The 72,089-nt window shown below is 41.6% G+C and overlaps 2 protein-coding genes across 2 annotated transcripts; one reads left to right on the top strand and one right to left on the bottom strand.

Moving 5' to 3' along the window:
• Positions 1–42,719: 42,719 nt before the first annotated feature.
• LOC306743380 (serine/threonine-protein kinase SBK1) lies at positions 42,720–44,854 on the top strand (the record flags this gene model as incomplete). Its single annotated transcript, XM_079225884.1, has 3 exons — positions 42,720–42,882; positions 43,746–43,948; positions 44,189–44,854. 3 exons carry the CDS (start codon positions 42,720–42,722, stop codon positions 44,852–44,854), a joined length of 1,032 nt encoding a protein of 343 aa, XP_079082010.1.
• A 6,740-nt stretch (positions 44,855–51,594) lies between these two features.
• LOC306743379 (scavenger receptor cysteine-rich type 1 protein M130-like) lies at positions 51,595–64,790 on the bottom strand (the record flags this gene model as incomplete). The annotated part of the gene is made up of 11 exons (XM_079225883.1): positions 51,595–52,070; positions 53,038–53,130; positions 53,475–53,633; positions 53,837–53,945; positions 57,018–57,202; positions 57,890–58,189; positions 58,342–58,650; positions 59,119–59,412; positions 62,173–62,277; positions 62,381–62,692; positions 64,655–64,790. 11 exons carry the CDS (start codon positions 64,788–64,790, stop codon positions 51,595–51,597), a joined length of 2,478 nt encoding a protein of 825 aa, XP_079082009.1.
• Positions 64,791–72,089: the final 7,299 nt, after the last annotated feature.

The raw sequence follows: 72,089 nt of genomic DNA, 5'->3' as shown, positions 1-72,089 counted from the left end.
GGAACAAAATATTTGTACCTAGCTTCATCCAATGTACCAGATTTCTGTTCTAGAAAGTTATGCAAATGAGCACATATGTAATAAGACAATACCTAATTTGCATTTTTAAACCTACCATTTCAGAAAACAAAGAAAGCAATTGTCTTAATGGAAGACATTGGGGAAGTTCCACAAAAGACATATATTAGTTATTATTTTGTTACGATCAGCATTTTGGATAGAAGTGTGCAAGTCCTAAAAAGTAGACACACTCAAACTGATTCTTTTACAAATCTGTGCAGTATAGACTAGAGCGTGTACACCTACTGACACGTATGGGAAAGATTTCCTGCTGGAACCTTTGCAACAGTATCGTCGGGTTATGTGAATTTAGTCCTCTGACTATAACTACACTGAAACATGCTCCGTTTGGATGTTTGACTTTGTCCCAGTAAGGATGCAGTAACATTCTTGTGGTTTGTTGCACTCCATTGTCACCTTGGCAACAACAACCAACTACCGACCCGAGCTTCATCCATAGGTCTCAGCATCGGCATTGTTCACTTCTTGCTTTGGGTGGTCAGTCGATGAGACCCCTCAATCCTCAGCTCCGCCCACTTCTCCGTTTTCCGTCTTTTTGTGTTCTTAAAAGCGAAACGTTGACCACTTTCAAACTGCTTGGCGTCGTTGAGACGACGTTCGGCTTCCCTTTGTGTTACCGCCGATGACGCAAAATGATGCGTTTGGTGTCATCCGCTGGACTCGGTAAGTTAATTTGCACAAACCGCCCACATTACTGGTTGAAAATGAATTAACAGCCATGCCCTTTCCTGATTACGAATGCATAGGAGCATCTTCCAGCCTTTAGCCGAAGCAGTACAGTGCTCCCATTGCTGGGCCCCAGCATTACACCAGCCAAGTGTTCTCGAGTTATGTGAAGGACACACAGACAGTCGGAGATTCCACACTTTTGTTGTTCTATTTCTAGCTTTCTCTGTTTCTGTCATAACAGCCAGCTGCTTCTCAAATGTGATCCAAAGCCTTCATATGGTTGTGAGGAAGTGAATATGGTGTATTTCACAAGGAGGCACGGTTTCAAGCCAAACACGCCACAACCAGCTTTGCCTGTAAAAAGAAAAACAAAAAAACAAGCCCACTTCATCTGTCGCCAGATCGTGTGAATGGAGCGTGCAATAAAACATTTTTTTAAGATTTTTTTTTGTTGTTGCAAATCTAAAGCGAAGGAAATCCATTAGGCTGCGATTTGGCAGTATGCAGGGTATGATGTGAGAAAAAAAAAGAAAGAGAGAGGGAAAAGCATGGTGGAAACAGCAGCCCTGCAGATCACCAGTTAGACCCTTGAACCCTAACCTCTGGTCCTTAGCTGCCTGTGGTCATGCCCATCTCTCCTCATAGGGCACTTACATAATTTTTGTAATTTGGTTCTGCAGGAGATAATAAGGTTCCCCATGACCTAGCCCTGAAAAACACACACACACACACACTAACAGGTCCTGGTCTCCGGAGACGTATGAAGAGAGGCAGAGCCAAGCAGGTCTGGAATTTCCTGATTATCTCCAGATTTCCCGAGAGAGCCCACGGCTCACCAACGTCCTCGATGTTTCTATTTTCAACCAAAGACGTGAAACCAAAATAGAAATGTAATTGTTGTTTCTTTGCCAGCCCTTAAAATGACATCATTCTGCTCACGTAATGTTGCGTTCAGGAGCCACGGTGCCTCGTTACAGCAACTTGGTGTTTGCCTGGTAATTTGGAGTTTGGATTTATCCTGACAGAGTGGATTTGGGTGGGATGTGGGATGCCAACACTAATTTAAGGACTGCAGCGGAGGATTGTGGGGCTCTTACGCAGCTTTTAAATCAGCGCTTAAACTGTCTTGGAAATTTCGGGGATGTAGGTTTTTTCACACTTGATTGGATCACAGCTCCTTCATGTGAGCACAGAGCAATTTAGGCCAACAAAGCATTGAATCATCGGCGATTCCACTGGGGGCAAAAAGAGGAGTAATGCCACCAAAGGTCCATCCCACGTTCAGTTGAGTGAAGAAGGGGGTCAAGATGCATTCGCTTCCTGTCGCTCCCACTTGTTCAATTCGACTGACCTTTTGACTCACCAATTACAAGCTCACCAGTGTCCGGACAATTTGTTTTTCACGCTGCTTAGATTGTTTATAGACTTTCATGCTGAAATACGACAGAAGAGATTGGGAGGAAGGTTGGATGGCTGGTCGGCTGGCAGACAGGGCATACAGACAGGGATGGAGGTTAACGTGAATAAAGTGAGAGGGCAGTTGGCCAGTCTCAGCCGGACAAGCCGGTCTCTCTTGTAACGGTCTTTGGTCTCTACTGAGTCCCTTTGGCTTGTTAGCCATGCTAGCATGGTACGGCTCTAGGGATGGCAATGTCAAATAATACACATTTTCCATAGTTTGTCTTTCTCATGCCACCACCAGGCATCCTCATTTTAGAGTGTTAGCTTCGTGCGAAAATGTGTGGAAAGATGTACTTTCGTAGTTGGCTAGTTTGTAAGATTATATTCATTATTTTTTTCCGATGGAACATGAACCGTTATTGTTTGCGTTTAACCAATCTAAATGCGTTAAACGCAAAATCTTACCAGATATATTTGACAGTAAAAATGATCTCATCCACAATCACCCGACTAGAACATTTCCGTGAGATATAGGGACTTGTTCTTGAATATCTTTTTGTAAAAATAATACTCCTTAGCACAACAGGCGTTTTGTGTGCCACAGCACTTCCTAGAAGAGTGAAATATAACTCAAAGTGAGTTTTTAATGTCACATGCTGGTCAACATCAGCAGAAACAACTGAATCACATATTCTTCACATCATAATTGTGGCATACACGTGTAAAAGAATCACATTTACATAAGCATTTTGCACGCAGACACACAAACACACACGGACACCTACGCCCATCACTGCGGGCAAGCACCATCCCCAGCATGCCCCCATCACTTCACTCCCCTCCTCTAGCCGTGGTCCCATTGGCTGCTGGGTGGGTGAGGCTCACTGCAGAGGCAGAAACAGAGGGTGGGGGGGCTTCCCCTGCTTAGCACGACTCACACACACACACACAGAACCAACCAATCAACCACCCACCCACCTACACACACACACACACACACATACAGGGAATCCCTCCTTTTGCTGTTCACCGCACGTCCCGTTTTCCATTACACACCGCTATTAAATTATTCACCGCACAACCAGGTTTGGACGCACTGCTCACCGGATATGATGGCGTGGGTTTGTGGCGTATCTGAGCTTTTTTTTTTTTTTTTTTTACCTGATTCTACCTTTGCCAGGGGAGTTTGTGGATACGTATCTGCCAATAGTGAGATTCTCACCAGAGTGTTTATTAATAGGGAAGTCTCGGGTTTAGCGCTGATGGTTATGCATAGTTATGCCCTCACAGGGTAAGAGGACCCACTCTGGGATGCAGCTGTCGAGCTGCAGACTTTAGCTCGGGTTTCACTACTGATGTACGAGAGTGCATGTGCTTGTGTGTGACAGCACCAAAGTCGGCGTGAGGGAGCCCCCAGTGGATTGAGAGATGGAGGTATTTCCAGTTCTGTGTGTGTGTGAGTGTGTGTGCGTCAGAGGGACAAACACAAGACACTGAAAGGGGCGCGACGACCTTTTATATCTCATCTGTGCCATTTAGGAAGAATCCAATGAAAGGATGAGGGTGTCAGGCGCTCTGATCAAATAACAGTGCTGAAGGTCATTGATCACAGTGCGACAAGGCGTCGCAGCAGAGGGGCGCTGGCGACGGATGTCCCCTGCTAGCATACGGCTGCGTGTAAGAAGTGTGGTTCGTGGACTGCTGTTTTCAGGCCTTGAGTTCGGCATTTTTGTTGTCATCGAATGTTGTTTTGCCGTCGTCATCGTGTTTGCGACCATCATGTTGCAATTAACTCATGAGCTGAAAACACACTGTGAAAGGGTTGAAGTTGAAAAATACGGATAACTCCCATACTGGACAAGGCCGTGGCAGCAACCTGTCGATCACCGTAAGCCCCGCCCTAAAGCATACCCTACTTTATGGTCTATTTGACTCTAAATAGAGCAGAATTTACTAAATGAACATCATGCTGTACTGAAGAAGACTTGAAACTAGAGATTGAGACATAAACTCATGTTTACAATATTTACTGAGGGAATAAATCAAGAGAGAAGTAGAGTCATTTTCTCATAGACTTCTATACAACCAGAGGAGTTGCCCCCTGCTGGTCAGTAGAGAGAATGCAAGTTTAAGGCTCTTCAACTGTGGGATTCTATAGTCTCATTGCTTTTAATACATTTCATCCATCCATCATCTTCATTCATCCAGTGACATCGCTAGAAAGAGTATATCATGTGACAGAACAAGCCACATCTCACGCTAAAAACAAAAATGATCGTTTATTTATTGTACATTTTTCATTCATTTGTATTTATTTTTGCCTCGTGATGTGAATGTGTGCAAGTTGCCTTTCCCGCACTGGAAAGCCAACTGCACCCTACTAATAATAACTGAGCCGTGATATGAATGGAGACGTCCATATATGGCGAAGGAGCCATGGAGGCAAGGGGGGAGAAGGCAGGGGGGCTGTGGAGTTATCTCATGCCCAACGGTCACGGATGACATCAGTGTCGGGCTGACCCTCCACTGGAAAGGCCTGGACACTCTCACTCCCTCTGTGTGTGCACTCACCCTCTCTCGCTAATCCCCCATAGCCGCCGCATGCATTCGGTGCAAGCATGTCGTCCTTTGCAAAGGTCTGACTGTCAGAGAGAGAGAGAGAGACAGAGAGAGGGCTTTGCAGGGCGCCGTGAACTGTAAGGGAGCCCACAGCTCGAGGAATGTGAGGAATGTTTGAGACACGTGGATCCCGTCGGCTCCGATAGAATCATGTGGGACCGGTTTTGTGGTTTTGGGTCAGACGATTAGAATGTGTGTTGGCGTGCGTCTGGTCGTCAGGTGACAGCGGCCACGGCGCCGATAAGATAAGTATAATGATCAGCTGATTCCCTATTTTTAGAAAGGTATGCGCTCCGTCTTGTGGCCGACCCCGGTGACTATCTGAAGTCAGGCCGTTGCCCCTGACGATATGCTAATGTGATTGTATGTGATTGTATGTCATCAAAGCATAAGCCTGGCAACCCTCCATTTAACCCATTAACCCCTCAAAAACACAACTCCTGCGGGCAGCTCCAGGAAATCTTTGCTTGCCTGATCCTGTTTACATTGATCTAAAATAAATTCCTTTCCTTTTCCAGGCAAAGGCGAAGGCTTCCGTCCTCCCGTCCTGCACTCGTGACGATGTCATCCCGTGCAAACAGTGGTGCCATCAAATTGCAGCTGAGGCTGACCAGTCCAGATTCTGGCAAAGCTAATGAGAAAGTGTGATGATGGCACTCGAGCAAGTTTATTGAATGCCCGTGGATTCATCCTCTGGGGATCATGAACCCCAAAAAAGTAGTTTTTTGAGATATTTCAGCGTTGCTAAAATCATACCAGTGAGTCACACCGTTGCAGCGGCAACAAGTCTGCAGTTAAAAATAGTCCCCGACAAATACTCCTGTTTGAGTTGCTAGAAAACTACAATGCCCAGCTGTTTCATTAAATAAGTGAGTCTTTTTTTCTTTTTTAAAGGATGAAAGTAACTACATTCCTGTGTGTAACTATTTTTTGTATTTATATTTTGAGGAGCAACAAATCGGCACAGAGAAGGTAGTGAGGGTTGGTTTTGGTCTTTTCATGAGATTTAATGCCAGTAACAAAGATAAAGAACAATGCCAACTTGTCCTTTAACTGTTTTATTCAAGTCATTATCCAAATTATGCAAAAGATAAATAAAAAGATCTGTGTTACAACTGTTGTGGCGCTAACGAGATCAGATTTTAATTTACTTGTTTCTTGAACGTTCCAATATTTTGCACGCGTCAGCATCAGCTAATCAGAGACGCGCTGGACAGAAGGAGGGCAGGGCGGGGGCGGGGCTTTTGTTTATGCACTATGCTGACATGTGTGCGTGCAATATGTTGATCGCATGCAGAATACATGTTAATTATGCATTTTTGCTCCATATATTCTGCAGAGGATAATTGAGTATATTGCATGATATTTACAACTGCACTGTAGCACACGGAGGACAGAAGGGATGAAGTACTGTCCTTCAGGGCCGAGACACGCTACATGCAGTTTGATGCATTTCTAACGTGAACATGCTGCTTATGAATTCATCAGAAAGACAACGTGGTAATTGCTTTATTAATTACTTTCACACAGTGACAGAAAGTGGCAATTTAGTTCCTTTCATGTTGCAAGAAGGCCGGCATCATCATCATCATCTGTATATATCATAATTTTCTGGGTACAACCCCCGACATAATTGCTAGTTTTTTCTCACAGAAGTGATCAATCTCCAGCTGTCTAGTCTGCCACATATCTGTGGCATCTTCTGACATGTGTGCATGGAAAGACACACACACACACCTATCTGTTCTGTTTCCATGGCTACCTGGCTATTCCATTAACCCTTCGCTCGGGAGATTATCTCCGTTTTGTACTCGTGTAGACAGCCAATTATGTCTTTTCACGTGTATGCAAACCTCATCTGCGAGAGCAAACACATAATGAGGTAAAATGCTAATGAGCGTCAAACCAACTGTACGTCCTGTTTACCCCAGGAAGACAACACATCATTTTGGAGCGCTGAGTAAACTTTACACAGTGTTAATTGTGTTTGACGGAGATTTGGAGGCAAACATCCGCAGCCGCGCTCGCCTTCCGTCCGCAACCCGTCACAGCCGCCGTCTTCAGTCGGCCTCTCCGCCTCCATCTGCCCTGCTGCTCTCCTGGACCCATTCCTCTCCATTCGTGTTCATCCTCTCATTGTCCCATGTGGGAGAATCAGTAAAAAAATAAAAAAAAAAAAAAAGGGTCAGAACAAGTGCCCCTTCAATATGATGTATATTTATATTGTTTCATGGAATGCTCTTGGACGATGCTAAGAAGTATAAAAGTCAAATGGGCGACCAGCCATGTTGACAGTTCACTTGACGATAGTTTGAAGTTGTCATAATTAGTATATGCATCTTTGAGTTATGTTTCGGGGCCTTTTTGACCACCATCCTTGAGTCCAAGTCGGGCAACAGCCTCCAGGTCTAAAAGGTGGAGGCTGGGTGTATAGAAGCCAAAAAGAGAGCAAATGACTCTACTTGTATTCATGATCCAGCATTCAGATGTATTTAGCTTCATCCTCTCCTTTCTGGTCGCAAAAAACCCAGACCTCTAAACCGGTGACGTGACGGTGACTACGTCCACTTCTTATATACAAAAGGTTTACAATTATACATTTGCAGTTATCAGACGAATATATTTTTGGTGTCATGGTTTTTCTTCCAAAAGATCCTTGAGACAGAGACGAGTCGGTTTTATTAAAATAAATACAAAATGATAGCCTTTTATCACAGCAGTGACTGGCAGTTCTTCAATAGGGTTTGGTCCGCCCAAAGACCAGCCAAGCTTGAACTCAGGTCTAGCTCAAGTCATTAATTAACCTGCTCTCCTCTCTCCTCCTCCCTCCTCTCTCCTCTCTCCTTCCTCCTCATCTCCTCCCTCCTGTTTATTATTCAATTACAATTAACGTCAGGGAGGGATGATATAGTATGTACTGCTGAGATCACAGGCAAAGGAGAGAGATGATGCTGTACACTGGGATTCAAGATCAAGGCTTTTGTTGTAAAGGATTTATTCAATAGTTTGATAAACAAAAAATCCTGCCTTTCTCCATGAAGGTCAGAGGTCAAGGTCAGGTACTGTCTCGACTTTTCCGGGACACATGCATGGTGGGTGCTTCCCAACATGAAGGTTCAAATCTGGGATCTCAAGTTGAAGGACAATCTCCTGCTTCCACACTGTGATGCTCAGCGCTTTCTACATACAATCTCACGCCCATGCACACACACACACACACACACACACACATACACACACCTTCCACATGCTCAACCGAGGAGGCGGCGGAGAGACGGAAAGCGCTGACAGATTTGTCACGTCTGTCATCGCTCACAGAAAAGCCATCTTTATTGCGTGCTGGTTCGTATCATGATGAATGGAGGGAACCTAACCAGTCATGAATGTCACCAGTCATAGATTACAATTAATTAATCAAGAAATGAACAGCTGTTGGCGGAGCTCTTTGGACCTTGTGTACGTGTAAGTCTCTGTGTGGTTAAATGTGTGTGTGTGTGTGTGTGTCACTGTGTTCATGTCTGCTTACATTAACACAGTCATAGTGTCCGCTTGTGTGAGACAAAGTAAGAAGGACATTTTTGCGTCCCTCTTTCAAGTAAATTTGTGAGTGAAAATGAGAAATTCAAACATCAAAAATAGGAATTATGTACATTTTCCATCAGAAGTTACACACGTGAACAAATAAACTGAGAAAACAATGCATGTCTCCACACCACAGACGTATGCTCATGTACCATGGAGACTGATGGTAGTATCCCATAACACTACTGGATCACCAGAGTTGAACCTGATGGTTGTATCCCATGGAAAGGAACCGTCAGATAATAGTTTATTGAAGAACACTCGTGTCAGCAGTTTATCATCATGGAATCAGAAGTGTAATAAAAACAAAAACAGGATTGTTATGGCTATTTTCCACTTCATCCCTTTTTCCAGGGATGCAGTAGACGGGTCACCAGTGGTGGCCGTCAGGGCCTGCTAAGCCTTCTCTGCTGGCCTAGACAGAATCACAAAGTTATAGCTATTTTATAATTATTTTTATAATTAAAAGTTATAGCTATTTTATAATGTAATTGTTTTACACAAATACACTACATGTAATTATTTTTCCCTTTCAGCTTATTTTCTCATTGCACAGCTCCTGTCTTCCTCTGTTCCTCAGCTTCCAGCGTGCAGCAGGTTAAGGACAGCTCTTGTCCAATCAGATTTCACCTCTGTTTCTCTATGGGAGAAAAGCCGGTTAAACTACATACGAACGGCCTGCTAGCGTTATGGACGCGTGCTGCGCCACAGGGCCCAGCGTGACCATAACGTGCGCTGTGATTGGTCAGTGGTGCAGCGGCAGTAGGTGGCGTTAATGCACCTTTTGTTGGCTGGTGCGCCTTGCCCAGGTGTTACACAGCTGATGAGACTATGACTCAGACGGCACTGAATGCGCAGGTAGAAAATCCACGGCCCGCCACTGCGGGTTACATGCGGTCAGGTGCCAGTCACTTGGGGGCCATGCCGTTGTTCTGAGGGGCCATTATTCCAAAATCCCAATAGTCCCTTTGGACCGAAAGCCCATTTGCCAGACAGCCCTATAGCCCAAATATCATAAATCCTGTCCGATTATTATGTAAAATGATGTTCTTCCCCTTAACCTTCATAATCGGTCCTCATGCTGAAACCTTAACCCAACCAACAAAGGCAAAAACAACACATTTTTGAAGGTCCATCATTCAGCATAATAATTAGCCATGTGCTTGTTTGTTGCAGTCTGTCGGACAAATGGACTTTTCAGGCCATTGGCACATTATATTTTAATACCTATGTTTATGCCTCAGAAATATAAATCTATTCTGAATAATAATAATAATATCAATAAATATATATTGTAAAGCAGTTATTCCTATTTATTAATCATAGGATGATGTCGGTTCCCCTCTTTGTGTCTATCTTTCTCTCGTTCATAGACACACACACGCACAACCCCCCAGCAAGCCCCTCGGCTGATCCACAGACATTGTCACGGCCATTGACAAGGCGGGGCCTCTGCATGGGTTCAACGAGGGCGTTTAAAGGAGGGGCACATGGGCGCGTTGGGGGGTTTGATGGGAGAGGAGGATTGTTCTCCCTGGACTAGCTGTATCTGTGGCGTACTCCTGCGCGTCTTGCCTGGTCAGCAGCAGCGTCCTTTTTGAGAGCTCGCTGACAAGGAACCATTTGACTGTAACCCAGCAGGGGTCGAAGGTCACACTGTGTCGAAGGTCACACTGTGTGTACGATAACCTGTCAGTGATCTTGGGGTGGGACCAGGGTGGAAGTCGGCACAAAGACAGAATTGCTCCTCTCCATCTTCATCACCTCTCCACCCCTTCCCCCGCCCCGCTAATTCACCATCTTCTAACCAACCGCTACATGTGCACATGTGCAGACACACACAGAGACGCCCCCCCCGCCTCACGCCTCCACAAGCATACAAACCCACACCGAGTGCTCTCAACTCATTACCAGACCCCTCAGCTCATTTACCACGTGGCCATTAACTATCGGAGGTCTACCCGGTGGACAGCAGGCCTGAGATGAGCGGCGGCGGCGCCATCATCATTAGCGCAAGCACGTGTTTAGTCCTATGGATTTACATTTCTCATGTACACACATTTAATTCATAGCAGCATTCATCTCAACCCAATTACCAAGTCATCAATCCATGAAATAAATAAATATGTATATATATATATATATATATATATATATATATATATATATATATATATATATATATATATATATATATATATGATGTTTGGAAAAAAATCAATGAGGCAGGCAACAAGAAATTAATCTTTTGCTGATTTTAAAACACATTATCTTTGATCAGCTGAGATCGTAATTGGATTCGTTGTGCAAGTGGGATTACTTTCTCGTGTGGCTGCGTCTTAGAAATTCATCATTTTAAAATATGGATGTGTGAATAATTGCGCGCAATCAGAATAATGGAAATAAATAATGGATAAATCATTGCATGCATGAGGAGGTGGAAAGAACGGCTTTGAGATGGAGGTTTTGAGATATTGTTTCCTTTTTTTCAGATAAAAACATAGAATTAGTGCAATTGTATCACTGCAACTCTCAGCTAATGATGAACAAAACCACATTCCATTGTAAACAAATACAAAAGAAAGTGAAATATTTATGAAAAAAGAAAGAAAAAAAAGGACCTGGGCCATGCAAGCCCGTTATTGCTCATCGTTCCGAAAGCCCCATTGTTTCAAAAATACAAACTAGCACATTGATAATTTTTCTGCAGAATGACTTCTAGAATTATGGAACGATTGGCGATTGATTTTGCGATAATGGGCTGTGGCCTTTGGTCCAATGGGACATTTTTCATTTGGGTTTCTGAATAACAGGCCATCGGAACAATCGGCAGTCCAGTTGGGTTGGGTTGCATCTGGTTGCCCAGTTCTGTGTGGATAAGCACAATCATGTGTATGGTCTCTCTGTTTGACTTTGGTTATCAGGTCTGTCCTTGGATCCCTTTCAGATTTTCCTTGATTTAAAAAACAAAAAACAATTTTGCATGCAAATTTGGGTTCGCATGCAGATCGATGACAGTGGCTCAAACTCAGAAATTCATCGGTGCAAGTTCTGTGCTCCAGCCCACCACACCCAGATGAGAGCAGCATTTAAACCAGTCCATTAATTAAAGTACTATAAAGGAAGACCAGACCCACTTTCTTTGTTATCTCTGCACCTTTTGCTTGCACATAAACCTGCAATTAAGATTTACTGCTAATTCGACTGGAAACACATTCAGTGCCCGTTCTCTGTTTCTGAACACGAGGACTTCTCTTGTGTTAACTACCCTCGAAAGAGAGGTCGTCCCCAGGGTCATGTCACCTCCCTCCCTGCTGTGATTCCAGCCTCTCCCCTTCAGGAAAGGGCATTGAGGTTAACTTGCACCCTTTCTTTTTTCCCGCCACATCTTGTGCCTCTTCCTTCTCTCCGAGTTCTCCCTCCCGAAGATCCAGAAGCAAAACCCAGCTCTCTCACCTCTTTCATTTCCTCACTTTGCCCTCACATCTTTTTTCTGGGTCAGCCCCATGACCTTGTTCCTTTCACACTTACTGGGCCCTTAACTGATTGGTCTGTGGCCGGTCCCACTGTCAGTGTGCGCCTCTAAAGGTTTGATTTATTTCACTAACAAGAACGCCCGCAAACAGATCTCCATCTGGGTTAAGCACTTTGCTCACACACTGTTCGACGTTAACGCGGCCAGTTGGGGATCTGTGACCTCACGTTCTCCGTTTACCTCCTCATCTCTGCTGCTGCTGCTGCTGACCACGGGCGGAACCAAAAAAACAACTTAATAAACTTAATAATAAACTTGGTCAGCTCTAGTAAATGATCACTGTCTGGCTTAAAATAAGAACATGTTAAAAATGTAAAATTGAATAAGTCAACTTTGGGTTTGAGACAAGACACCAACAGCGGGTTTCCTGGGTGAAAGTCGTGTCTTTCTTTGTTTCCGTCCATCCCCCCCAACATCCTTCCTGTGCGGACTGCTGCAGACCATGATGAGAAACATAATTGTGAAACGTAAAAATAAAATTGTGATCAAGGAGAAATAAAATTTCACTTTGAAGCGTAATTGACAATGCCGTATTGTTGTGTGGGAATGTCATTGTCAGGGGACCCGGCTGACATGCTACACCATAGATGGAAAAATCCTGGAGTTTTACTTTAAAAAAAGAAACGTGAGCTTTTATTTAGAGTGCTTTTTAAATGGATTAAGTTAACAAGAGTCGTGACTGAGAAAGTGCTGGGAGGCGTATTTTATCAACTTACAAAGCAAAACTTGTCTAATTAGATTGAACTTTAACTTTAACACACAACACAATAGTTTTGCACATAGACACACGAACGCGCGCACGTATAAATACAATAGCCGACATAAGACCCTATAATGGAGGAGAAAAAAAACATAAAAACAAAACACATAAAACAGAAAACAGAAAACACAGCACACACAACTGTGCAATACTATATACTCCCACACAGACTGACTGGGCGGCAGGGTTCATGGAGGGGAAAGCTCTGTAACATGCAGTCATCCCGTCATGGGGTCATGGGGTTGCAGAGGGTTGGTCAGCGGTAACACACACATGCTGGGAATTATCAAAATGCAGCGGGAGGGAGCGATAAAAGCCCCATTTAGCTGTCAAGCTATCAGTGTTTTATAGCACGCATGTGCGTCTGCGACCGTGTATCTCTTACATCAGGTGATCATGTTTTTTAATAACGAGCAAACTAATGTGAATCCTCAATTATATTACATACACAACACTTGAAAAATCCATATTGTATCAGTGACCTTTAATAACCGTTTATTATGCTCATGTCTTGGTTGAACAGCTCTGCAAATGAATTGCCCCATCCAGTGCAAACAAGTGTAAAACTGTCATGTCCGTGTATTTTCTACAGAATACATGACGCATTACACAGAATAAATCACAGCTGAAGTCGTCGGAGAAGCCTTTCCCACCTGCGGTGTAATAAACCTGTGGGAATGGGTTTGAGCTCTTTGGAATACATCAGGCTCTTGACTGCTAAACAATAACGTAGGTAAGTATAAAGACCACAAGAGCAGTAAGAGGCGTGGATGGGTCCAACACAAGAGGTCTTCCACACAAGAGGCCGCTGTTCGTTCCCCATGTGAAACAGAAAGTCCACATTACTTTATTTGTCATGTAACTTCCGTAGTTATTTTAACCCAACCACAGTCTTTTCCTGATAGTTAGGTTTAGGCCACAAAATTATTTAGCTAAGTATTTCACGATCTATTCCTAAAACTGACTAAGTATTTCACGATCTATTCCTAAAACTGACTAAGTATTTCACGATCTATCTTTAAACCCAACTAAGTAGTTTCCTGTGAAGACGGAAGTTGATTTTATAAAGACTGTGTGCATGTAACGAGCAGGAACGTGTTGCTGGACTTAAGTAGGAAAACGCAAAATATAAAGTAACATTCTGTAGGATATCATATGCACTGTTGTTTGAGGTTATGTTAAATACATTTAAACCATTGATACGATTTTGGCAAGTTTAGCTGACTAAAACGTAACACTGGACCGGACAATCTTTGACGATCTCAAACCGGAGTTGTTGTTTTTTCGTCGCCATTGGAAGTGTAGCTCGTTGACGAAGCGTTCAAGTGTTCGTTATGAAATGAAACAGCACTGATAAGTAACTAATGAGATATGATTGGTGGACCCTTGTCACGTCATCGTTGCCAAAAAGAAAGGCCGGGCGTCAGTTTGTAGTTTTTAATCACCGGCTTCTGTTGAAAAATGCGTTCACACCAAAAGAGTTGTGAAATATTCGCGCGAGTAGATTACATGTAAAGTCAATGCACAGAGGCGAATGGTTGCAAAAGCCAATCAGCGGTGAGAAGCTCCGCCCGTCGTCACTGTCATCCTACCGTTGCTGAATCAATCTGCTGCTGGTCCGCTGAAGGAGCGCTGGAAGCGGCTTCATTCAGACACTCGTCCTGGAGGAGTCGGAGCTGTGTGCGACTACGGATAATGTTATGAACCCAGACACGGGGCGGTTGATGCCCCGACGTGTGTGGGACTTCCTCAACAAGTATAAAGCAGAACTAGTGCTTATTTCAATGGTGAATGGCGGAAAGGGTAACTGTTTTCACGGAGTAAAGCCACAGAGATAAACGTGTATAATTCTGTCATCGTATAATGCAGATAATCTCTCCTCTCATCCCCAACACCGCCCCTGACCCCCCCCCCCCCCCCCCCCCCCCCCCCTTTATCGGCACAATCACAGGCCCTCCATTGAGAGCCAGTTGCCACGAAACTAGACTGGCGCCCGGACCGGCGGGAACCCCGTGATGCAGAGAAGGGTGTGTGGCAGGGGAGACGAGAGCAGAGGTGACACTGACGCATGAAGAGATACGAGGTGACGGAGGGGTTGAGAATTGGAGACGTACCAGAGGAAGGAGGAGGGAAAGAGCGTAAGACGGAGAGGCGGAAAAGACAGATCAGCGCGCAGGGGAAGAGTGAGAGATCAGGGAGAGGCTGGGACTCTTCCATGAGAACGGGAACCAACTCAGAGCCATGTGGCATGAGTATAAATAATGTTCTCTATCTATCTACTGATAGGATAAAAGTCGTATGAATATGATTTTAGTATCATTATCATATCACCTGCATTAAATGTACCAAACTATCTATACTGGCCAGCAGGGGGTGACATCTCTAGTTGCAAAAAGAAGTCTGGTTGTATAGAAGTCTATGAGAAAATGACTCTACTTATCTCTTGATTTATTCCCTCAGTAAACATGAGTTTATGGTCTCAATCTCTAGTTCCAAGTCTTCTTCAATACAGCATGATTCATTTAGTAAATTATGCTCCATTTAGGGTCAAATAGACCATAAAGCAGAGGATGCTTTAGGGCGGGGCTACTGTGATTGACAGGTCGCTGCCGCTACGAGAGATGTATATGCCATCTCTATGTCTCTTCTCTGCATTCCAAATATGGTAACTTCTGTTCATTGGTTGCGGGAAAAAACAAGATGGCGACGTTTGTAATCCAAGATGGCGACTGCGAAATCGCCGAACTCTAGGCTTCAAAGCCGCACGTCACGATGACCACGTCCACTTCTTATTTACAGTCTCTGGTACCTACTAGTGACGCACAGATCGGCAGAGTTTGGGTGAGCTTACTGTAGATGATCACGGGGTCGGCATGCGGGTCAAAATGGTTCAAAGGCGGATTCTGAATAAGCTGTTAATATATTATAGTAAGTTCCCTTACAGAAACACTAGGCCAAGCTGATTTAAATAGGCTACTTAAAAAAACTCCTTTTTCAATTCCGTCTCTCCACTTTAATGTTAAAGTGACTAAATTATGGATTGGCAGTTAGTTAGCAGTTTGGTTTTGCTCTATAAGCGATTTAGCTAGTGGCATTATCAGAGAATGATTGATTTCATGTCCTTTCATTGAAACATAAAATAATGTCTTACTGTCTTGTTGAAAAAGGAGAACTTGAAGGGAAATCTTTTCATCTGTATGGAAATTGATGCAATGTCGGTTGTGACTCTGCTTTTGCTTTGGCCCCAATCAATTTAACAATCTCTAAAAGAAAAAGTGCTTGGCATCTTTTTCTTTTGTCGCTTCATATTTTATGACATTTTTCCTACTTTAAAGGCATAAACATGCAATACATTCAATGTTAACCACACTGTTTTAGCTGTTATGAAAAATAGAGGAAATATGAACATTTGACATACATTTATTTAGACTTTTTTTGGCTGATATTGAGGTCACTTTCCCGTGCAATTGTATAATATTTAGCCTGCTATAACTGTGCCTGTGGTAGTGAATAGAACTCCTGATGGTTCATGTGGAAACATGAACCATATGTGAGGAATAAACATATACAAGCGTTTGGCTTTCTAAGGAAACAAGTTTGCCAGTTCTCTTTCTAACCATTTCTCTCAGTGCTCAGGGTGCTCTTTCTTTACGCTCACTCTCAATGGAAAAATACCTCTAAACAAACGTTTAGTGTCAATGAGGTTCAGTCACAGCTCTTTTACAATGAAAGTAGAGGACACAGACCCAAGACCAGAGGTGGGCAAACTATCTGGTCCGGGTCATTTTGTCTACCTGGGCTGTCATAAGACTATGAAACAATTCAATTGGAGCTGATCGATCTTCAATGTGACTCCGTCTTAAAGGAGAAGTTCAACTCCCTTAAGATGGATGAGTTTTATGCTTCACTAAACATCAGGAGAACGGCACAGAGGATGCTGCTGTTGTTTGGCTCAACCTGCGTGTGAGCAGACGTTCAGCCGGATGAACATCAACACATCACACCACACATCCCAGTTACCTGATGAACATCAACACATCACACCACACATCCCAGTTACCTCTCAAAAATATGAAGTTATCATCTTCCCTCTCTCCACTTGAACTGTGTGGGAGCAGTTGAAAGTCAAAAAGGCGAGGTCATAGCTGACAATGGAAGAGCAGTATTTCTATCCACCGTGTCTCTGAAGACATTTTTATCCTTGTGTCATAAGCTTTGTGACGAGCTAATCTAAAAGGGTATTTAGTTAGCTATTAAAGAGACAGAAAGTACATTACAACATAAAGTTGGGTAATCATTTTAATTAGATAATTTTCTCGAGGTTTAAATGGCTTGGGTCAAATAGATCCCAAGGGTAAAAGGTGGTATCGGCCGATACGAGTACCGATCCAATGGCAGTATTTTAATTAATAAGATTCATGCCTGTGTGGGAGAGACTGGGATCCTTCTTGTATGTGTACGGCAACATCAGGCTTCACTTAAACTTTGATTTCCTAACTGTTTAAAATGCAAAATGACAAATAGAAACATAGGCTTCAATGTTTTAACTGTTATTTAACATTAAAATATTACATCCCACATCAACAACTTGGTAAAAAAAAAAAAAGAACCGGGATTAAAATAGTATGTATTAGCTACATACTGTATACATGTTATAGATAGGCCCTGTTGTCACGATACCCGATCCAGCGATTTCATTCAGTATCGGCCAGATATCGGTTCAGCATTTGATCTATGGGGGGACTTCGTTTGTCAGTGTGTTTGAAATGAGCGAAATTGGACGTATTTGTCTTCTAAAACCTTACAACCTATATAACTTCAGACCTGTTTGATAGTGATAAATAAATATGTATCATGTTAATATCTCCTTGTTTTGCTCCAAAGTCCCGGGTGCTTTGGAGTCAGATGTCGCTTTAACTCGGCTGGCTTGACCCTTTTTCCGTCTCCCGACTTAACTGTCATCGTATTTTCTCAATTTAGCTAGTTTGGTTGCTGAGCTTTTAATAACACAGCACAATTGTGTAATTTATAGCAAATCGTTTTGCGGACCCCCTTTCATGTGGCGCTGGGGGTCCCCGGTCCCCACTTAGAGAACCACTGTAGAGTGCAGATAACAACGACTTGTATCTAGTACGGGAAAACAAGGACAACAAAGAACATGACTGAACAACCCTTTCACAGTGCACGACAATAAGTGGACCTGGGACTTTTGGCTCTTAAGAAATGCGTGGAATGCCCATGGACAAAATTAGCCCTTTAATCCTTGCAGCTCCAGGAGGAGAGAGGCGCTTTTGATCCAACGCCGTGCCATCGGCCCCAGAAGTGGGTTTCAGCCTGTGATCCGGTGATTGACGAGGTGCCTAATGGGGCACTGTGGAAACAAAAAAGCCAGGGAGGAAATGCCTCCCATCTCACAACCACTCATTAGCAACAAGTGTAGGACAGAATGCTCGTTAGACACCATCGGGGCTGATGCGTGAGTGCAGGCGAGCACTTGCCAGATGTGTACGGAGCTGCATGGGTTTTCATCCCGGCGCGTGCACGATTTTATGGGAGTACTAACACCAGCTACTAATGGGTGGCTTATTCGATAGGAGACACTTACACCACTCAGCCGGACGATAATGCGAACGCGGAGCCATCCTCCTGGTGTTTTCTATTCCAAGATGGTGAGCTTTCTTGGAGAGCTAAATGGAGCATTAGCAGATGGTCTGTGTATTTTACTTGACTTTCTTTCCCGCAGAGGGAAGTAGTTATTTATTTTCTATGTAACTCGATAGCAGGAAGGGGAGAGCGGAGGAGCTGATTGGGTGATTTGTTTCAATGATCCATATCCTCATCGTCAACGAGATTAGAAGCGAATGAACCGCAAAACCTACAGACACTTAAAACTGACTGTATCGCAGAGCACAAAGCCCCACAGTGCGATGCAGCGCTGTCAGATCACATTTAAACATAAATCATGACTCTTGCATTTCAGTTTGTGTCACCTTTTTTTTAATTCTTTTATTTAATCTCCTCATCACGGCCTCCAGAGCAAAGTGTGCGTGGCAACAAAAGCCAAGCCTTTCTTGGAAATTGCCCCAAAGTGAATCATGATGGGCATGAGTGGCCTTTGACGTCAAGAAGAGAAAGAGGCATTGAGGAGAAAGGTTGAAAAAAATGAAGAAAAAAAAACTGTCCACCCTCACTTTCCCTCCTTTTTCCAGTCTCTTTGTGTCCTCTGTGAACTTGCTCTCCTTGGATGAGACACAAAGGCTCCTGAGGAGAAAAGGCCCCCAGAATCACCGCGACCGCCACACACAGATCCTTTCACTGGAGCCGGCCGTTGGAGGCCAGTGCTCACTCTGCCCTGTGTGTGTGTGTGTGTGTGTGTGTGTGTGTGTGTGTGTGTGTGTGTGTGCGTGTGTGTGTGTGTGTGTCGACCCCCACCTCATGTAATCTATGGCTTCTCCTTCCCACATTAAACCAAGAAGGAATGTGACCACTGAACATAGCAGAAGGCCATTGATCTGGAAGACAGCAAGTGTTTCTAGGAAATGCACATCATGCACAATCATTTCTAAATGAACTGAAACGTTTGGCTATGAATAATACACTTTGAATTCCAGAAAATGTATGAAGCATACGTATTGTGGTTTAGAATGGACTCATCAGTTGGAGGCATCAACATTCCTGCCAGGTGGCTCCCCCCACTCCCATTTGACAGTATTGGGAGCAGGTGTGGGGCCACACACATTATAAAAGGCAATCAGAGAGTTCATTTTTGTCGTATTTTTAATTTTCTGTATTCTTGATTCTGTTTTGTTTGTAAGACGTCGTTTTAGGGTAAATAAAAACCCTCTAAGCTGACTTAAATTGCCGTACAGCCACTTTTTCCCCAAATCTCTTTTCCAAATGCACTTACACAATGTTAGCGTGCAAAGTTTGTCTTCACCTAACCGCGTTTGACACTCCTGCCTGTCGTCTCCTGCTGCCTGCGTGGAGCTGGCGGACAAAAGCAGGCGGGACATTTGTTACCAGCAACTTTAGTTCTGAAGTTCTATTAAACTAGAAAGGACGCAGACCTCAGCCAAGGCCATTTCCATAAGGTGGCCTCTGCAAAACTAAAGGGGTTCGTTCGTCCTTGGCCCAAGACGCACAATTCCGCCTAGTTCCATGAGAATTGGGCCGTTTGTTTTTCCATAATCATGCTGACAAACAAACCGACAATCAAACACAAACCTCCTTGGTGGAGGTAGTGCATTTTGAGTTATAAAATGAGATGGAGATTATTGGCGCCCCAAAAGAAAACACCTTACCATCCTTTCACTTCTGAGCTACTTATCAACTAAGTGTGAGCTTAAATCTGGACTTTGGCTGAGGTATAGCGAGGTGCTGCACGCTGGTATTATTTGTTTTTGCTGAATTGAATCCTCCGAGGACTGGGGACAAGTGGGAAATGAATACGCTCCTACAGACTCTTGAGAAAACTTCCTAGTTCACTTCCTTGGCTGTGACCTTCTGCTCGTTCAATCCCGCCCACAATGACCCAGCATGGGAATGCCAGGAGGAGGAGGAGGCGGCGGGATTGTGGCTGCCAGCAGCATTCCACGGCTTGGACTCCCGGCAAGACCTGAAAGACCGGGGAGGGAGGAGAAAGGGAGATGACGGGTTCGAGCGGGAGATGGGACGAGGCTCGGGAGAAGCAGGGAGAAAGAGCATCTGCAAAAAGGGAAGGTGGGGAAGAGGAGGTATGCACGAGAGAGAAAGAAAGCGGAGGGATGCCTGTAGGCTGGACTCCACTCCTCTTCCCATGGTCCATGCAGACGCAGAACCTCCACCGGGACCCGTTCTCACACAGCACTGCCCTCAAACATCCGTCACATCCCATTACTGCTGACGCACGGCCCCCAAAGAGAACTAGAAGGGCATGATGAAATCGGGGGTCAAAGTGAATTTGAAGGAACGTGATGAGGGCCATTAGGTTATGGGGTGTCTCGGAGAGAGCAGACCTTTCTGTCTCTCCGTCCGAGCGGCACCTCAGGTTTGGGGCCATGCAGAAGAGAATCCGTCGACATGATCTTTTTAAAGTTTTCAACAAGCTATCGTATTTTATATAGAGAAGATGTGAAGCTGACTATATGCCATAGAAATTTGCAAAAATGCATGAAGAAATGCTAAAAATGGCATGGCAAAAATGTGTGGTTCTGGAAAAACGTTGGCATGGCTAAGCAAGTCCCAATAGTTTTCTCCATGGCTCAAAATAAATAGATATATAGATATTGAAGGACGAAAAAGCTCAAGAGTTAGCAAGCTTGTTAGCTCGGTTGCTAACGGGGTGATACATTCAGAGTTTGAAACAGGTCAAACTGTCTGCAAACTCTTCTTCTGTGGTGGAGCAGTGTATAATCTGACAGAGGGGGTTAAATGTAATTTAATGGTACAACTAAGCTAATAACTAACAACTCAGCTTCTTCTGTTTTGGACTCTCAACAGAGGAAGGAGGTGCAAATAGAAATCTGACTTTGATGTGACACATTTACATGGATCTAATTTGACCTGGCAAGCTAATCCATTAACGATTCCATTGGAATAAATTGTTTTTGCCACAAAATGTCAATGTTTTTAAATAGTGGTGTGACGTAGAAATCTTGACCACGTGTGCATGACGTCAGAGTTGGACACAAATCTAACCGGCATGCATTGCGCGCCGATCGCTGCCGATCGATTCTGTGCAGAACTGGCTCATCTCGAACGAGCTCATTAGAACCGGTGGGGGCGGGGCCTCGATGCGCAGTTTGACCATGTGGGCCTCCTCTATCTCAAATCTTTCTCCTCCTCTTCTTTTCTCTTCCCCCTCCTGTCCCTCCAAACCTTGTTTGCCCCTCCTCCTCCACACTGAGGATAACCACAGGAGATGAACTTCAAGAAGCTCAGGAACACAAAGCAATTCTATCAAAAGATGGACCTGCGAAAAACAACAAAGAGAAAAAGCCCCCAAAACCCCAGGCTGTTTAGTTTTCACACAGAGAAGCAAATAATTTGCAGAGACATGACGGACACATTTCTAGGTGTTTTCTCACGTAGCTACTGAGCCGGGTATTCTCGTAAAATGGAGCAACCGGCCGCATGCTGCTGCTGGCAGCCATCGCCTGAGGCCGGTGGAAGTGGTTTGAACAATCAGTGCAGTGCAGATGTGTCAGACCTATAATAATAATAATGAAATATTGTAGTTATATACTGTCACATTGCATTAATTTTCATATTATAGAGAGATATGACATTTGTGTTTTCATCTGAACGCTATTCACTTTCTATTTTTTTTCTTGCCTTTATTTGACAGTTTTTAGAAGCAGAGACTGTAATTGGGGACAGAAGGTAATGATGTGCACTCGGCTCCCAAGGCACTCCAAACTTGACTTTATCCAAGACGTGGTGTCACCTGTACGAACAGAGTAAAAGCATCTCATGTCATGTCTTTCCTCCCTTACTTTGGTGACCGCTGTAGTAATATAATTATATAAGTATTTAGTCTAGGCTCTCAAATATGAATCTTGATATTCCAACCACCTGAGCTCATTTTGAAATTATTCCTTTTAGACCTGTTCTTCGACTGGGAGATGTAGAGAAATAACTCAAATGAAATGTAATGAAAAATAAATAAATCATATGAGACATTTAGAATGAAATAGAAAATAAAGCATCCTTGTGGTGTATACTGCGTCTCTGCCACGGCTTCACTCCAAATGCGGTCACTTACGTTCACTGGTTGCAAAAAAAACAAGATGGCGACCGCCGAAATGCAGAGCTCGAGGCTTCAAAACACGTCCACTTCTTATGTTTGCATGACCAGGTAAAAATGCTGAATTCCCAAAAATGAAGATTAAAAAAACTAAACTTTTTTATTTCTAAATTTGCGCCCAGGAATCCATACGTTTTGGGAATTCTTTGTGCCATTACTGTAAGTCCCTGTATGTGTTCACATATTCAATTCTTCTTCTTCTTCCCCATGCTATTTGAAGTGTATTGGCTTGTCCTTTTTGATGGCAATAAGAGAGACGCAATGATCCGACACCACACGCAAGATAAACAACTCCGTGACACTGAATATTCAGCCTAAGGAGGAAAAGATTTAGCACCACATCATGGGTATCGATTCTGAGCCACGGCAGGAAGCTGCCAGAGCAGCTTCATCGTGATAAGAGTTCTGTGGAAGCGGAGCCGCTGTAGATTAATTAGGACGTTGTGACATCTAAGCTGTCTAACCCACGCTGGCCCAGTGGCACACTAACTCCTTTTTACATAAGTAGCATATACACACACACACACGCACACATGCACACACACGCAACCGCAAACTAATCTACACTGCCCCGCAGATGTGCTCATTATTATGTAATTAGAATTCACACCAGTCAGCAGGCACAAGGCCACACACACACACACACACACACCCACACACACACACACACACACACACACACACACACACACACACACACATACTCCACTACTGTATATTAACTCATTATGCACCTGGAGAGAGGTTAGACTTGCATAAGGCTAGAGGTGGGGGGAGGGAGAAACTGCCAGAAACAGGTTGGAAGTGTGTGTGTGTGTGTGTGTGTGTTTTCTGCACCACGTGCGTGTTGCAGCCAGGTCCACATATGGGCATGTGGTCCTGGCTGCAGCACGCACTGTCCTGTCCTGTCCTGTAAATGGATGCATGTGTGTCTGTCAAGCGTGTGCGCGACACGCACACGCTTGACAGACACTATGCACTATGCATGCACGAGAGGGAGCGAGCGAGAGCAAATGGGTGTATATTTAGGGTGACTCTACACTACAGGGTCGAGCTGGCGGCCAAAGTCACCCCCCACCTTTTCCCTCCCTCCGTTACCAAGGAAACACGCTGCAGCCCCGCAATCCAAAGAGAGCAACCCAGTTTAACCATTTTGGGCCTGTTTTCTCCCCTGCGGCTTGGGGCGAGATCTCTGTGGCCTTTCATCGCAGCTGTACGCACCGGCGTGGAGTTCACTCACTCACGCACGCACACACACACGCACACATGCACACACAAATACACACACACACACACGTAGATGTACACACACTTGTCCGTAATAGGGACCTTCAGCAATGGTAAAAGGACAGCTCACAATCCAGGTTGATAGTTGGCCCTACAGGTATTTCTTTTTTTTTCATGCAAACATCCTTCCAGTATAAATATGCAAATAAACGGGAGACTAAATATCAAAACAAAGCCAAACAGGTGCTGCAGCTCTTCCATCCCGCTCCCTGCATGTGCTCATGATATGATATGATATGAACTTTATTCGTCAGCTGGTGCTGAAATTTGTCTTGCGACCCAGCAGCCGTTGCATGTTTAAACAGAAAACATGAATTACACACATTGACATGACACATTGAAACACAACAAATTTACATACATGGGTACAGATAGTCAAGAGCACATTGTCCACCGCCTATCTCCGGTTTAGCATCAAAGTCGATTGATGGACAAAAGACTTTTTTAGTCTAACCTTCTTGAAAAGTGGTACCTCGTATCTCCTTCCTGAGGGCAATAACCTGTGCAGAGCACAGGGGCGGTTTTGGCCCCCGAAGGGTTTCAGGGGCCAAAATGGCGAACACACAAACTAACATGAGGAGGTGATCGTTTGCATCTTGAGGTCGTCTCAGTTCCTCAAAACCGGACGGAGGAGGAAGGAAGGGGCCCGCGTGACGAGACTTCTGAGAAGCAGCCGTGACCACGTCGCCCTCTGGAAGGTAGAGATAAGACCGTCTGTTCCCTATTCTGCTTTTTGTTCGTGTCGTTTCCATTTTTTGAAATCTAGAGCTTATCCTTCCTTTTTTACTGCCATTATTGGTCAGGATGGAGTGTGTGTGTGTGTGTGTGTGTGTGTGTGTGTGTGTGTGTGTGTGTGTGTGTGTGTGTGCGGCTTTAGTGGGGTGCACATAATGATGATGAGACACATTTGCATACGTTGCCGTGCTCTAATAATAATAATAATAATAGCTAGGATTTATGTAGCGCCTTTCATGAAACCCAAGGACGCTTAACAAAGACATAAATAAACATAACAAATGCAACAGTAGCTAGAGGACATAGGCTTTGGTGAAGAGGTGAGTTTTGAGGTGTTTTTTGAAGGTGTCCAGAGATGGTGTGTTGCGGAGCTCTATGGGGAGAGAGTTCCAAAGTGTGGGGGCTGTCACACTGAAGGCTCTGTCCCCAAAAGTTCGCATTTTTGTGTGAGGGATGGAGAGCTGACCCGTGCCTGAGGATCGAAGGTTCCGGGACTGTGTGTAAGGGTGGAGGAGGTTAGATAGATACTGAGGAGCCAGGGCATTGAGGGATTTGTAGGTGAGGAGGAGGATCTTGTAGGTGATGCGGGACTTGACCGGAAGCCAGTGGAGGTGGATGAGGGTGGGGGTGAGAACCCTGGCAGCCGAGTTTTGCACATACTGGAGCCTGTCCAGGGCTTTGCTGGGAACCCCGGACAGAACTCCATTGCAGTAGTCCAAACGGGAGGTGACGAAAGCGTGGATAAGGGTTTCTGCCACAGAGTCAGAGAGTGATTGCCGGAGACGTGAGATGTTTTTGAGGTGGAAGAAGGCGGATTTGGTGATGGACCTGATATGAGATTGGAATGATAGTGTTGGGTCCAGGATGACACCCAGGTTGCGGACTTCCAAGGATGGGGAGAAGGAACAGCCGTCAACGTCCAGGTGGAGATCTCCAACCTTCCGGAGCAGGGCCTTGGGAGCCACAACCATGAGCTCAGTTTTGTTGCTGTTGAGTTTTAGGAAGTTTGATGACATCCAGATTTTTATTGCATGTAGGCAGTTTACAAGTGACTGTGGGGGTAGCTGGGTGGATGGTTTGGTGCTGAGATATAGTTGTGTATCGTCAGCATAAGAATGAAAGCTGAGACCATGGTGGCGGATGATCTGACCAAGGGGAAGCATGTAGATGGTGAAGAGGAGGGGTCCCAGCACAGAGCCTTGAGGTACGCCATGGTTGACTAGGGCCGGGGTGGAACTGGAGTCTCTGATGGTGACAAACTGTTTTCTGTTTGTGAGGTAGGACTGAAACCAGGAGAGAGCTGAACCGGTGAGGCCAAGGTAGTCAGATAGGCGGGTGAGGAGGATGGTGTGGGAGACTGTGTCGAAGGCAGCTGAGAGGTCCAGGAGGACGAGGATGCTGATGTGACCAGAATCTGCAGCGATGAGGAGGTCATTTGTGATTTTGATGAGGGTGGTCTCTGTGCTGTGATGTGGTCTGAAACCAGATTGAAATGTTTCGTAGAGCTCATGGTTGGCCATATATTGATGGAGTTGGGCGGCCACTGCTCTTTCCAGAATTTTGCTCAGGTGCTCTCTTTGCTTGTATCAGAGCGCCCTCTGTTGGTTTAAATGTGTCTTTTAATGCAGACAGGTGAAGAGTGCAAAAGCTTTCACTAATATGGCACCATGACATTTCCCCAGTTGATAAGTTGCATTAAGCATTCGGTTGTCTTTTTTAAATATATATTATTAAACACTAAATGCTAATATGCAAGCATTTCTAGAACAGAAGTATGAACACCAGATAAAGCATCAAAATGCTTGTTTTTTTCAGAGGGTATTTGGGATATCTCTTTTTATAACTTTTATAACTTCTGTCCACATTACATTTTCTATATGTTTTTAAGAATAAGATGTTGTATAAATGAGGCTCTGAATGATGTATGAACATACCCCTCTGTAAAAACGGAGGAGTGAAACTGGAAAGTCTGTTGGATGTAAGAGCTGCTGGAGTGGAGACTTCTGGAGTGAGAAAAAATAACACTATTGAAGTGTGTGCAGTTTTTTGTCTCTTTTTCTTCTGATCATTTTGGAATATTTATTACATAATCTCTGAATTGTACATTTGAAAGCAGCCAAGCTGCGTACTTAAAAAAAAAAGGGGAAGACACATGTGGGAAAGAGGAGGCCCCTTTCCAGTAACCCCGCACGGCAGTTCCTCTTTCTGCAGAAGTCAAACCCCGCCGCATTTCACTTTCAAAACAGTCCTCTTCCTCTTTTTTTGTGTGTGCCATTTAACAGCCCTACAAATACACCCCCTCTTCCAGTGTCAGGGTGACCTCACACGCTGACCTCTCTGCGCACATGACGATCAAGCGTTAAGCCGCCGGAGGCCGGGCGCGTGGTGTCGGTGACGCCGCTCACTGTGGAGCTGTCACTCAGAGCTTCACCTCCCACTGTGCCTGTTAACCGAGCTGACGCGGCCCCTCGGGGCCCCTTGGAACCAGTACAAAAGGGGAATTCCATTTTTCGCCATTTATTATTGTTTATTTAATTTTTTGACTGATTTCACATTTCTACATATGAAATAGTTGGTGGAAAATGATGATTTTAGTCAACTCACCCTCAGAGGACATTTGACACAGCACCGTACGTGTGTCAGTTCAGTGTGACCCTGTGGAGATGTCAGAGTGTGTGTGTGTGTGTGTGTGTATGTGTGTGTGTGTGTGTGTGTGTGTGTGTGTGTGTGTGTGTGTGTGTGTGTGTGTGTGTATTACTCCTGCTATGAGGACATATCTGTTTACACCAGGGACGTCAAACATGCGGCCCGAGGACCAGGTTCGGCCCGCTGGATGACTTTTGTAATGTGTCATTTCATTTAAAATGTTCTTATTTGTCCACTGGGCGGCGCGCTGTCCTACTGAGAGTGGCAGCCTCTGCTGGAGACCCAATCACGGATCCATTGTGCTCACTTACAGGTGTGATTGACAACAATAAGGCCGAGTGCGGAGCCGCTGCTGGAAAATGTCTTGGATACGAGAGAGTCAGGTTTCCCAGTAAGAAACGGCCAGTTCCCATTTCCAATCACAGGCAAATGGGAAGCCAGCGTGCTTGTGTTCAGAGCGGCCTCAAGGAGTAAAGCATTCATAATGGCGAAAAATATACAATATACACTATAATACAACTAAAATACACTATAGGAAAGGGAAACATTTGGACGTACTGGTATACGTTGTCATACGATGGTTTTCCTGGTTCACTTGAGATTAAATTGAACTAAACATTTTGTGACTTTTTTACTAGTGTAAATCATCACATTTTTAGGTTTAGTCAAGTAGCTCTGTAGGTTAAGCCTCCAGGAAATGAATGTAAATCAATGGGACGATGTCCTCTAAAGGGGGTGGACTGTGTGTGTGTGTGTGTGTGTGTGTGTGTGTGTGTGTGTGCGCTTGTGTGTGTGTGTGTGTGTGTGTGTGTGTGTGTGTGTGTGTGTGTGTGTGTGTGTGTGTGTGTGTGTGTGCGTTTGATGCAGCAGGTCCTGTCACTTCAATTTCGCTACTCTTCTCCTCTAAGATTGTAAAAGAGAGGGATACCGGCCAAGATGCCACCGATGTGCGCACACACACACACACACACACACACACACACACACACCAGAAGAACAATTTTAGTCAGCGCTCAGGGCCTTGACCCCACCCGCTGTCTCTCAGCCGAGCGTGAGTCCTGGCCCGGTAAACAGAGCTTGTTTCACGGTGCCTCCCTCCTCCTCCCTGTCAGCGCCATCATCGCTGAGGAGCCGACTGGGGGAAATGGAGCAGGACCGATGACCGATGCTTGACTCGTCCTCCTAACATGGGGGTCTTTGTTACACGGCGTATGTCCCCTAAGCCCCTCCTCCTTCTGATGGGTCAACTTGTAAAGACAACAGTCTGAGAAGTTTTTAGGTTTTCCTAAAGTTGCACTTACAGCTCACCTTATACAGTGTGTCAACTAAAGACTGAATGGATACGAGATAACAAATAATATATGTATGTATTATTATTATCATTATGATCTAATTATACATTTTCAGTATTTATTTGTATATTTATTGCATGTATTTTCTTTTGGATTAATTTTCTTTTACAGGATTTCTTTTTTTTCTGTTTATCATGAAAGTTTATTATAGTTCTGTTATAACTAAACTCAACATCATGATTCAAGCAGAAAACTACAGCTACAGGGTGTTAGCATGCATGCTAACGTTTGCTAATTAGCACTCAGCACAAAGCACAATATTGCTTGTGATGAAATTAATAACCATCCGACAAATAGCCTGGAAAAAATCTTAAAAGTCTTAAAATCCCTTTTTTGGGGGCCTTCCTTTACAGTTTATTGTGCCATTTTACTAGTTTACTATTTTAATAGTGTGTTGCTTTAACTTCAAATACAACAACTTCTTTGCAACAGAAAACTAAAAACACAAAAATATGACTGTCTAGAACAGGAAAATGTTGACAGCAGTGACACATTTATTTAATATAACACATTTGTATGTAGTTCAATCAACTTTTCCCGTCTTGCAAGCAAAACGTGTCAAATGCAGCACGCCGCATTGAACGCATAAGTGAAATAAAACACTCATCTAACACACAACAGCGACGCACACACTTATAGGAAATATAACGTCTTAAATTAGCTCTGTAATACTGCACAGCCCCCTCTCCTACTAACACACACACACACACACTCTCATACACACACACACATACACACACACACACACACACACACACACACACACACACACACACACACTCACTCCTCACACCACATGAAAGTATTCACATGTGCTTCACGGAGGCCGGTTGTTGCAACGCGAGCCGCAGGGGGGACGTCAGCGCTCCGGTTACTTTCAGGCCGACTCTTATTTCGCAAGCTGAGATGTTAATGTGCGCAGAACGCAGAGAATCCCGAGCGAGGTATCCGGTCAGCGGTCCGGTTTCTCTCTCCCGGTCTTCCAGCACACGGAGACGGAGCCAGGATCACACCGGGGGGGCTCGTGTTGAATGTGGTGCAAAGTTTATCTACTGTATATATATATATATATATACATGCAATGGTGTATAAAGTACCCAAAAGCCGTACTTGAGTAAAAGTAAAGATACCTTACTGGAAAATGACTCCAGTAAAAGTAAAAGTCACCTATTAAAATACTACTTGAGCAAAAGTCTTAAAGTATCTGATATTTTCTGTACTTAAGTATCAAAAGTATTTTTCTGATATAAAATGTACTTAAGTATTGAAAGTACACGTACAAGTACATGATTTTAATAAAAAAGCAAAGGGTCAGAATTTTGAGAATTATGAAGTGTATTTTTTTAAGTGCTGTGGCCACAAGGACCAAGGACCAGGGGTTGTACCGGTCTGTGGGGCCCTTGGTACCGGGCCGCACAGAAAGAATGAATGAAAGATTAAAATTAAATTAAAAAAAATTCAAGGCCGGAAAGATGTTTTATTGTGAAAAAGGACCGGAGACATCCGTCTGTGGTAACCTCAGACGTAACCCCTTGACACATGTCAAGATGTTCCGTCTGAGGTCACGAAAACGTGCGTCCATTTCAACATCCAACTTTGTAAGTTAAGCAGTAGGCTGGACTAAAGGTTTAGTTAGGAGTAGAGTCAGTAGACTGGACTAAAGGTTTAGTTAGGAGTAGAGTCAGTAGACTGGACTAAAGGTTTAGTTAGGAGTAGAGTCAGTAGACTGGACTAAAGGTTTAGTTAGGAGTAGAGTCAGTAGACTGGACTAAAGGTTTAGTTAGGAGTAGAGTCAGTAGACTGGACTAAAGGTTTAGTTAGGAGTAGAGTCAGTAGACTGGACTAAAGGTTTAGTTAGGAGTAGAGTCAGTAGACTGGACTAAAGGTTTAGTTAGGAGTAGAGTCAGTAGACTGGACTAAAGCTTTAGTTAGGAGTAGAGTCAGTAGACTGGACTAAAGGTTTAGTTAGGAGTAGAGTCAGTAGACTGGACTAAAGGTTTAGTTAGGAGTAGAGTCAGTAGACTGGACTAAAGGTTTAGTTAGGAGTAGAGTCAGTAGACTGGACTAAAGGTTTAGTTAGGAGTAGAGTCAGTAGACTGGACTAAAGGTTTAGTTAGGAGTAGAGTCAGTAGACTGGACTAAAGGTTTAGTTAGGAGTAGAGTCAGTAGACTGGACTAAAGGTTTAGTTAGGAGTAGAGTCAGTAGACTGGACTAAAGGTTTAGTTAGGAGTAGAGTCAGTAGACTGGACTAAAGCTTTAGTTAGGAGTAGAGTCAGTAGACTGGACTAAAGGTTTAGTTAGGAGTAGAGTCAGTAGACTGACAAAAGAACACACGTCGGGTGTCGTTGTCTCCCGTCTCTCCGAGGTCGGACCCGGTCCGTGGACGTATTGTCTTCACGTAACCGGTCCGTGACGCATAAAGGTTTGTGAGCGCTGGGCTAGAGGATGTAGAGGGAAATGCATAATATTGTGATTCAACAAACCTGCTTGGTGGAGTCTGTGTTCCACCCCAGTCCCGGATGTGTTTTTTTCTAAAGATTTGATTTTGTAACGAGTATCGAAGGTTACAGGGGAAATGTATCGGAGTAAAAGTACCAGTTTTCTTTGCAAAATGTAGTAAAGTAAAAGTAAACAGAAATATAAATAGTAAAGTAGAGTACAGATATCCCAAAAAACTACTTAAGTACAGTAACGAAGTATTTCTACTTCGTTACTGTAAACCACTGCATATATGTAGACCGAGGTAGACTGTATTTGCCTTAAGCGTCACTAGGTGGCAGCATTTCTCTTGTTTTGTATCCGATGGTTGTGTGTGTGTGCGTGTGTGTGTGTGTGTGTGTGTGTGTGTGTGTGTGGGTGTGTCAGTGTGCTGTAGACTATAACTCCAGATATCATCAGTGTCATCCAGCAGCCTTCGACAAAGAGAAGATAAAAGGAGGAATCTCCCGTGGTCAAACCCAGGGGATTTAAAAGCCGCCCCCGGTGTCATCACGATGGAGGTCAGTGCTCTCTTCATACTTCCCCTTCGGAGCTCATAAACCAGGCGGCACCTTACAAAGCTTTACCATGCTTGGCCCATGAAGGAGGGTGGAAGAAGGGGTTGGAGGGGGGCGGGGCTTGTTAGGTGAACTAAACTGGGAGTCGATGGGGAAGGTGTCAAAGACATAATCGGTTTTCAGCCATGTGGTGGCGTCGAGCATTCGGCATTTGATTTTGACAGCATTTTGATTTGAAAAAGTTAAAAAACAAACAAAAAAACTACAACAACATCCCTTAATGTAATCCCAAACCATTGTTAGACATTGACAAAACAATCTGAACTCAAGGCCCACTTACGTGTTCTGGAGCCTTCGACAGTATCTCACAGTCTTCATCAGCGGAGGGAGTCGTCTTGACCTATTCTAGCTGCAGTCCATTATTTAATTAAAACTTCAATTTCAATCATTAAGATTTCAGTCCTGGTTGATATATCATTTCTACTTGTGGGCCACACGGCCCCAGGCTCAATCACCATTGTGTTGACCTCCTTGGACAATAGATGGTGACATAACAGACAATTATTTAAATTAAAATCTTTGAGATTTAGACCCCGTCACTTTGTGACTTGATCAAAAGCTCCAGAACAAGCTTGTAAGTGGACCTTGTTTGGAAATTGTTTTGTTCATTCTTTTTTATTTTATCACACAAAAACATCTGCACAATAAATTATATTTTCTATTGGCGCTTGCCCTATTTCATCTTCAGCTTCAGTAAGTAAATAATAAATGAATTCAAGGTCCTCTTACTTGCTTGTTCTGTAACTTTCTACTGTATCACACAGGCCATTCACTAGTGATTCACTGCACTATGTGGTAAGCAGTGATGCAGCGTATACTGTATGTCTAGGGCTTGTGAAAGGTAAGAACAGAAGGAGTTATGTTCTCTCTCTCTCAAATTAATAAGTACAATGTATTTTGTATTTTGTGTTGTGATGTGCTGCTCTCATTAAGTATATTATATATGTATATATATATATATATATATATATATATATATATATATATATATATATATATATATATATATATATAGCATATAGTACATTTGGCAGTGCTGTCCCAATGATATAAATATATGCATGTTAGTTAGTTGTGAAATATTTTTCTTTTAATGGGACACTATAAACAAAGATTCAGTGACTGAGGCTTCTCTCTGATATTGCCACCTCCCTCTGAGTATTGCCACACTCCCACGGGCCAAGTTGACGGAATATCAGCTCCCATCGAGCTATTCTTAGAGCTTCACCGCACCAGACACACAGCTCTACTATAACAGTAGTTGTTGATACAACACAACACACCGTATCCAGCAGCTTGGTAGACCTCCGGGGGGATTGCGGCGTACGTGATGTGCCGGGATAAATTTCCAGTTCTCCGTTCCCTGTAAAAATCCCTACGGAATCCACGTGCTACCATGTTAACCCACGATCGGAATAACTGGACAGGCATATCGACGGCTCAGCCTCATGCCACGCAATTATCTCAATTAGCGCCAGGCCAGCTGTAGGCCTGAGTGGAACAGCATTGTGTGGGTGCTGTTTTGAATTCATCAGAGAGTTCATGTTGAAACGTGACTCCGGCGTGACCGTCCTGGTCATTGCACCTCATTCCATAGTGTGATATTTTTCTTGGCAGAACCCAGGAGGCATCAAAACATGCATCCTGAACATAACTTCTGTAAACCAACCAGGACGTAGCGCACCAGCCATCGTGTATCTTTCTCCCTCCAGCCACCTGTGCTGCTATCACAGCTCAATTTGTCATTCAACACAGTCAGGTCTTTGGAGCGGTTTTGTTCCAGAAATACTGAGATTAGATGGGACATACAACACCGTAGAGCCATTAAGTAGCAGGCATCATCGACATTTAGCGAGAGTGAGGCTGCAGTAATACTCCTGCATTAAGAGAGTTTTTGTCGTACCTACAGCTACATGTGTAGGCTCTCCATGACGCCATAAGCAACCGTAGCCTACCTGTGCTTCCTAAAAAAGCAAACAACCATAGACAGTATAAGTGGTCGTGACGCCACCCGTTGGTTTGTGGGCTGACGTTTTGAAGCCTTGAGTTCTGATATTTTGCTGTCGCCATCTTGGATTTATGGCCCTGGCCATGTTGTTGTTTTTTTTGCAACCAATGAATAGAAGTTGCCATATTTGGAATGCGGAGGAGTAAATACGGCGGAGGAGTGAATACAGCTGTATACGTCGCTGGAAGCTGCAGCAACCTGCCCCGCCCTAATGCACATTTCGCTTTATGGTCTATTTGACTGTGAAATGGAGCATCATTTACTAAATGAACATCATGCTGTATTGAAGAAGACTTGAAACTAGAGATTGAGACATAAACTCATGTTTACAATGTTTACTGAGGGAATAAATCAAGAGAGAAGTAGAGTCACTTTCTCATAGACTTCTATACAACCAGACTTCTTTTTACAACCGGATGAGCTGCCCCTTGCTGGTAAGTAGAGAGAATGCACGTTTTAAGACACCTGCTAACGACCCATCCGGGACTGCTATGGAGATACCACATTGGGACAACAGGAACTGTCATTGGGTGTCTTTAGTGTTCTCCCTTGCCGAACATGAAGGAAATGTGCCATATTCATGCTGAGATACTTAAATGGATAATTGAAAACTTCGACCTGCTGAAGCTGCTGGACGAAAGGCCTGGATCAACAAAGTCATCAGGATACACCTTCCTGGGGACCATGAATGCCGGTTTCAAATATCGTGTCCCCTTATAGTTGTTGAGATATTTTGATGATCAACTGATAGCCTGACAGACCAACATTGCATCCCTAGAGGGTTCCTTGCTAATGTAATCTGCCAATGTTAGCTGCACAGTTTCTTTTCTTCGAAATATGTATAATTGTAGAAACGTATATCTCTTTCCAACCTGTGCAGGTAACGAGTATCACTATTGCACAACGTTGGACCAAGACTTGCTCCAAATCCCCTTCAGAGTCTACGGAGCGTCGCCGGTTGGTCGTCAGACGTCTGTCGGAGCTGGACGAAAAGACTGCTTCTGCTAGTTAGTTTTATGAAAACACATGCAGACAATATCTGCAGTTGTTTTTTCTGTCTTGCCCATTTTGCATTTCGAAATATTTGGACTGTTCAGATGTCAAATGCTTGCTCATTTCAACCACTTCCATAACCATCCAGATGATTTGTGTCCATGACCAAGTGACTTACCTCTCTGCACATCATCAAAGAGAAAACGGTCCCAAAGGTCCCACAGAGACTGAGGCCCGCATCCCGAGGAGCCCTTTATGTAAAGGGTTGCAACCCCAAGAGGGTCCGGAAGGTTTTATTATTCCATCATTCATTGTTAACCTACAATTTAATTTGTCACGAGGATTAACTGTTTAGTCTTAAATAATATTAACAAATTGTCTTGAAATAATAATCAAAAGATCCCATTGCCAGTTGCCAGAAAAAAAACATAGTAATACATTTTCAATGACATGAGAACGTCAGATTTGTCACATTTGTTTGGCACTTGTGTCGTCAATGACTAATAATTGCAGCTTGATCGGTATCTGAAGAATCCGATTGGAAACCCTGTACATGTGTTGTCAAATTCAGCTGATGAACTGGGAAACAAGGTCAGAGGTACAGAAAGCTCTGCCGTGAAGCCGCGTGTCAGTCTGTAACCATATCTTAGCAGCCTGTCTTCTCCCACTCCATCAACACCAGCACTGCTGTAAACCCCATCCCTTCACTCCATCCACTGACTAACCTTTCTATATTAAGGCCCACTGACCACCTCCCCTTGTTTGACCATCAGAGTGCTGTATCTACAAATTGCATCGGAGGTATTCTTACTTACTACTTAGTGAGCTCTGATTACTATTTATTTGGCACGCACGATGAAACTAAAGTCTGTGCATTTTATTATGTATTAAAGACACATTTGTTAGGATTAGTTCATCATGTTTATGTAATGTGTATGAATATATATTGTTAAATAAGATTGCTGGTATTCACCTGCGATGAATACTTTATGGAAGAAGTAAAAGTTGTTGATGAATAGATTCATAACCTCTTAAAATGTCCAAACAGCTGCATACGGTAACTTTATACTGTGTTACCATAACACATATTTAGTGTCTATGAACTGATTATGAAGGCTAATCATTTTGTAATCATGGATACTAAATCAACCAACAGGGATTACCGCTACATAAGGACAACAATAAAAACAACAGCTACACGGATGATCCTTCTGGAGGGTGCAATAATCAGAAACCTTCAGATCTCAAAAGCAGCAGCTGAAGAATGTAATATGTGATGTTGAAGCTGTGTACAAATGTGTGCGTGTGATTGATGTACAAGATAAAACATCTGTCAGCACGGGTTGGACGGCGAAGATGCAGTTTCTCACGCCCAAGAACCCTATACCACGAATCATTACTCGTGATTAATGAATATTTTGATGGGCAAAACCACTCTTGCACACGATGCACCGACACACATGCCACATCCAAATAAAGTTCCTGTCAACTCGCCAAGTGGCTGAAAACATTGTGTTCAGGACGATTTGAGCACGTACAAAAGAGTGAAGTCACAAGTCCACATGAAAGGTCTGGCCGGAGTTCAGAACAGCTGTCAGATATGGGCTATGATAAGCTTGGAAATGATGACGTCTTAATGTGATTTCACGCAGGGCTAAATTTCTTCGTCTTAACATTCGAGCCTTGAACTCCTGTTGATTTGGCTGCCGTTCAGAACAGCTGTGTCAGATGTGCCGTTTGGGAGGAATTCCCCGTTCAAAACCTCTGCTGCCTGTTCTGCTCACAGTTGAGGATACATGGTTCAGATCCTCAAGTAAAAGTAAATTGAGTTTGAGGGAAATGTTAACTATTTAAGGTATTTTTTTAAGCTAAACTATATTCTGTACCAGTCGCAATGTTACATATTTGATGCATTTAACTTGCTTTATCCATATTTTATAAGAATAGAGGAATTGAAATGTGAATGTGAAAGGGGAAATCTGAGATAACTACAACCCAACAAACCCATTCAAATGGCCCCTAGATAATCAAAGATCGTAGCGAATATATATTGATAAGCTCCAAACATTACCGGTTCCTTTATCAGCCGTTATTTTCCAGTTTCCTAAACCCAACTACAGTTGCCCCAACGTGCACTAATGTACCTGCCCAGCACAAAACAGCTGACAAAGTAAGAAACTCCAGTAGCTGGTGAACATAGTGGGTAATGTAGGCTCGAAAAAGCCAAATATTTCCCTGGAGAGTTGGAGGAGACCAAAACCATGTATCTAGTGACCAGAAACATTATATGAAAAATGAATGCTACTGTTACACCAAGTCTGCTGGATTTGTAGCCGAAGCAGGCAACTGCTATATAATCTCCATAAGGTGATTGGTGTTTCAATGTTGTGCTGACAGTTTGTTGAGCTGTCCCCAAGTGACTAAAACTTCAATTAAAGTATTGTAGCGGGTCCTTGTGACACCACACCTTAAAACACAACGGCTAATATTATAATTTATTGTGTATTTATCATGGAAATAATTATTAATGAACAAGTATTAGTAACTACTGCCATTCAATGTAGTAGAGTGCCAAGGGCCAAAGTGTCCCCTACCAATTCACATACTTTAGTCAGTCTGAACTTGTTCAAAGCACTCGGCCAGAAGTATGACTATGGGACAGTTTCCCAGCCTGTACTTTTTTAAAACAACAGACGCCTTTCTGTGTTGTCTTGCACACACCTAGCACACGGACGTAGCTGCCAATAGCTCCTCACGAGATGCTGATTGGTCTGTGCACTAGCTCACCACACACAAATCCATTGCTTGAGTCTGATAAGATGGATTTTCGTGTGATATATGATCCAGCAATTCTTGCAGGATCTTGTGACATCGTGGGAATCCAGCTACCATGCAAGGTTAAATCATTTGTCCTCTCCACCAGAGCTCAGAGTAGCAACATGTCCATGACAGCACGACTACTTACTACTGTAGCTCTATGGTGTCATAGCCAACATTGTCCGCTATATCATCAGCCTTGTTTTTGGATGTAATCTTATTGAGATTGGAAGCAGGACATGAAAGTGTCCTCCAGAAACCACCATGTCTTATTTACTTTTACACCTACAAGATACAACGTGTAAATAACACAGTCGAGTTCATTTAAGGTGTTCTTCTTCCCGGTTGATGGAGCTCAGCCAGTTTCTCTCGCTCCAAGGCTTTGAAGTAGGCAAACACATCGAGCTGAAACTGATATTGATCTTCGAATCCGACTCTGACTTTTGAGAAACTACGCTTGTTTGCAATCCTACACAAAGTGTTCCTGTAAGATTTTCACCAATTTCGTCAGAGAACTGTGAACTTGAAGACACGCCAGCTGATAAAGGTCTCCAAAGGTATGTCAGCTGAAAACAGATCATCTTTAAAAAAAACATTGGCCTCATTTCTTCTGATGAACTATCCATGATGTGGAGGCTGGAGCAATCATTAGCTGGGGTTAATATTTCCTCCAGTTAGTTTTGGAATTGATAGTCGTGGTTTCATTTTCACTGCACGTCAGAAACAAGAACATATTGAATGCCTGCCCAATATTAATGGTGGAAAATAGATAGAAATAGGTAGAAATGCTCTTCTCACTGATATCCCTGCACTGACAGCTGAAACTACACTCCGTGGTGTATCTTCTTAAAATGTATCTCAAAATGTTTGCCAAAGAACTCCTGGTTTGTCACAGCTCTGTAATTCCATTCCTGTGAAACTATGAGGACAGCAGAGGTACCATGATGGGATGGGAAGTTGGGATATGGAACCGCCGTCTGGCGCCTCGAAGACTCTGCACCATCCTGGGATGTAAAAGATCCCAAATATGACGTGACTCCATGTCTGTGGTGACAGCGTAACATGAGGATCACAAACTTCAAAACACGCTCCACAACATATCTTTAATCACGGCAGCCCCACACAGCCTGGCTGAGCACTGCAGAGGGTTGATGTTGATGGACTGCTACAGAGCACAACACGATGCTTTTAGAATCTATGTAGGAGAAAAAATAGATACATAAAGGTTCATCTAAACTTTGTCTCAGACGATAATGAGTCGATTTGAAAATTCAGAACGTCAATCCATGTTCCTTGAATGGGTCACCCAAAATAATCCAAGCTTGATACCAGTTATTTCCAACAAAATGACCAGGGAAAGCCAACAGCCCTCGAGTGCAGTGACCGATACCTCATTAACCCACCACAGCCCTGCAGAGACCAACACACCAAAGTATCCGTTTCTTTGTATCCTGCTCCTGTGGGCGCTTGGTGCCCCCAGAATAACTAGCAGAGGTCACAGTGTTGAGTGAGTTCTCCGTAAATGAAACACCGGCCAACACACACGCACTCACAGACAACGACACACTTACTCGCACACAGGTGCAGACAACACCCCATTAGGCCTGCCCGAGTTATGGCCGACACCTTGGGGGATTTGTCTGTATGAGTGCCACAGCTTGAGTGCATTCATGGCTTCCTGCTCAGGGCCATGTGTTGAAGTGGAAAGTTCTAATCAACAAGCATTCAATGTTATTCTCACGTCCACATTCATCCAACACTGCAAACACATTGTGAGATAATCAGTGTAACATTTACAGAGTAGTGTAGAATAGTGTAAATGCTCAATATGATAAGGAGGTTGGCATGCAAATTAAAAAACATTCAGAGTCTGGCTCTTCCAAGAAAGACTTTTAAAGACATATTTGACACTCTCAAAACAAGCCCGATCTTTTGATTCCTTCTCGCAGTTCTTCTTTATTTTGAATTTGTTTGCAGATGAGATGATGCTATTCAGAAGTACCACACAAAAAAACAAGACAGGAAGTCTCATCCATTCAAATTGCTCTATATTGCCTACTCCACACTACACAGCTTTAGCCTGGACAATTGGAGCTCCCCAACAAAAGCCAGACATCACAGGCAAGTAGGCATTGGAAATTGGTGCAAAAGTGTTATTTATGTAAAATTGTGAAGAGATAGTCAAGACGTGTGGAAACCATGGGTGTATTTTGTGAACACGTGCCAACGACAACATCAACAAGCATAACTACAAGGAGAGTTACGCAGATTGCTTGATCAGATCTTGTATTGTGTGACCCTGTTACGTCCCCTTTTATAGTCTCTGGGGGGGAAAGGCTCCAGAAGAGGCAACGTTGCAGGAGAAGCCCTGTGTTCAACCATGTCAACCATTTCCCCCAGGTGTGGAGCAGGTGCAACCTTTTATCTGGAACAGAGAAAGCACCTGGTCCAGCAGAAGAAGGAACATTGTTAACCTCATCTTTAGTTTGCGTTGAATTAAATGGAACTTCAAGGACCTTTAACTATTAGGTTTTCCAATACCTTATTTTTTATTTCTGGTTCAACACCATACTTTTGTACAGAAATGTCAATGTGGGCTGCGATATACAATAAATCATCCTTGCGTCATGAATCAGCCCTTTCAAAACTAGTCCTGCAAGCCAAACTCATTGTTACACACTATGCTACAGCTACTATGACTCATCACCTTTGACTGTCTTTCTGCTTAGGGGATATCGCGGATGAGCCCCAAAATTGTGTCACGTCCCCCTTTTTTAGTCAAGGGGAAAAGTTGAGACGATAACACACAACAAAAGAATGTGAAAGAGTCAAGAGTAGACGTAACCAGTAACATGATATATTTTAAACTCAATAACAACAAAACTAGGCCTGACTAACTCCTCTCTGAAAACACTAAGCACTATGTGCGTGTACAAATGTAAACGGTACCCAAGCTCACCTACTGGATAGGATGTTTCATTTCCTGCTACAGCAACTTGTATTTGCTCTTCTTCGGGAACTGGAAAAATGTAGTGCTCCCCAGAAACGCTCATATTCTATTATCTCTTTCACAAGATCTGATAAATGTTACAGTTAAAGTACACAACTGTACTTTATGAGTCTGACCAAATGTGGGATGGCATTAAGTGTTTCCCGATATTGACTAAACCAGTGTGGCAGGAGCCTTGCAAGATGTCCGTGTTTACCATTGTTAGTATGTCTGAGTGCGATGTGTAAGCTAATCAGAGCATAAGACCCATGTGTTGCATCATGTATTTACTTAGACCTGAAATCTAAGCTCAGTCAAAATGGCAATAAATCCCAGCAAAAAACAAGTGGAATGGTGGAAAGAAAATTCAGATAATTTACCTAAGTAAAAGTAGCATTACCACACAGGAAACAGATCAAAATAATGATTAAGTACTGTATTGAGGATGTTAATTAGTAAAAGTACTATCAGAAGCTATTAGGCTCTAAATGATGAAAGTCGAACATGTGATCATGTGGCCTGTTCTAGTCGACCTGATGTATGGACACTTGCCACTAACAGCCCTTACATGGTTACATGTTATATGTTACTCCGGTACCTCAACAAATAGCACAACACCCCTGATTGTACTGCTTTATTTCTGGATCAATGTGGAGCTAATTTGACATGTTTCATAAACTCTTAGCTAGCTTCTTCTTTAACAATTCATGGGATCATATGTTCGTGTATATCTGTCAAAGTAGCTTGCCGATGATACATTTGAGTAAAGTTTGTACCGAGCACTTGCATAAATGTTACATCGCATCACTGAAAATGCTTTCTGGAAAAAGGGTTTATGCGTGTCAGAGATTAAATACAATAAGTAGGGGGGAAAAATAATACATTTGCAAAGTTTTAGGGACAAATATTTCCCTACAGTACTAGTTTTTTTACCAGTTTATTTTTTTTTACATCTGTGTGTGTGTTTGCGTGTGTTTGCGTGTGTGTGTGTGTGTGTGTGTGTGTGTGCGCACTCATCAGCTTATTACATCGTGGTGACAGACCCATGACAGTTATCAAAGTTTATGCCAATGTTTTTCATATGCATTACTTACATCTGCATGTGTGTGCAGCTGATTACTGTATGTAGGGTGTGTGTGTGTGTGTGTGTGTGTGTGTGTGTGTGTGTGTGTGTGTGTGTGTGTGTGTCTGCCCTATGCAGAGGCAGTTTGTAATCAGCTGTCAAAGTGGGCTATGCCCCTATCACAGCAGTTGCGTGCGGCAGTGGAAAGCTCCCAGGTTCAGTCTGCACGCCGACCAGCAGCAGCAGCAGCAGCAGCAGGGAAGGTGGAGACAGACAGGACTGACATTCAACCGACACTTCTACATATTGATAAACTGGATTTTGCCACCTGTTAGCATGGTGGTGTGAGTCATCGTGTGTGTGTGTGTTTGGTTTTGCCTGTTTTCAGACTTCAGTGACTATATTGGGAACCAATTGAAAAAAGGTAAGACGTGACACTGATCAATATCTAATCACGATAACGTATAGCTGATTTTAATAACAGGATAACACAATATGTATGTTATGATATAATACAAAATGTAATACATTATAATGCACTTCTTATTTTTGATTAATTATGGACAAATTACCACTGGCTAAATGTGTACTAAAACTCAAACTCAAATGTCTTTATACAGACTCAGAGAAATAGGAAGATTTCTCTGAGTCTGAAAATGACGGAGGTTAGCTGACCGTTTTTATGCTTCCTTCATCCGTGGTCCTCAGCCAGAACCGATCCCAGAAACTCTGCGGATAGTTGGTACACGTCTTCCCCACTGGGCCACCAGTACCAAGACCCATTCATGGTGTTGTAATTGTCAAAGAAGCCAATGTAATCGCTTTTCACCCAAAACAGAAACTTAAAGTAAATCTAGCATGAAATGTTCTTTCATAAACACATAATCAAATAATTAAAAACTGTCTGTGTAATTTAATAATGAAATACTATTGCAATGTTCTCATTTAGATCTAGTTTGTACGACGTACAACGTTTTCAATCCAAAGTCCAAAATCAAAAGTGTTAACTTGTTCTAAATTTGAGCTTCAGGGTGCCAGAGATTATCACGTTTATTAACATGGTTTTTATTTAGTGGTCATTTTATATAAATGGAAAGCAACAGACAGGAGGACCTAAGTGATTTGTTCAGTTATTTATCAAAAATATTTTTTTGGTACAATGTATTCTAATAGGTATATCCAAGAGGCTAAACAACAAAAAGTAAACCAAACAATGTGTTATAAACATTATGAAAACAAAAAGAATTGAACGGAGCTTGTACTGGCTAACATTCTGTATTGGTTCATACCCCTAAGACTTGTGGAAAAGTGTTGGTTTTGTCCTGTCCGTGTGTGGTAGAGATGATTGAGCTGGGCCTCGCTGACGGCAGCCTGATCGACGAGCTGATAGAGCTGACGGCACAGAGCCTCGGTCAGCTGGAGATCCAGGAGCATTTCAACATCATCAAGGAGATCGGCCGAGGGAAATACGGCAAAGTGCTCCTGGTCACACATCGCTTCAGGGGTATGATTTCTAATATCCTCCAGCCTTGAAGTAATTTAGTTGTTTTCCATCACCAATTACAGTGATTTAATCATGTGAATAAAATATTTTACATTTGCTCACCCGAAGCCCTCTTTTTCCCCAGAAGAACACAAGGACTTGATGTGTTTTATGACTCAAGCATTAGTAGGTGCCTGCGGTAAAAAAAGAAAGAAAGTTGAACATATCTAAAAGAAAATAGTGAGTGACCACATGTTTTAGCCATACGAGAAATGGCAGAAACTAAACAAATCTTTGTTTACATCATTCTTTTTAACTGTAACAGAGTTAGAATTTTGCGTAAATGTGCAGAATATCCCCAAAATGAACGAGCACTCCAATCTGCAAATTCGTCATTATTCGTAGCATACAAAGTTGAACTGGAGTGAGAGCTAAAGGAGCGAGAAAGATGGACTTTTTTGGAGCAATCACATTGAACAGAGAAGAGGAGGGAAAATAGCATTTCGAGAGAAAAACAAGAAAAACAAGATGGGTGAGTGCTCTGTTTTGACGGAAACCTCAAACTCTAGAAAAGGACACGAGTCGAGCCAAAGTGGAGCGCTGACCGGGTCGGCGTAGACAAAGGAGAGAGCAGCATGCGAAGCACGGGCTGTCAGGAATCTGGCTGGCTCGAGGCCTGCAGGCTTTGAATTTGAAAAGCATTGGAATGAGGGCTTCTGGGGGGATTAAGTTTAAGGTTGTAGAAGAGATATCCAATGATGCATTAGATAATCATTAGAGCACTCAGCACAGTTTCACTGAAGAGGTCACATTACTGACTCTCGAGCAGGATAAAGAAGATGTGCATGGACAGTGGTGATGATAACGTAGAGTATGATCTGCAGGGACTCCCATGGCTTTGAAAGTGATGCCCAAGGCTTCGACTAAGCTGCAGGGCTTTCTGCGAGAGTACTGCATCTCCTTACACCTGTCCTGCCACCCCTGCATCGTGGGCCTCTTTGGCATTGCCTTCCAGTCAAATGAGCACTACTGCTTCGCCCAGGAGCTTGTCATCGGGAGGGATCTGTTTGCTGTCATCCAGCCAAAGGTGAGTAAAACACTGGCAAAAACAAGACTCAAAGACTATACCGGGTGAAATCACAAAGAATGGGTTGAGGCAGCTGATGAAATGTGTAACAATGACCCTGTGCACAGTACGTATGTCAGAAAGTCCAGAGGCTGGCCATTTGGATCCTGTCTTTCTTTCTTTCTTTCTTTAAGCAGTGCATTCTGACTCCTTTGAAAATGACTCAAAGAGCCCCATCCCCCCTTTGTCTGATTGTTCTAGGAGGGTATCCCTGAATCTTCTGTAAAACGATGTGTCCTCCAGATCGCCAGTGCTCTGGAGTTCATCCACAGCCACGGCCTGGTCCATCGAGACATCAAGCCTGAAAACATCCTCCTGTTGGACAATCGCTGCTGCCAGGTCAAGCTGGCAGACTTCGGACTGGCTCAGAAGAGAGGCACTCTAATACGCTTCATTACGGGAACTCTGCCCTACATGTCCCCGGAGCTCTGTACCGTGGCCCTGATGGAGGGCCAGAAAGAAGTGACCGCCCCTCCGCTCAGCGTGGAGCCCAGCCTGGACACCTGGGCCTTCGGGGTGGTTATCTTCTGCATCCTCACGGGCTACTTCCCCTGGGAGTGCTGCCTGGACTCGGACGACTTCTACCAGGAGTTCGCGGACTGGTGCCGAACGGAGGAGAGACCCAACACGGAGGACGACGTTCCTCCCTTGTGGAAACGGTTCACTCCGGAGGCAATGGAGATGTTCAGGAAGCTCCTGGCCCCAGATGTAGAAAAGAGGTGTACAGTGGGGGTAGTGAGAGCGTATGTGGAGAAGGACTGGCTTAAGAAGGTAAATGGGATCGGGCAGCAACCATCAGCGGAAAAGGTCAGTGCCTCCGGGAATAATCTTGGGTATGGTGAAGGGGAAGTACAGCCTAATGCTTAGTGACGGATTGCATTTTATATCAGCTGTAGCTTCTATATGCCTCGACAGCATGTCACAAACACAATCAGTGGTGCCTGGTGTCAGACGTGGGATTTGCACCGATGCAACATATGGTGTTTACATTATGGTGACACATTGTTCTGAATCTTGTGTCAATTTAAAAGACACATTTGACAGGAGGATTCATACGGCAACAGGAAGTCCACAGAAGCTGGAGTTTCTGTAGAATATATATTCAGATCCATCATTTAAGTCAAAGTCCTGCATTTAAAATTGTACTTCAAGTAATATGAGCAAAATGCTTACTTACTTAACCAATGTATTCTCATATTACGGTTTGTATGGAATCAATTTCCGTCGTTTTGTCGGAGATTGTCCGAGATTACAGGGATAACATGCAAAAATAATTAGTGGGATACCTACAAATAATGGTGCATTATTTTATGTTGGCTACGAATGCTGGATGAGAAGAGCCTGACTTAACATATTAAAAATAGAAATAGTTACATGTTGTGTAATTAGAATGTTATTACTGATGCATTAAAGTAAAGTAGGATCTTGCTGCTTAGTTGGTCAAGACAGAGCTGATTTTAACAACTTCATGCTTGCATACCACAAAAGTACCATAGTGCATTGTGACCTGTCTTGTAGAGGGACCTTGTGTCAAAATCTAGTTTCAAGACATAATGTTAGTTTACGCTGCCCTCAGATGGGACCAGGTGGTGCTCCTGTGTGGGAGTACTGGTTGGTCTCTGGGTCTAATGGAGGAGTCATGCCGCTTGGGTATTTTGACCCATGAGAGCATATCTTTTTTCTAGATCAAATGTTTTGATTGTATGATCTTGATCTGCGATGTAACTAAAACTGTCAGATTAATGTAACATGTGCAATATTGCTCTCTGAAATGTAGTGTATGAGTATCGTATAAAATGTCATCAATTGTAAACAAGTAGTGTGTCTCAAAACTGTTTGTGGATGAACTTTTTGTTTGTTTTTATGAATTTGTTTCTTTATTTTGGCAGATTTGCTTTGTTTTTTGCAATAGTTCTGTACAAAGTTCTGCTCAAGACTGTGCGACTGCATTTCAGTGTCAGTTCCTGTTCTGCTCTGAGTATGTAGAAAAAGTGCTGTAGCAACATTTTAACCAAAAGAGTATTATACAGTACATGGCAACATAAAACTATGGTGAAGAATAATTCTGTAAAATAATAAGATAATAAATGTAGAAATAAAGAGAAATAAATAAAATAATTAATAAATGTGTTGCGTCTACTGTCCACACTAATAAGCATAGAGTAATTTACATGCACAAATTAAATGTGTTTTTTGAATAATCAAATGTAAATAAAATAAATAAATGCTTGCAATTATTCTTTTGTTATTTGTCTTTATATTTCCACAATTTTTGTATTGACATCTTTTTTTTCTTCTTTTTTTTCTTTATATATCTACTTTTTTTAAATGTATGTATTTTGTTGTATGTATTTCTCTTCATATTTCGAATTTTTGTATTTACATATGTTCTTTTATTCACTTATTTTTATTTCCAGATGTATTCTTTAGCATGGCACACGTGAATGTTTTCCAGATATCATTACATATTCAGAACGTTTGAGTTTGGTCGAGCTGTTTTATCAAGTTATCACATTGAGCTTTCTCGGTTCCTTCTCTGTGGCTGCACAGACCAATAAGTCATGTTGAGATATTTAACAGTGGCTGGTTTACCGAGATAGTTTTCAGAAGCAGTATTATAGCTTACATTGAAGTATGTATGTCACTTTTTGTTCTATTTAGTTTTTTTAATATAGATTTTGGCACGACATTTTAAAATTGCAAAATTCAGAAATGGGTGGGTATGCTAAGAAATCAACAGTGGAAATTATGCAAAATATTACAATAGAATCGATGTATCAAAAAGCATTTTGCAGTGTGCACAGGTTTGGACGTATTTCTCCGTAAACAGTTCTAACCCCATCCCTTCCCATCCCCGTTTCACGTGTCTGTTGATGTTGTCACATGGTGACAGCATAGAAAGAAAGTAGAAAGTATCCTTTATTAGTCCCCTTGGGGAAATTCTTCTCTGCATTTGACCCATCCCTGGATAGGGAGCAGTGGGCGGCCCTTTGAGGCGCCCGGGGAGCGGTTGGGGGTTGGGTGTCTTGCTCAGGGACACTTCGACATGTGAGCTGTGGGGGGACTGGGGATCGAACCGGCTACCTTGTGGGACGACCACTCATCCCCCTGAGCTACAGCCGCCCCATGAATAAAAACCAACGCATCCATCGCTTACTCCTGCTCTTTTCATCCCTTCTCTTCGACACAGGTATCACGTTACACCATTTGAAGTTAGAACCATGACCTGTGTTCTCGCTCCCGCTCACCTACTTCACTGACCTTTTTCAGCCCCGTCACATTCAACAATCTCCCGGGTGCTTTCAGGACAGCATATTTGGGGCGTTACGCTAACCAGGGTCATCTTTCAGCTGACCCCTGGGCTCGACTGCACGTCCAGGCCTGTCACGCAAACACTTAAACAGCCAAGTCAAATGTGACCGCAAAGCCCTCTGTGCTGGCCCTCACACACGTACAGTAACCAGTGTTTGATGAAACAATGTTTTGCACACCTGTTCAGTGTAACACAGCATTACAACCAGCGTGTATTAATCTTGTAAGAGCCATAATAGACTTAATAAGATGTGTTTAGTGATTTATAAAAAAAATGTTGAAATGCTCCTTTAAGTTACGTTAGAGCCTATATCCCTCAGTTGAGGTTAATCAGTCTGCAGAGCAAGACAGTTTTTTGACCGTTGTGCCAAGTTGAGCACTGAATGATTCTTGTAACTTTATTTTTGTTAAGTAAACTTTCAAAATGGAGTCACTGCCTCTGAAGACTCATTACGTGTCAAGCTCATTGCCCACACACAGACTGTGACAGTAGTGGTAATAGAGATTACCGGACGGAGACAAGATTGCGATGCAAATCTTATGGACTTGTGAAAAATGTCCCCTGATAAAAGAGCTCTAAGCATATATACATATATATATATATATATATATATATATATATATATATATATATATATATATATATATATATATATATATATATATATATATGGACTTCCTCCTTTTATCTCATCTACAAGGCTGCCGTGTTTCTGATACTCAAGTACTTAAACGGCATGTCGGCAAATCATCATGCGCTGCGACACATAAAGGTCTATTCTGGCCCTTCATGGTGACCACAGAGGGAGTTACAGTCATGAACACCTGCCGACAATGTGTTGTGAACTGTTTATTAAATGTTGACTTAAAACTGTCAATAAAGTCACTAGTTACAGCTGAGTCTTAACCATACATTATATTTTATCACATTATATTATATTAAAATAAATACACCTCAGTTTACCACAAACCCAAGTGAACTGTAGCACCTCAAAGGGGAAACTACATCCCCACATGAACATTTGTACATAAACTACTCGCCCCGATCTTAAACAAAGGAGTTTTGATGGTTTCGATGCTCATTAGTTTCAGTTATGAGTTATTATTATAATTATGAGTCTGCATTCATGATTTCAGCCACTTTCCTGTCGTTCCTGTACTGATTGAGTTATTACCACAATCAGACACTCACCGTTTTTCTATTTATTTGTATATATATTTTATTTATTTAATACCATATTGTTTGTTATGGAAAATCACCACAACTGGGGCCTTTCTCTGAGCCGATGGCTCGTCACCGTGAGGTGTCCGAGGAAACTTGTGTCAACACCGATTGGTCCAATTGAGGACCACAAGAGATGTGAGCCAGCAGAGGAGACGCATCACAGTGTCCTGGATGCATAACTGAAACATGAGGTTATAGGAACATTTGGTCCAAGGCGCCTGACGACTCCTTCCAAGACAAGCGGTTCTTTGTTCTTCCATGAAAAAGTTCCATTTAAAGGATGTGACAGTGATGCAACAAAAATAAAAACAACCTCTGAAAATGATGATAAAAGATTCAAACTAAAATGCACACAAGATAAAGACAAACCGTCAAAGGTCTTCTATGTTGTTTCAGTCTGGACCAAAGCAGCGGCCAGCTGACAGTCATTCCTAAGAACAATGGTATTTTTGGGGAAATGATACATTTAACATGATGTTAAGGGCTAAAAAAAACACCAGTGTGACGCCAGATGGAAGCAGGGTCATAGGATCACAGATCACAGAGTTTGCTAAGGGATCCGTCCTGTCGTGAACAAAGCGGAAGACTTCACAAAATTGTACAAATTTGACTGAACGCTTACTGAGACCGAATGAAAACGTCCCCGCCTTGGCTTACAGACCCCTTCGTCTCCTCCGTATCGATTTCAGCTCGAGCCGCACAGCAGACCTAATCCCACATCTTGATCCCTCAGCAAGGCCCCTGACACGGAGGCTGGACGTGATGTTTACATATCACACGGGGGCTGCTGCTTTTAAATGAGTCCCTTTGGGTGTATCGCTGGCTGTGTGATCTCACTGGCCCTTGGCTAACTCCTCAGTAACCACGTGGGCTCTAGCGGGGTCTGTCAGTCTCTTGAAAGCAGCACCAGTGTGTCTGTCGGTCTCTCGCTGATGGCCCTACTCATGTTAACATTAGTAGCGAGCAGCTGCTCTGTCTATGCCTCCACTATGATGATGTTTAAGGGATTATAGAGAATGTTAGAGTGCACAGAGATGAAACTATATTCAAAATGTTTTTTGCAGAGCCAGATAGTTTGGATTTTTTAAGGGTTTTGTTGTCGTCTGAGGGGACCGCTCTGCTATGTGTGCTAAATGCAGAGCAACATCACAACTAATTCATTAAACATAATACATTATATTAAATAAAAGATATGTGAGAGATGAGAGCAGTGGTAAACTTCGGGCAATCTTGCGTCGCTCTGCGAAAACGGCTTATTGTGCTGTGTATCAAACTATATTTGACATGCATAACATACAGTTTGATACTCAACATCTGAGCCGTTTCCAAAACCTCTCGGCGTCTCCGGGACATCACCTGACGCGAGCGGAGGATAAAACATAAAAGTGGCACCACAACACACACAGAGTCTCGGCAAATAATGTAATGTTGTGCTGCAGAAAGCTGCCGTTAGCACGAGGCTAACTAGGCTAATACAATGGAGCGCCACCACAAGACACGGATTGCTTCACAGCCGACGCCATGATGCGCCGACTGAACCGTGAACTGTATGACACTGCAGTTTTATAAGAATCAAATAGAGTGCAACGAATACCACACAGTGATGTGTGTAAATTTGCTTTATTGCTTGAAGATCAATACCATTATCCTGTCTGTTCGGTAAATCTGAAGCTATAGAGCCAGGAGATGGTTAGCTTAGCTTAGCATAAAGACCGGACGCAAGGGGATACTTCCAGTTTTTGTGGCTGGCCAAAGTTTGTCCAATGAAAAAAAAAAACGCCTAACAGCATCTCTTTGTTCTATAGTAAATACTATATATTTGACCATGTTAATATGGTGGAATTTATCACTGAAATTTCCGGTTTGCCAGATAGTGTGAAAAAAAAGGTACAAAAAGTCAAATCTGATTCAAATTCAAATGTATTTATATTGTATATATTTATTGTTAACTTATGAATGCTACTATTTAAATGTAATTTAAATGTATCTTATTACCTTTACCTCTGTGCCATTTTTCTTGTTTTTCCTTTTAAACGGACTCAGTGAGCATTGCTCAAATATTTCAAATGTACTTTTTACGGCAAATAAATATCTTGAATCTTGAAATAAAGAAACTGCCTTGGCGACAGCCCAACTGCCAAGTAGCTTTTGATACCTGCGGACAGTGTTCCCTGGTTTCCAGTCTTTGTGCTAAGCTAAGCTAACCATCTGCTGGCTGTAGCTTCGTATTCGCCGTTCAGACATTGTCATCAAACTCTCAGCAACTATTCCTTTAAAAAAAACATAAATGTGACCGTAAAATCTCAATGTTATACATTCTTACAACTTACAACTATAAACGTACACAGAAATATACACTGTAGCTATGTGGTAATATGAGTTTACTGTATCAGCTGTGTTATAGCATTTTATACATTTATACGTTTTTTCAACACATATATGTTTCTGTAGCAATCAAATTAACAAACTACTGCAAGATTTATTTCTCGTAAAATATTGTTTAAATCATCAAAGCTTTGTACAACAGCAACGACTGTTAACAAACAAATCACAAAATCATACATGTTTCTAAACCAGAGCGCATATAATAAAAACATGAAATCAACAACAGGCAGTAGATTATAGAACGGAAACACACACAAAAGCTGTTATGCATGCTTAGGGCTCTAAATTTGCATCACTTTCATCTTGAACATTTGAAGAGAGTCAAACACTTTGTTCATGATGATTGATTATACACACTTGTGCAAAATAAGAGATAAAGCACACTTTATGTCACTGGAAGGCACATACGCAATCAGATTTTTTTTTCTATTCATAATCTATACAATATTGGTTTATCTGAAATGAACGGTATTCCAGAGTGTGGATGATTTACTTTGTTTCCTTGACTGATGCATTTCCTTTTCCATATCATTTTTAAAGTTATTTCAAAATGTATTTTAACCCCTTCAGCAAATTTCTGCAGCATACCAAAACCCCGTTCTGTAATATTGTTCACCCGTCTGTAATTTTAACTTCTTTTCAATACGTTTGTGTTTTTGGGGAGATACACTTTGTTTAGCCAAACTCAGTTTTGGCTCACCGGCCTTGGCACCAGGTTGTCCTCGTTCCCCTGCCCCGATCCTAGAGGTGCCGCCGCGTCGCTCTCAGCTGGGGTTCGGGTGCTGTCGTGGACTTCAGCTTCGGTCTGAGGGATTTCAGGGCTGGCCTCGACGTCGTCGTAACTCACCTGCTGGTCGTCCACCTCGTAGGACGACCCGCCTGTGAAAACAATTAGTTGCCCGTTAAAATTGCTGATCGCTGACAAATGCGAGACTTTGTCATAGTGCCGGTCTTCTAGCGTGATAAAGATGCGATCGAGCATGGTCCGAAACTTTCCTGCGCTTTCCCCCGTGGCGCCCTCGTGGAAGAGTCCGCCCCCCGAGGCACCGGCCCGATAGGTCAGCGGCTGAACCACAGCCACGGCCTCGATGTCGTCATAAGGAAACGAGGAAGTGCTCTGCACGTCGTTCTCCATGATGACTTCAGACTCGGATCTGAATCCTGCATGAACAGCAGCGACGAAGCGCTTTTTACAAACACGTTCGCATCGACCTGCGTTTCCAAATCGCGATGCAGTTATGAAAACAGGAAACCTTCTCAATGAAAGGTATGTTCTCCGTATTCCAAGTCTGTGCTTATTTTTACTTTGACATCAAGTGTGAATATTAAAGTGAGACAATTCATCCCCAAGGACGCAAAAAAGAGACACACAACGAGAACTTACAACAACAAAAGAACTATTTGAATGAAATTAATAGAAGCTAAAATAAGAAATAAAAAGAAATTAGAGAGGTGACATTAATAAAAGTGTTCATAATTAGTGTTAAGATGTTATATATACTGTATGTAGTATAGTATATAGTATATACACACTGTAAAGTAATGATATATTAATTTGAAGAAAATAGTATAATATAGCATATATATATATATACTAATATAAAAGCATAATGATAGCAATATACCTGTGATGCCAACATAATGGAACGTAAAATGAAATACTGCTATATGAACAATTATATCCATATCCTGTAAAATATTGTTTTCCAACATCATGCAATTATTACCTGTTATCATGTTTAATAATATTCCAATTCAATACTTTTTTTAAATATCGGCACCAATGTTTTCTCATTAGCGTGCGCAATGGATTTTCTATTTTACAAAGGGTTTCTTACTTTTATTGTTATTCTATCAGACACTGGTGCCAGCATTACTTCTCATACACTTTCTTTTTTTTATTCTTATATTGTTGTATTTTACATTCCTAGTTTAGTCAAATGTATCCTACTCTTGTTTTTTTTGTATTACTTTTATTCATATCCAAATTTGCGCAACCTCGTTTGGGATTCTATACTATTGTACATTTTAATACTGGTGATATAAAACTGAGGAACAGCCTGTGATTAAAATTCGCTATTCTATTCAAAAGTGTAAAACAAATGAATGCACATGTCTCGAGACTCACTGCCATGATTCAGATCCTCCATTTCGTTTGATTTGCCCATCACGTCGTCATAGTCGCCACTTTCACACTCCACTTTCTGTATTGACAACATTCCTGCGACACCAAAAACAGGGCATTAGACGTTTACTGGTCAGGACGGCACAAAAAACAGTTCGGACACAAAACATGCGCATATTAGACTCATTTTAAGACCAGAATGTTGCTCCAGTGCTGCACTTTAATCTGCTTTCAGGTAGACATTGATGGGGTAACAGTGATGTGCTGTAATTTCAATTTCTACATTTTTCAGCTGTTATACAGCAGCATGCAGAAAGACTGGCCTCTTGTGGCAGAAGGCTCCAGTACAGTCTGTTAGAATGGTACACTTTTTCCAATACTCAATTGAAACAGAAGCCATAACGACTAAGAAGACAGGTGTGATAGAATAATATACTCACGCGAGATGTTCTGGCCTTTCTTGGCTCTCTTGACCATGCAGACTCGTATGAACACGACAATCAATATCACCAGAACCAGAGCGACTCCTACCCCCAGCAGCTTAGGCCACAAGGGCTCCGGTTCGGGTTTGGTTTGCTCGGTTGGACGGACCTCATACTCTGCAATCAAACACAGACACCTTGTCTTTTCTGCATTCTACTCAGAGCGGAGATGCTGCTGGATTCTTCTAGACATTCTGAGCCACGTTAATCTGATCAGAAATAGTTTTTTAAGTTGACTAAATTCAGATTTGCCAAACGACTGAATGGATATTTGGGGAACAATCTTGACTTATTGGGAAAGGATTCGTGGTTTTGGTTACCGTCACAGTAGATCTCAGCAGGTTTGCCCTCCTGACAAGGCTTGTTGCTGAGGCAGTACTTCAAGTCCTGGGCATCATCGGTGCAACTCAGCACTGTTTCCAAGTTGACCTTGAAATTCAAATGTGTCTGTCTTTAGAGCGATAGCATTAAATGCAGCCATACAAGTGAGGGCTGAGTGAACAGCCTATAGTGAAACAGAAGATCCTGTGATGTCACAATACCAGAATCAGAATCCGTTTATTTACCAGGAATGTTTACACAAACGAGGAATCAACAACAACTACAGTGCAATATATATCACATTAAGTATAAGATAAAGTGCTCAGACAAACAGATAACAGTAATGTGAAGTGTATGTTAAAGTGTACTGTTAAAGTGACATGTGTATTTAAATATGAAGTGTGAAGGGATGTGCAGGGAGTGACCGGTAAGAAGTAGTCCTGAGGGGTGACGCATGAGACTAATGAGTGGAAGCAAACAAAACAGAGGAAATGTAAAGTCTTACCTGTGTGTCTGTGTATTGGCTCGGTATGCTAGCATTGTGGCCTTTACACCCAAGCTCTTTACACAGCATTTTCAAATGTTTCCGGGGAAATGACTTGTTCAGGGGACACACTTTTTTCCACGCGCCTCCATAGTTGACTTCAATCTGACCTCCACATGTTTCTGTGGTGTTGAACTTGACATTGTCTGTAAAAATGATGAGAATAAATTATTTTAAGAAAATGTTGAAAGGAATATTTTGACATTTTGGCTTATTCACTTTCTTGCCGGGAGTTTGATAGAAAGAACCATAAAGCCTTCATATATCTGTCTCATTAACATGACGCTGGGGTCAGGAGACGGTGAGCAAAGCTGAGCATCAAGACAGGGAGCAGCTGGAGGGAAACAGATAGCCCGACTCAGGCCGTCCCGACTGAACGTCTCTTCATGGCACATTACTAGCTCTACTTCCTCCCCGGAGTCTCTGTGCTTTCCATGGATCGTGGTTGTGTCTGCACCCTGGTCCTGCCTGGCACCCAATGCTACTAACATTATTATTACTAGTCACATTACTATTTCTGATACCATGACTGCTTTCATTATCATTATTATTCTACTATATCCACTGCCGCTGTTTTTATTATTAGTCCTAATTTTGTCATCATTATTCTGCGTACTTCTCTCATATGAATAATTTACGTCATATGCATTGAATGTGTTGTTCATTCTGTACGCATGACATAGATTGCACTTCTGTCCATCCCTCCTCTGGTGTTCTCCCCATGTGTGTGTGCTAATTTGAGTATTCATTCAATTCAATCGTACTTACCAACACAGTTAATGGACACTAAAGGCTCGGAACACGTTGCCATGAATCTCTTGCACTGGCCCAGTGTATAATGGTTGTCCTCACAACTGACATGGTGGTACTTATCACCTGGAATAGACTTGTTACCACGGACGCCGGGAATGGCGTTGCTACAATCCAGCTCGTCGCAAACCATTTGTGAGTTGCTCTCCGACCAGTGACTGCTGCACACCGCTATGCCATTTATCTTCACTTCACCGTGACATTTATTTGAAAGGGTGACCGCGGGTTCATCTAGGAAGGAAAGCAGTATAGTAACAAGATCAAATATCAAAGGAGCAACGACAAGTTGTGGCTTTCTGGAGGGCTAGAAATAACCAAACTCCTCAAATTATTATTAGTAAATTATTAAGCTTTAGAGTTATTTTTTAGAACCAGGCTTTTCTCCTGCTTCGTCTGTGTCTTTATGCTAAGCTACGCTAAGCTGTTTGCTGCAGCTTTGTATTTAGCAAACCAACATGAGGGTGATGTGTCAATGTTCCTGTCAAACTTTTGGCAGCAAATGATCATATTTCCCAAACAATCATTTCTACACTATGAATGGCCATTCAGAATGATTGTGAAATTGCATCTTTGCTAAGATTCTATGATAATTTGCAAAGGCAATCCTGTAGAAAAAGTATTTTACCTTGACATTCAATAACGAGCTGCTTCTTTGATTGGCTTTCTTGGGAGCGATAGACTTTCTTTTCACAGTCCCAGATGTTGTCTGGAGCCTTGACATCTGCACAGCTGAAGTTTTCGGTCCAGAGACAACCTAACGTAGTTGACTTTATGGTCTTGACGTTGCCGCAACCCAAATCCTGGCAAAGTCTATCCCCCTCAGTTGTGTTCCAGCCCTCAAAGGAAATGGCACTTTTTTTCCCTTTCGAGAGAACCACCGCAGCTCCACTACAGGACTTGCCGACAGTCAACGCTGTCTTGCTCCAGCCTAAAAAAAAAAAGCATCCAGTCAGAGGTGAGATAAGGTTCAGGAAATGGACAAACGTTGTCATTAGCAGGAACAGAAATATTACATTTGTTAATTAGTTAACTCTGTGATCCTCTACCAATTTGCCGATAGATCTACCACTTGTTGGAAATGTCTACAGATTATTAGTGTGTTTTAACTGTCGGGCAAACAATATATCCTTGATTAAAGATGGGATGTTAGAGGAATGGTTCAACGTTTTGGGGAAGTATCTGCTTATTTGCTTTCTTGCTGAGAATTAAGATAAGAAAATCAATACCATATATTTATGCCAAATAGAACTACAGCCAAGCAGCCAGTTAATTTAGCATATAGCACAAAGACGGTGACAGTGACCTCAAGACTTTAAAACCAGCCAAGACATCTGTCTGGCCCATAAACGAACATACGGATTAAAGAAACAATGCAACATGTTATAGTCTTGTTGTTGTTTTTTAACATTGGTTGGAGCTAAACTAGTTTTTCCACTACAGTCTGTATGCTAAGTTAAGCTTACAGTCTCCTGTTGCTACCTTCATATTTGTTTTAGAAGCATCAGAAGTATCAATTTTTTCATCTAATTCTGTGCAAGAAAGCGGCTTGGCATACCCCCCCACCCCCATCCATCCTGGTTTTCCAACATTATGAGGTGTAGCCTACACAGCTAAAATAGGACAAGAAACAAACCATAGTTTGACCAAGATAGGTTTAAGAAAGACATGTTTCAAAGTGATCAATTTGAGACAAAATCATTTGACATACCGGAGCATTGGAGGCCACCAGGAGTGCAGGCGAGCTCCTTAGAATCGATTGTACATGCTGCTAAAGACTCGTTATTTGCAGAACACTTGATTTCTGAAATGGCACGACGCTTTGCTACCTTAGGTCCGAAGTACTGCATCTGTTTGATGGCATCACCACATTCCAGCTCCCCACAGATGGTGTCTTGTGTTTCTTTCTTTGTGAGAGCTTCAGAGCAAACTGGGAGCAAATTGTCTTCATATTGCACCTCCACAATTCCAGAACATTTATCTCTTGAAGAACTGAATTTGGCCTCGACGCTACCTGCAACACAACAAGTCAAGGTACCGAGTTAGAACCCTTCTGTTATTATACCATGTGTTCAAAGACAGAAAAATAAACAATTAGTTGTGTTTTTTTCAAAAATTGTTCTCAATCTTAAGTCGTCGAATAGAATTGCTGGGTTGGCAGCTCTCGCATCTGTTACTGACACACAGGGACACACTTTAGCGACTAGCTAGACAAACATAGCTGTTCATCCAGGAGGCCACTGTTTGTGTCCCGTGGGACCAAACGTCAACACCACTTATGTTATCCTACTTTTGCTACGTACTTAATGTACTTCACTAACACCACTTACACACTACGTGTAAGTGTGGTTTCCTAAATCTAACTAAGTAACCTATAAACTTATGTTGGAAGTTTATTTTGAAAAGGCATGTAACATCTCTAGCTAGAGGAACAACATCAGTTTTTGACGAGTTGGAAATGAGAATGTATTTTTCACATGTGGGCAACTTGTTTTGATGTAAAAGGATTTGGCGGATAACAAATAAGTTGTTCTTCAGTCTAACTTCCCTCTAGATTTCAATGGAATCTGTGAGATGTTCAGATAACTGCCTAACAAACAGAGGAACGGTATATATATATATATACGTATATATATATATATACGTATATATATATATATATATATATATATATATATATTTTTTTTTTTAAATGAATTACCTGAGCAGACGACATAAGCTTGGTTATGGTCACAGGTGTTGTCATTTTCATCACTTCTGACGAAGTTGCACTGGAACAGGTGGGTCGTCTCCTCTGTGGAGTGCATACTTTTGAAGATCACCTTGCTTCCTTTAGGCTTGTTGGTGGCCGGCAGGACTCTGTTCCCGCAGCCCAGCTGTTCACACAGCATCACCGACTTTTGCTCTGTCCAGGTGTCGGCACACACGCCTCCGCACTTCACGCCCAAACAAACGTTGACATTGCCCCAACACTTATTGGTCAGGTTCACTTTAATGTTTTCTGTCGAGGCAACCAAACAGCAAAAGCATGCAGTTCGCAGACTTGTATCAGCAGATTTATTTAAGAACAAAACCTTTGTAATGTATGTAATAATTAATGGCCATGATGAATAAAAGAGGATTTTTCAATTAAAAATTGTAATGTCACATTACCTGAGCATTTCACAGTGGCAATAGTGTCGTGGTCAGTTGGCCGTGTTGTTGTTGTTTTACAGTCAAACAGGGATTCGTTGTCGGATGAGCAGAGGTAAGACTCATTCCAAATGGGTTTCATCAGACCACCACGAGAGATGAAGGAATACCGTGAGGCGCTGCCACAGTGCGTCTGCCGACACACAGTGTCTGCAGACTCTTGGTTCCATGTCTTGTTAGAGCCGGAGAGCCAGTAGGTTTGCTTGTCTTGCTCTATCCCCACCCAGCCCGAACAGGACTGATTTCCCTTCAGAAAAACCATCTTGTGCTCTGACAGGGACAGAAGCACAAGGTGTATTAGTCTTAGGTTATGCTAGACTGCTAGCCTGTGCAGGGTGTCCCCCTCTTCCCTTACAAGATAGGGTTAGCAAGCACAGACAGTTACTTTCGCTTATGAATCATAAAAATGATGAGATGTAGTTTTACAAGTTACACAATTCATTCAATTGTCCCGCAAATTCTGTTTTCAGGCCTGAAAATCTAAATATACACAAGTTTATATGGAAAACTGTATTCAAAATGACCCTCCGTTTAGCTTTTAATGGTCTGGTAATTGGTCGAGTACATTTTTGTAGACTCGTTCGACCTTGCAGTGGCTGTACTAGAATCAAGTTCACTTGAGTGCCGACACCTCTCTGCTGTAAACTGACACGTTGGATTTGGTGAATGACAGTGAGGCGCAACATGAGAAGGTCAAAGAGAAAAACAGACAAATGGAGAGAGAGAAAAAACACTCACCCTCACAGGTTATTCCCATCGCCTTCTTCTGTCGGTTGGCTTGACCTTTAATACAATCAGATATATGTTTGGCGTTCTTCTCGCATTGTAGACCCGTTTGCAGAAATTCACCTGAACCCTGTCTGAATATTTCCGTTTTTCCTTTTTTCCCACAGCCCAATAGTCCGCAGAGAATCGCTGAGTTGGTGTCGGCCCCTTCTTGCTCGTAGACCCTCCACGGATTGCCCTCATGCTCGATCTCCACTCTCCCGGCACATTTTCCAGGACCGTCCACCAATTTCACTTTCATACTATCTGCTCCATGAAAGCAAGAGAATTGTCAAACACGTAACACATGCTGCTGTGCAGAAATGAATCCAATTGGATGTATACTTTGTATCACAACATGCCATCACACAAATCTTTGTCATGTCAAAGTTAAGATTAATAGGAAGAGACTATCACCATATGACTCTGCCATATCTCACCTGTACAGACGACATAGGCGATGTTAAGCGTAGCACATGGAAAAGGACGGCGGGCACGCTTGGCTCTACAGTGCCACAGTGAGGATTCCTTGCCTGAGCACCACACGTTGTCCATTATCCCCTGTGTATTAGGCCTTGTACCTTTACTAAACACCTAGAAGAAAGACGTTATGATCATCTGAATATCATGTCATTCGTTTGTGCCATACATACGATGTTGAGAATAAAAGATACTTGGATGAGATTAATACTACTATTTCTAATAACAGTAATAATATACTCTGTTGATATAAATAAAATGACACAAAAGGAATATTTTGACATTTTGGGTCATAGGCTTATCAGCTTTTTTGTCAGGAGCTACATGAGAGGGCCGAGTACCACCGAGTTAAACATGAAGCTACAGCCAGGAGATGTTTAGCTTAGCTCAGCATGAAGACTTGAAATGAGGGAAAACAGCTAGCCTAGAGCTAAAAAGGCCTCCAGGTTCGTTCCTAGTCTTACCGCTAAGCTAAGCTAATCGTCTCCTGGTTTCATGTTCAACAAAAAGATATGCAAGTGTCCATTCCATTCCATTGTTAAGTATATTTTTATGTTTTAAACCGTAAACAAAACAAGTCCCTTAACCAGCGCCAGCAGAAACAGCTGTTCAGTCACGTGAGTTTTGCGGCGTATTTTAATCTAATGTGCACACATGTAGGTGAATGCAACATGGAAACACAGCTACTGAAAACTTACACTCCCACATTTTAGCTCTGAGCAAACCAACTGAGCAGCCTCGTCGTTCCAGGTGGAGCACACGGGTTGCCTCATATTGTTCACTTCCACATAAACTGCCCCGTAGCATGTGCTTTTTTTATAGTTGTCCATCAGAACCACTTTAACATTGTCTGTGAAGGAAAAAAACAATCAAACATAGGAAAGTGCTTTTGATACCATGATTCATCATTTCCAAGTGGCTCAAGATATTTCACAAATGTGAAATAATACATCAGACAAAACAAAAGAAAATCATGGGGAAAAAGTTGTTAATGATTTGTGGGAGAGATGACTATGAGAGATGGCTATGAATTAGTTTAAATACCTGAACATGTCAGATGTGTGCCATCGCCATCCTTTCTGTGATCGACGCTGGTGCCGCAGTGCATGTTCTGGCACCACGCATCAGGGTTGGTTTTGTTGTTTTGGACGGACCAGGGGACTGACTTCCAGTCGCCATTTTCATCTGCGATCCTCAGCTGGCCGGAACAGACATTTGATGTGTTTCCTTGGAGTTGCATGCTCTCGTGACCTGTTTGTGAACCTTTTTCTTAATTCTCTGCAATACTTGAGTCCACTTAATGACTGTGTGTGTGTGTGTGTGTTACCTGTGCATATGACCGAAGCAGGTTTTGTACATGACGGTGTTATCTTCGTGGCACACTGCCACAGATGAGTGAAATTCTGAATGCCTGAACACTTGATCGTCATCGTCTGTGACTTCTTGTCTTTGAATCCCTTCGAACCCATCCATGGATATTCAACGATCTCCTTCTGCGAGCCGCAACCGAGGCTTTTGCACAAAAGGTCGGAATCACCCTTTCCTTTTATGTGAGAGGAATCGCATGTACAGTGAGGAATAATCATCGGCATATTACTAAACATGTCGCAACACCTGACACCTAAACCAAACAAAGCCATTAAAATGCATTACAAAGTCAAAAGCAAACACTAAAAATGTATCGAGCTTTAAAATAAAGGAGAAAACTACAAAGTTGAGTTTTATATCTCCCCTCTAAACTTCTCAGGTGGTTTCATTTAAAGCTACTATGAGGAGCTTTCATTTTGTCTCGATTTTGACTTCATTTACTCTTAACCAGTAACATATAGACTGATATTTACACATCTGAACAAAATCTGTTATTTATTATAACAACTAAAGTATTCAAATTGCCCTAGTGGTTCCAGAGATACACCTTTTTTAGTTTGGGTATGCAATTTTCATGGAAAGGGCCTAAAAATAGGTTTGTTTTTAAAAGGTTTAATTGAGACTGTTTCATAACCCGTTAAAAGTTCCTCACAGTCACCTTCAATAAATACCTGAAGACCAAACATTTGAATGTTTTACACAACAACAAAAAAAGAAAAAGCAGAAGAAAAAAGGAAACACATTTTTTATGCAACACTTTTTTTCTGCTATCCTCTCATCTCACAACCCCTGGGGGGGGGGGGGGGTTAGGGTTTGGTAAACACAAGGTTGGAAACCACAGGATGGAACTACCTGACTTTGTACAAAGTATAGATAAAACTACTGCAAGATGTAAAATACACACTGAAGCATAACAGGCCCACTGTTCAACTTTGGCTTATATTGTAAGTATGTCCAGCTGTTAATAAACCTATATGTTTACTGAAGTCTTCTACCACTGTGTAAAAACTAAATGCTGTTTCTTTTTTCTTCCTACTTTTTATAATTTACGATATTTTGTCACGTTTTTTGTTCAGTGAAACAGCAACTGAAAAAATCAAAAAGGGAATAAATCAAAAGTTTAAAAACACCTGAATGCTGTTGAAGTGTATTTGTTGTATGCACGACACTAACTCTTACCCCAGTTGTCAGCACAAAAGTAACCCGCATACGTTGCCCCCCCATTTAGGGAGTACTGGACAGCTCCTGCACACCTATATCCATCCATGCTTATGCTGATTTTATCTAGAGGAGCAAAGACAGGTAATTCAGTGACATCATCATTATCATCATGTACTTTTATATATTTAGGAATACTTTTAGCCGCAATTTTTTTCATCAGCCTTACGTGAACATTCAATCCTTCTCAGAAAGTCCTTTCGGCCGAGGCTGACCCCCCAGCCAGGATGGTCACAGCTCCACAGATCCAACTCGTTTCCGCTGCATGTCACCTCGTTGAGCCAGACTTTGTCAACGGGCCAGGGCGCGGTCATCTTGGAGCTCCTCACGGCGTCCCCACAGTGAGTGCTCTTGCACACCACGTTTTCAGTTTCCGTGCTCCAGCCTTTCTCCCCCACGTAGCCCAGCTCATTATTGTGGTAGATCCCGACGTAGCCTTCGCATGGGTGCTCCCCATTCTTCAGAAAGATCTTGTTGTCAGCTGGTCACATGACAGGAGGGTTATAAAGGTGTGTAAAGATATGCAGTATAGAGTGACCATTTAGTGGGCTTTATGTATTCATTTTATTTTTTTGAAGTGATCCACACATGTATTTTTGACATGCTTTTCATTGAGTCAAACGTTGCAAAAACTTTGCAAAAACCTGAAACCTCTTTCTCATTCTCAACATTCTTTTTCCTCCATTTTGAATACCCGATTATGTGTTACTATTAGTTAAAAATCTTCAATGCAACTTTAACATGCAAATAAAGAAATGATGTAACTAAATCTTTTAATAATAATAATGTTATTAATTAATATTTTTTTTATTAATTCCAGGAATATCTTTTTAGGTCTATCCACACAATAATAATAATAATATATTATATATATATATATATATATATATATATATATATATATATATATATATATATATATATATATATATATATATATATATATATATATATATATATATATATATTATTATGTTAACGGGTCGGTTTTGACCCATGTCTTAAATCAGCTGTAAAATATAATTATCTATCATTTATCTATCATCCAATTTGTTTCTCATCTCTTGGTTACCTTGTTTGGCTTCCTTATCCATGAACATATTGTTGTATGTTTTAATATTTTTGGTGTGGGCCTCTGGGCTTTTTCTTTGTCAGGATACCCCCTCAATTTCAACAAAATAAAAATAAATAAAATGTTGTTGTGTTACCTGCCTATTACTGAGGGGTATTAGAACAAATCAATACATTTATTTTATTTATTTTTTCAGTTTAATATAAATTGCAATAACGGGTCAATTTTGACCCATATATATTTACTTCAATAAAAAGGCTAAAAAGTCATTTTTTCAGCAATAGAACTAAAAAGCAGAATTAAAAGCAGAACAAGTCATAACACAACATATAGATTTTCAAGGTCAAACAAACAACAACCAATCAAGCAAGTCTTATTTGTATAACTGGGTTGAAACCGACCCCCAACAACACAAAGGTCATACTTTCAACCACAGCATTTCATAATTTAGTGAAACAAAATGTTTTTGTTTGATTTTGTTGAAATAGAGGTTCCTGACAAAGTCCAAAAGCCTTAATGCAATAAACTAATTTATGTGGTTCTTTTATCCATTTAAAAACCTAAAACGATCGGTGCCGACCCGAACACAAGAGGAAGGTTATATCTACGTTTTAAGACTGTATGGGATCAATGTGTTGGTGGGATACTAAATAAAGTTAATTAAAAAAACAAATAAATACAAATATTTGATTGCAACCTGTTGTGAATGACTTAATCCAAAACAATGCAAGATTTCCTTATAATTAATTTCAATATCAATCACATTGCTTTACACTGACTTTACTAATGTATGACAATTTTAGACAAAAGACCAAAGTGTTCTGATGTAACTTCTATATCAAGAGACTTACATTAGCACTTACACAATATGAATTCATTTATCATACAGAGGACACGGGCTATGACTTTTGGTCGTCCTCATATATTTTCTTGAATGAAGGATCATGAAATTGGCACATATTTTAAATGTACACAACACATGGGATTTCTTTCTACATATCAAAACTTGTCAAATGAAATGTCATCAAATAATGTATACAATATGTTTTATATTATTATTCAGCTTCTTAAGTCAGTCAGGCTGACAAAACCTTCATGAATATTTCTTATCTGACTGCGGCGCTTACATTTTTAAACCTTGATTTGAAAATAAAATAAAAAATATTGAATGTGTTTAAACTTCTAAACTGAAAGCCGAGTCGCTATGTTGCTGCGAACACTTCTAATAACTACTCTACTATTCTCTGTTCATTGGAGCTTTTACCTTCAGGAAATTACAAAAACATTTTTCCAAAATGGCCATGCTTGACTTATATATACTTCTGAAATGGTCCCCGATACAGAGAGTTGAGTCCAAAGACTGTAACTTGCCTTGAGCCATCAGCGGCTGATGAGCTGAGTAGAGGAGGAGGAGGAGGAGGAGGAGGAAGAACCACATCGTCTTCACAGCAGAGCGACAGTGAGGCAGGCGAGCGATCGGCTCCCCTTTATATGTGCCCACGGACATGAGGTGTGACAGAGTTATACTGTTACTTATATTTGTGTAAAATGAATATGTGAACGCTAAAGTTCCCTACGAGGACAAATAGGACATCATTTGAGAGGCTAGTGTAAAATCCATGAGAAGTATTTTAGAGCCGCTACAGAGATCATGAGATTGTAAAATTCACGTGCGCTGATAAATTGTGAGGTGATCATACATTGCAGCATTTTCTATAACTGATGCGCGATGCTTTTTTATAAATATGGTTTTGTCCTCTAGACTGCAATGCAGGTTTTTAGTTTATACAGTTTGAGATCTACACTTTTAATTTAAATAGAGGCTTGAATGTGCAATCAAATCCATTTATATTCTCCTACTATCTGCTTCAAATATATTTTTCATATTTAAAATAAGAAGTTATGACATTTTTGCTGCTCAGCCAAAAGATACCCAGCACTGAAACAAAACAGGCAATGTTCTGTGAGTAAGAAATATGATTAAATGATTACATTTCACTGTCAATATGTCAACTTTTTAGAGCATCTGCCTTTAATATGTTAAATATATATATATATATATATATATATATATATATATATATATATATATATATATATATATATATATACATATATATGTTAAATGTTAAATGTATGCACCTCTTGAAGTAATTCTGACATCTGAGAATAAAATAAGCGCAACACACTCAGCTCAGAGAGTGAAAGAAATGTCCTGCTTCCTCAACAGAGACATCAAGACTTGAGTTACATGACGGAAATGTGTCATTTGATTTATTTTGACATTCCTTGAGCTAGAAAAAAGAAGATGAATGTACAAATACTCAGCTTTAAGTCCCCATTTGATGCAATCGTTCAACCTGGACACACTTGGAGAACATGGCCACGACGATTCAAACCTATCTTCTTCTTTTTTTTATGACATGCATATTTTTAGACTTGTCCGCCTTAGCATTTTATTCTGACTTTGCTGTTTATTATGTCGCCTCTCATCTTAATCGAGCAACTGGCTTTGTGCATTTGTTTTTTTCAATAATAACGTGAGAAAAAAACAGTGGGCTGTTTTGATGTGTTCTGCCTCTGCCAGTTCTGATGACCACAATTCATATTTAGTCCACCGCCCCCCATCCCTACCACCCACTGCCACACCAGGGTCATATTTCCACAACATGCTAATGCAGGTTTGTCTCCCACTATCACTTTTCCATAAAAAAAACATGAAAACGGTCAATTTTGTGTCACTGCATCAGAGGAAAAGTTGGCTAGCTAACAGGCTAACTGAACACGTGCTACTCTGGCGATGTGTTGTGATTGGCGTGGTAGTATTCACATAACTGGTCATTGACATTATGCTGTGTTTGAATTACTTACGTTTTGCTAACGTGAATTCTTGAGCGCATTTAGATAAATTACTAAAAGACCTTTTTACAAATATTTAGGCTAGCCGTTTTGGTTAAAAACAACTGACTTTAAACACCTAAGGGAGTTTGCAGACCCGGCTCCCAGGGTGCAAAGCTTCCCACAGCCCGGGGGCCGAGGACAGCAAGCGCACAGTCCCTTGGTTCACTTTATTCAGTCTTCAACGAGCTAACCAGCAGACCTATTTCAGAGGACCTAAGGGAGCTACCGGAGGCATACGGCATTCGCATTATACTAATGCACTCTGGAGCGAGATCATGAGGGAGTCTGGACGTTCGTACTGTTCTGAAAATTGCAGTCTACTTCAAGCATTGAATCTAAAATAATAGTAAAGCATCCATTCTGTTGGTTGAACTCTTAGAAAGCATTCAACATGTGTATGTGTATATGTGGCTGGTTAATCTAGTCAAGATGATGGAGAAATTATGTTTATTGTTGCACAATTTCTCTTATCTCATGATTTATAGATATGAGAGGCCTGTTGTGAATTTTTGTCGCGGTCACTTTTATAAAAAGCGTTTCTGAAACACCGGCTTAAAGTGCAAGTAAAGGATCTGCGCTCTCGCACCGCTAATGATCTTTGTTTAATTAGTAGAAAGACGTAAACATAAACGTTTCTGTCAAACCATGATTCATTACTGATGCATTTCATTGAAATGTCGCTGTGATAAAAAAAAAAATCATCTACAATGTTGCAAGACCAAGAAACAAACTGAATCAGCACGATGGCCCCTCGGGCCTCTCGGGCCCCTCGGGCCCCGGGGTCACGCTGGATGTGGACCGTGGTTACAGGTGCAAACTGAAGGAGTATCCCAGAGCGGCTTAGAACCGTGGCTCCGGAGCTGAAACCCCTTCGAGCCGCGCAAAAGCACACGAGGCCAAACTCCTCCTGTGTGAAAGAAGATGGAGGACGTCTTCAGAGCACTGAGCACGTCCTCACCAGAAGTCACTTAAAGTAGCAAAATGAAAAGTTACCCAATGCAGAAAAATGACCCTGTGAGTAATATTACACATCACATCATCATTCCTTCATGTTTCGGTAAGCGTTTATCTGTCAAGTTAAGTCTCCAAGTATTTAGTCTAAGTCTATGAACTCATACCATCTTTAATTTGTCAAATCGTCATTTTTAAAGTAACTGTCAAATAAATCTGGCCTGTATAAGAAATACATAAATAAATGGTTTATAACCGATAGAAGTGCTACTTAATGTGTTTCTCTACAACTAGAACTCCTCGGTGGAGGCTGGTGTTTATAATCAAATTCTGAGTGACATATTTGTCATAATATAAGCATAATTGTTGAAAATACTGTACATAAATAAGCATTTAAAAAAGCTCTTACATCTTCAACTAGATGATGAGATAACGCAGCGTCTTCTTTTAAAAATACTTTCAAACCCCCTTTTTTGCTTGTTTAAATTGTTTTATTTCCTAAAAATACTTAAAAATTTATAAAACATTATAAAAATTTGTGATTTTGGGCTTTACAAAAAAATGAATTGAACTGAATTGAATAGATTGATATTTTAAAAAAGAATGCAAAAAAGAAAAACTGATGTGTACAAGAAACTAGTTTTTGTTTTTTTCTGCAATTGATCAAATCTGTTAATATAAATGTATTCATTTCAAATAAATGCTTGTGTTTATTGTTTGGAGATTGTTTATTGATTTCATAAATGTTGTCGCTGTGATAAGCAACTGTTCCAGCTTATAACCTGCATGCGTATTGCTATAATTGTTATAGACAGTGAATCCATTTTTTTTTGTGGCTGAGTACATTTTTAAAATCTATTTATTCTTAATTTCAAGCACAAACTTAAGATAAAAATGTCCAGTTTAGCTGAGGGTTAGACAATCTACAGTATCTACTTACACAAATGAGCTCACCAAACATTCTTTGAGGTGATTTACTGTCTTGTTCAAACATGCAGAAGAAAAGTCAATTTAATAGGCGTAATTTCCAGTTGAATATTCCGGCAGAACATTCTGAATGTTTGATGTGTGACTCATGCGGAGGAGTGTTGACCGCGCGCTGCAGTTATCAGCGCAGCGATCGGAGATCCGGCGTAACTGACTCAACCACGAGCTAGCTTAGCAGAAATGAAGCCACAAACCTCAAGGTGTGTGCGTGTGCAAATCCTCTATCTCGGCAGGAAATTGTGATCTCACTCTCGCTGCTGCATGAGATGTATTCTCAGAAAAAAACCCGAAACTGTCCCCTTCGAACTGAGTTTATTAGAGTTTATTTCAAGAATTCGGAAACGTGGAGCACGCACCAATAAATCCTTCAGAATTGATCAACGGCTCCCGTAGAGTTCCAACAGGAGCCGGTCGTCCCTGAGGTCCTTCATTCATGTTGTAAAAACATCCGTCCATAAACAGATGAAGTGGCTGGTTTTCATCTTGTTGCCAACGGAGATGATCTGGCTGCTGGAGAATGAACAGAAATGGCAGAAGGTTTAATGACTGCTGAATAAGTAAATACATTATTTGTATATATACATATATATGTGTACATATATATGTATATATACGCATATATACATATATATATATATATATACGCATATATACATATATATATATATATATATATATATATATATATATATATATATATATATGTATATATGCGTATATATACATATATATATATGTATATATACGTATATATACATATATATATATATACGTATATATATATATATATACGTATATATATATATATATATATATATATATATATATATATATGTACACCAATAACCAATGCTGTGTCTCAAAAGGATAAGTCAGGTGATATATTTTCACACACACACACACACACACACACACACACTCACACATACACACACACACTCTCTCACAAACACACACACACACACACACACACATAAACACACACACAAACACACACTCACACACACGCACAAACACACAAACACACACACACACTCTCTATCACAAACACACAAACACACACACGCACACACACACACACACGCACAAACACACAAACACACTCACACACACACACACACACACTCTCTATCTCAAACACACAAACACACACACATAGGGACACACAAACACACACAAACACAAAAACACACACACACATACACACACGGACACACACACACACATACACACACAAACACACATGGACACACACACACACACACACACACATTTGCTACAAACCACAGTGCCCGCCTATTTTAGGAAATGATTTGAAGTTCATATCTTTATTTTATTTTTAAAGGAATTATATATTCGTGACTCTGTGTCCTTTGGCTTGAGTTGTTTTTAAATGTTTTGTCACTTATTAATTCAAATTCAATATCTGTTTGCAAAATACGTATTATTATTATTATTACTATTATTATTATCATACTATTCGTATTCTTTAAAGACAAAAGATTAATTCAATAAAGGTGTACAATTATTACCCGTTTGGTTTTGATTGACGGTTAGAACCAGTGCTCGTGCGCTCTATGTAGAGACTTTTATTAACATTGGTATATTGTTTTTTTATTATGAATATTTTCCAAAAAGAGAATCAATAATTGTGTTCGGTTTATAGTCTCTGAGGGACTAAAGGAGAAGTGTCCACTGAAGCAACACTAATGTGTCAGTGGGAGCACTGGTTCTCTCACGCAAAACTCAAACCAAGCCAGTAATCTGATGAAAATAACTAACCGCTCTCAGCCAAATTATTTAACCCAATTGTTAATATTAATACAAGTTTCAATGGTTCCTCTCTTCATTTAATTATATTGTTATGTATATATCATTTATAAATTGGTGAAATTAAAGGGATGGAAGTTATTATTTTATATCTCGGGGACTTCATACCACTCCCCACTTTGATAGCAAAGAGATAGCACTTTGTGTTATCGCTACAGGATGGTGGAGGAAACGTCTTATCACAGCAGCTGTGAGAGATGAGGGGGAGAGGTTATCACTTTAAGACCAGACAGATCTGGTTTCAGACTGGTGGAAAGAAAACATCCAAAAATGCACATTCAGTTGTTTATTTGGTAGCACTTCATAATAACTGCACACTATTTATCATTAGTAAAGCATGAGTACACACTTAATTCATCATTTATAAAGCATTGTTCCAACATGAACACTCATTACTCCTGAGTATGCAATTCATAAACACAGTTATACATGTTTTATTCTTGATTAATAAGCTTGACTATTTCATGATTATGTTTTCATACTTTATAAATTATGGATTCCCCATTTGTAAATTAAGTAATATATATTGCAAACTGATTATTAAGGACTTATAGATGATGCACTAATGGTTAACATGTGCTTTATAAACATGTTTTAATACTGCAATTCATGATTAATTAACTCAGTGGCAATAGAGGGCCACCTTGAGCCACCAAAAATATATTATAATATATATATATTTATAATATTGTTAATTATAAAAAATATAAAAATATAAATAAATTATACAAATTGTCAATATTTGTGTTTTTGAGCTATGGAATATACCCAGTAATATTTGTAAAATAGGATATCTGCGCAAAATATATACTTTCCTGCTTGTCCTCTCTGCTAGTGCACGTCTCAGCTGCCCCGTGCACGGCGATTTTGCCCTAGGAAGACGGGTCTAATACGCAGTTTAGCCAATCACTGATTAAAGAAAATAATGAGTGACAAACAATGTATCCAATCAGCGTCCTAAAAAAGACTTCCGGAGGGGCCGTCCTCATCTCGCCCCAGGCTGGGCGTTCCCGTGTCTCCTTCTCCTCAGGGCAGACGAGGCGGCGACACCCATTATAGCAACATGATAGCAGGACACCTGATGCTTTTTGTCTGTTTTTTTATATATTGTTTATAGTTTGAATTAAAAAAGTTTGAAGCTGTAGATTGAAGTCAAGTGTTTTGTATTTATTTATATTTATAGTATACTTTAAACAGTTAATATATTGTTCAATTTGAAGAAAAAATAAATAATCATTCATAGCCTGATTTATACAACATTTTATTCCTAAATAAAATGACGGAAGAGATTTTCTACAGCTGTTGACAAAGTTTTCTTATTCATGGAGAGATACAAAGAGAGGGGGGCTGGGGGGGGGGGGGGGGGGGGAGAGGAGGAGGAGGAGGAGGAGGATATGTCATTCTCACCTGTCTTAAAAACTTGAGAGCCCTGTAGTCTCTAGCTCTTCTTTCTGTAGGTTTGGTCAAGTTTGCATTCGTACCACAAATACGCCGCTGTGAAGTTGTTCACAGCCCTACATGTATCTCACAACTGTAGTTATTAATCACTTTGCAGGTCAGAAACGTGTGAACAACTTGTAAAATATGGTGCATTGTTCAGGATTTAACTGCCCACGAAGTAAACAATAATTCAAAATCAAATTCACCACCACCAGCTGCATAATTATAATACATTAACACATTATATAACAACAACATGATTACATCCCATTCCACTCTGAATGGAGCATTTTCACAATCATGTACTTTCATTATTTTTAAAGTACATTTAGCTGATAATTCTTGAGTACTTTTATTCAGTAAATCTTTGAATGCAGAACACACACACACACACACACACAATTCCAGGTTGCACCACAAGGTGGCAGCAACAGACAACGGCTTAGAATTGCATCAACTGCAGCAACAGAGGAAGCACTGTAAACAAATATTTTGAATAAAGAAATGAATAATACATGCAGGAGACAAACATATAAAAATGAAAAACATGTAATTTATTCTGTAAAAGTCTTGTTTCTGCATAATGTGGGTAGCAGATTTGATTTGTTGCTAATAAAACATATGGCACCTGTCCCCTCCTGCCATGATGTCTCCTCCTCCTGTCGTCTTCTTCCTGGTCCTGCTTCATGTCCGCCTC

Source organism: Taurulus bubalis, assembly GCF_910589615.1.
Source record: "Taurulus bubalis genome assembly, chromosome: 11".
NCBI lineage: Eukaryota > Metazoa > Chordata > Actinopteri > Perciformes > Cottidae > Taurulus > Taurulus bubalis.
The sequence above is the reverse complement of the archived record's forward strand: the minus strand, read 5'-3'. Positions and strand labels throughout refer to the sequence as shown.